This window comes from Rhinoderma darwinii, chromosome 4 (genome assembly GCF_050947455.1).
Source record: "Rhinoderma darwinii isolate aRhiDar2 chromosome 4, aRhiDar2.hap1, whole genome shotgun sequence".
In the NCBI taxonomy this organism is placed as follows: domain Eukaryota; kingdom Metazoa; phylum Chordata; class Amphibia; order Anura; family Rhinodermatidae; genus Rhinoderma; species Rhinoderma darwinii.
In genome coordinates, this window is record NC_134690.1 from 311,058,965 (window position 1) to 311,131,053 (window position 72,089).

At 44.2% G+C, this 72,089-nt stretch overlaps 1 protein-coding gene across 2 annotated transcripts; it reads left to right on the top strand.

Annotated features, from left to right (window-relative positions):
• The first annotated feature begins 39,935 nt into the window (after positions 1-39,935).
• On the top strand, positions 39,936-47,436 carry LOC142761214 (histone H3-like centromeric protein A). 2 transcript variants are annotated; one of them, XM_075864403.1, is made up of 5 exons: positions 39,936-40,023; positions 44,447-44,548; positions 46,243-46,379; positions 46,448-46,525; positions 46,813-47,436. In XM_075864403.1, exons 2-5 carry the CDS (start codon positions 44,464-44,466, stop codon positions 46,942-46,944), a joined length of 432 nt encoding a protein of 143 aa, XP_075720518.1. In that variant the 5' UTR covers positions 39,936-40,023; positions 44,447-44,463; the 3' UTR covers positions 46,945-47,436. The 2 variants fall into 2 exon arrangements, with proteins under 2 accessions (XP_075720518.1, XP_075720519.1); XM_075864404.1 differs by having other exon boundaries at positions 39,955-40,023; positions 44,450-44,548.
• The last annotated feature ends 24,653 nt before the right edge of the window (positions 47,437-72,089 follow it).

Below are 72,089 nucleotides of genomic sequence, written 5' to 3' on the forward strand. Positions count from 1 at the left end.
AGCTCCAAAAACGGCCGTAAAAACGTGAGTTTGATTAAAAAATGGCTGAAAATCAGGAGCGGTTTTCCCTTTGTTTAGTAAGCGTGTGGACATACCCTTAGCCTTTTGGTGTTTCCTATAACTTCTGCCAGATGCAGAATCACACCCAAAATAGCTGCCGGACACTGCTTAGCAATTTGAAGACACCTTTTCCTGGCTTGTGGGAGGGGGGAGTGAGATTCCCTCCCACATTTACGGCAGCTGTGAGTCAGGTTGCTTTGCCTTATTCACCTTGCTGTAATTCTGGGAAGTTCTCCCCCTGGTGGCCAACATAGGAAAACATGTCAAATTATTATTAAATTTTTAATACTTTCCACCATATGGAAGAAAAAAAAAATACAGCAAAAAAACGTAAAAAATATAATGGCAATAAGTAAAGACACTTAAACTTTTTTTTTTTTTTTTTTTTTTTAATTCGCGACACATTCCCTTTAAGGCAGCAGAATAGGCTAGTAAAGCTCTGTATATTGGCACACACCTCACACTCAATTACGGACCATAATTGCAGATAAAAATACTCATTCATTCATTTCTATTGCAAATGAACACCTCCTATATTTACAGTGCCACCTGATCGGATCCTGCAATATTGACACAGATTAAAGAGAACCTTTAATCTTTAAAGGGAAGGTGTCGTGAAAAATTTTTCTTTTATATATGTTATTGCTTTTAGTATGTTATTAAAATACATTTTATTTATTTGTGTTGTAGTTTTTTTCTTTTTTATTACTTTTATTTCACTATGTGAGCTGCCATTTTTTTTTTCATCTCTGTATGTGTCGATTAATGACACATACAGAGATGGAATACGGCACATACATCCCCATAGAGAATGCGTACGGGAGCCATTCCATTCACTATAGCGTACGCCGTCTGTGTGGGAACGGCGCATGCGCCGCTCCGACACAGTCCAAAAGGAAGGTCTTCGGCCGAGCGACATCCGGCGCCATTTTCATGTGGACCGGAAGTCGCGGCCGGACAGTAAGATGACTACTTCCGGTCGCGGCTTCCGTCCATATGTTCAGAAGCAAGGACTAGGAGCGGCGGCGGCAGGAGCAGGTAAGTTATGTTTGTGTATGTTCGTGTTATACTGTGTATTTACCACTGTATCTAATCCTCCTACACTGTACATTCGCTCAAAAAATGGCGACACACAGTGTAGGAGGTTTGAACATTCAACCCCCTCCTTTCTCCTGGCACTAGCCAGGATAAAGGAGGGGGGATTGTTTGAGGACGCTAAAGCGAGTGTGTCTTCTCCAATTTTGCAGCATAAAGCAATGAGGTTGCATTACCACATGCCAATGCTGCAATTTTGGGAATTGCTCCCTCTAGTGACCAGCACATGGAAATGTTATAAATTAGAAACCGTTTAACTAAAAAAAAAAAAAAAAACATTGTTCTAGCGACACATTCCCTTTAAGCTAAAGAAATGCAGCTCGATCGGGTTGAGATCTGGTGACTCGGTCATTGCAGAATATTCCACTTTTTTGCCTTCTATACTCCTGGGTTGCTTTCGCAGAATGTTTTGGGTCATTGTCCATCTGTCCTGTGAAGCGACGTCCAATCACCTGCTGCATGTGGTTGAATCTGAGCAGAAAGTAAATCCCTGAACACTTCAGAATTCATCCGACCGCTTCTGTCTTCAGTCACATCATCAACAAACACTAGTAACCCAGTGCCAGGCAGCCATGCATGCCCATACCACCACACTGCCCCTGCCAGGCCACCACACTGCCCCCGCCATGCCACCACCATGTGTTACACAGGATGTGGTGTGCTTTGGATCATGAGCCGTTCCGAGTCTTCTCCATACTTTCTTCCTCCCATCATTCTGGTACAGGTTGATCTTAGTTTCATGCTGTTCCAGAACTGGGCGGCTTCTTTACTTGTTGTTTGGTAAAGTCTAATCCGGCCTTTCTGTTTCTGAGGCTGATTAATGGTTTTCACCTTGTGGTGAACCCTCTGTATTTGCTGTCATGAAGTCTTCTCTTTATGGTAGACTTAGATACTGATCCACCTACTTCCAGGAGAGTGTTCGTCACTTGGGTAGATGTTGTGAAGGGGTTTTCTTCACCATGGAAAGGATTCTGCGATCATCCACCACTCTTGTTTTACGTGGACGTCCAGGCCTTTTGGAGTTCCTGAGATCACCAGTGTGCTCTTTTTTTCTTCTTTTTTTTAAGAATATACCACACTGTTGATTTGGCCACTCCTGACATTTGCGCTTCTCTCTGATGGATTTCTTCATTTTTTTTCAGCCTAGCGATGGTCGGTTTCACTTGCAGTGAGAGCTCCTTTCACCTCATGTTGTGGGTTCACAGCAACAGCTTCCAAATGCAAATGCCACACCTGGAATCAACTCCAGACCCTTTACCTGCTTAACTGGTGATGGAATAACGAGGGAATAGCCCATGCAGCCCATTAAATAGCTTTTGAGATAATTGTCCAATTACATTTGGTCCTTTGAAAAAGAGGCATCTACATATTAAAGAGCTGTAAGGGTATGTTCACACGGCCTATTTTGGGTAGTTTTTCGGGCCGTATAACACATTGCCTTGTTATGCCAATCAAGATTTTCTATACCCGCTGTAAACAATTTTACCCGTAAGTCACAGGCTACAGCGGGGGTTCCCAACCAGTGGCTCATGAGCCACCTATAGCCTGCTGTATGGCTGACCATAGGAGTCCTTCGTAATGACCATATGAATCTGCAATTTACATTGTTCCAGCAGAATGGGTGCTGGTCTCGGTGCAAGTCGCCTTAAAGAAGTGACCACATCTAATGCTTGCCAGTGTCATTTTTATTATTTCTAGTTTTGGAAGTAAAGCCGTTTTAGTAATAAAATACCACAAAAAAACCCCGGACCCCTACATACCTTGACCCCAGAAGCTGAGACGATAGATGGGGCCATATTTCTGGGCCAGGCGCATGAAATGTCGAGGAAGATCACTGCGCCCCAGATCCATCAGATTCCCGATGAAGGGCAGTGGTGCGGGACGCGGAGGGCGCTAATTCTGGTCGAGTCCTGACAGGCGACACTTGGAGTGGGAACATCTTAAGTATAGAAAGAAGAGGACGACGAGGGCCGGCAGCAGCAGAGGGACCATAGTGAAGCTGAAGACTTAGGCCTCATGCACTCGACCGTAGCCATGTGCATGGCTGTGATTTTCGGGTCGGCCGTCTGCGGACTGTCAGCCGCGAGCCGCCCGCAAATCGCGGGACATGCACATGGCCGCGGCCATTATTTTCAATGAGCCCGGACCGCAGAAGACAGCCGTAATAAGACAGGTCCGTTCTTTCTGCGGTGCGGGCTCCCGGGCCATGCACAGACCGTAAAAACTACGGTCGTGTGCATGGCCCCATAGAAATGAATGGGGCCGCAATTCTCCCGTGGATTTTCGGGGGAATTGCGGCCGCAAAAGCATGTTCGTGTAGATGGGGCCTTAGGAGATGCTGGGTGTATATGTAGAGACAGGCGTAACCTTGAGGACAGGAAATATACAGGGGGAGGCATGGAGATTGATAGGAGAGGAGGCAGCGGACGCAGGGTGAGCACTCAGTGTGGAGAAGACACATTTTATGCACAGCCATAAATTGAGTGGAGTTCACCTTTAATAACCTCACCAGGTGGCAAGGCCCTGGCATGCTGGGAGTCGTAGTTTCACAACCGCTGGAGAGTCTCCGCTCTAGAAGATCACAAGCTTCAGGCTGCACATGCCCAGTACAGTGAACTCCTCAGCCTGGGATCACTGCAAGTCCAAATTACATTGGCGGCAAGATTTGGGGGCTCTGAACTCCTCTCTACAGCAATCTACAAATTATATCACATCGCCTACAGGTCCTGCGCACTACATTGCCCAGGTGCTGTGCGGTTTATAGGGTGGATGGGGCCCTTTAAATGATGGAGTTTCTATTCACAGCCCAAGATCCTGTGACCGTGACCTTCCCCTGTGTTTTATCGCTTCATCTAATGAATGACCAGAAAAGCAAAAAGCACGGCGCCACATAGTGCAGGTCAATGGGGTTTAAATAGAATATTGAACGTGGTTTATTATGCTCACCACGATAGTGCTTGGAAAAGGCAATGAAAAAGTCCACAGGTGCTGCTGCCAGGATCCAAACCGGTAAACCAGGTGGTCACCGCTAGTTAGAACGTAAAGAGGTAGTGGAAAATGGGAGGATCCCGTGAGGCGCTGCTGCGTGGCTGTTGAAGGAACTCAGCGATGGTAGACAAAATGATATAAATAAATATATGTTTATTGAAAAACATTAATAATAATGGCTACGCGTTTCAACGCTGTACTAGCGTCTTCCTCAGGCCGTTAAAATTACATACAAAAGAGGTTGCTTATATATCAACGGAAATCTAAGCACACGGGAAGGAAAAAAAAGGGGTCAAAAGGGGAAAGGTCAAAGAATGATTGTGACGTCATAAATAACATCTATATCGGAAAAAAATTTTTCATTCCTGTGTGCTTAGATTTCCGTTGATATATAAGCAACCTGTAAAGGATCTGCCACACACACACACATATACAAACATATATATACATACACACACACACATTATATATATACACGTGTGTATATATATATATATATATATATATATATATACACACACATACACACATATACACTACCGTTCAAATGTTTAGGGTCACTTAGAAATTTCCTTATTTTTGAAAGAAAAGCACAGTTTTTTTTCAATGAAGATAACATTAAATTAATCAGAAATACACTCTATACATTGTTAATGTGGTAAATGACTATTCTAGCTGCAAACGTCTGGTTTTTAATGCAATATCTACATAGGTGTATAGAGGCCCATTTCCAGCAACCATCACTCCAGTGTTCTAATGGTACATTGTGTTTGCTAACTGTGTTAGAAGCCTAATGGATGATTAGAAAACACTTGAAAACCCTTGTGCAATTATGTTAGCACCGCTGTAAACAGTTTTGCTGTTTAGAGGAGCTATAAAACTGACCTTCCTTTGAGCTAGTTGAGAATCTGGAGCATTACATTTGTGGGTTCGATTAAACTCTACAAATGGCTAGAAAAAGATAGCTTTCATGCGAAACTCGACAGTCTATTCTTGTTCTTAGAAATGAAGGCTATTCCATGCGAGAAATTGCCAAGAAACTGAAGATGTCTTACAACGATGTGTACTACTCCCTTCAGAGGACAGCACAAACAGGCTCTAACCAGAGTAGAAAGAGAAGTGGGAGGCCCCGCTGCTCAACTGAGCAACAAGACAAGTACATTAGAGTCTCTAGTTTGAGAAATAGATGCCTCACAGGTCCTCAACTGGCAGCTTCATTAACCCCTTCCCGCTCCTGGACGTATTATTAAGTCATGGTAGCTGTATCGTTCGCGCTCCATGACCTAATAGTACGTCTCGGGAGTAACGGCCGTTTCGGCCGTCCACCCGACACATACAGGAGCTGTGACAGCTGATGTCTCGTACAGCAGCTGTCACAGCTCCTACAGCGGGGACCGATCGCTGTGTCCCCGCTGATTAACCCCTTAATAGCCGCATTCAATAGAGATCGCGGCTTTTTAGGGGTTAAGCTGCCATCGCCGGCCTGCTACACGATAGCGGCCGACGATGGTGACTATGGCAACCGGACACCAAACAATGGAGTCCGGTTATGCCATCGACAGAAGCCTAGTGGGTCCTGACAAAGTCAGGACCCACTATGCTTGCTATCAGTGAGTAGCTGACAGCTCTAATACACTGCACTACGCATGTAGTGCAGTGTATTAGAATTGCGATCAGGGCCTCCTGCCCTCAAATCCCCTAGTGGGACAAAGTAATAAAGTAAAAAAAAAGATGTGTAAAAATAAGAAAATAAAAGTAAGTAAAAATCCCTCTTTTTACCTTATCAGTCCTTTATTATTAATAAAAATATATAAATAAACTATACATAATTGGTATCGCCGTGTCCGTAACGGCCTGAACTACAAAATTATTTCATTATTTATCCCGCACGGTGAACGCCGTAAAAGAAAATAATAATAAACCATACCAGAAACACAATTGTTTGGTCACTTCACCTCCCAAAAAATGGAATAAAAAGAGAGAAAAAAAGTCGCATGTACCTAAAAATGTAACTTATCGAAACTACAGTTCGTTACGCAAAAAATAAGTCCTCGTACGGCTTTATTGATGGAAAAATAAAAAAGTTCTGGCTCTTAGAATAAGGTAACACAAAAAGTGAATGATTTTTTACAAAACGTATTTTATTGTGCAAACGCTATAAGACATAAAAAAAATATAAACATATGGTATCGCCATAATCGTATCGCCCCGCAGAATAAAGTGAATATGTCATTTATAGCGCACGGTGAACGCTGTAAAAAAAATAGAATAAAAGAACAATAGTAGAATTGCTGTTTTTTAGTCACCACGCCACCTAAAAATAGAATAAAAACTGATCAAAAAGCCCAAGAAAACTACAATGAATTCCTCAAGGGGTCTAGTTTCCAAAATGGGGTCACTTTTGGGGGGTTTCCACTGTTTTGGCACCACAAGACCTCTTCAAACCGGACATGGTGCCTAATAAAAAAGAGGCCTCAAAATCCACTAGGTGCTCCTTTGATTCCGAGCCCGGGGCTTCAGTCCATTACCGCCCGAGGGCCACATGTGGGATATTTCTCAAAACTGCAGAATCTGGGTAATAAGTATTGAGTTGCGTTTCTCTGCTAAAACCTTTTGTGTTATAAAAAAAATGGTATAAAGAGGATTTTTTGACAAAAAAATAATTTCAATTTCACCTCTACTTTGCTTTAAATTTCTGTGAAACACATAAAGGGTTCATAAACTTTCTAAATGCTGTTGTGAATACTTTGAGGGGTCTAGTTTCTAAAATGGGGTGTTTGATAGGGGTTTCTAATATATGGGCCCCTCAAAGCAACTTCAAAACTGAACTGTAAACTAAAAAATAAATAAATTAGGCAATACTTCTCTTCTTACATTATACTGATAATGAGCCGTGCCCACCCCGAGATTACCACAGTTTTGACTGTTTGTATAAACGGAGACCCCTATTAGACCGTTTCAGTGCCCGGTTTTCCCAAGCATACACCCCCAAGAAGTGTATTTCTATTGATGAGTCCTTGGTACATTTTAAAGGGAGGGTTCAATTGCGCGAGTACCTGCCGGGTAAGAGGGCAAGGTATGGCGTGAAGATGTATAAGCTGTGCGAAAATGCATCAGGGTATACCTACAGGTTTAGGATATATGAAGGGAAGGACACCAGTAGTCAGCCCCCAGAATGCCCACCCTTACTGGGAGTTAATGCAAAAATTGTGTGGGATTTGGTGCACCCACTGCTGGACCAGGGTTACCACCTGTCCCTGGATTATTTTTATACCAGCGTCCCACTCTTCAACTGCCTCGCTTCCAGTCATGCGGCACTGCTAGAAGAAATCTGAGAGGACTCTGCTTGGGCAAACACTCAGAAGGGGTGAGAGCAGGGCACATTCTAGCAGCAACATATTGTGTGTCAAGTACAAGCACAAGAGAGATGTCCTTGTATTGACAACAATACATGGCCACACCAGTACCCATGTACCAGTACGAGGTACCAGTACGAGGTACCAGTACAGAGACCCCCAAACCAGACTGCATCCTGGATTACAATAGGTACATGGGAGTGTTGGACTTGTCAGATCAAGTCCTGAAGCCCTACAGCGCCATGCTACATGTATAAGAAGTTGGCCGTGCACATCATACCGATGGATTTGTACTGTGGATAGGCCATCAATGTTTAGGGACTGCACAACCCCTTTAAGCCTACGATTTAGCAGGCTTAGAGGGCCCATGAGACAGGATCACAGATTGTGTGATCCTGTCTGCTGGGCCCTGTATGTAAGCCAATCACATGGTAGGCTTAGATACATGGCCCATGCGTGATCCTGTCTGCTGGGCCCTGTATCTAAGCCAATCGCATGGTAGGCTTAGATACATGGCCCATGCGTGATCCTGTCTGCTGGGCCCTGTATCTAAGCCAATCACATGGTAGGCTTAGATACATGGCCCATGTGTGATCCTGTCTGATGGGCCCTGTATATAAGCCTACCGCACTGTAGGTTTAGATACATGGCCCATGCGTGATCCTGTCTGCTGGGCCCTGTATCTAAGCCAATTACATGGTAGGCTTAGATACATGGCCCATGTGTGATCCTGTTTGATGGGCCCTGTATATAAGCCTACCACACTGTAGGTTTAGATACAGGGTCCAGCAGACAGTAATCTTATACTGTATAAGATTACTGTCTGCTGGACCCTGTATCTAAGCCTACCTTGTGGTAGGCTTAGATACAGGGTCCCACAGACAGTATCACACATGGCCCTGTATCTAAGCCTAACACATGTGTTACTAATCGTGTTTTTTTGTGTGTTTTCTTACAGGTTTGGTCATTGGACTACGTCGGATTCCAGGACTACTTCGATGACGTTTTTTTTTTTTATTATCAATAAAATGGTTAATGAGGGTTGCGTTGTTTTTTTTTTTATTTCAATAAAATATTTTTTCTATGTTTTTGATTTTTTTTAAACTATATTACTACCGCCTTAGTAATGGCCGCCGCCTGATTGACAGCATCCATTGCTAAGGCGGGGCTTAGTGTTAGCCGGTGCAGAGGCTAACACTAACCCCCATTATTACCCCGGTACCCACTGCCACCAGGGGTGCTGGGAAGAGCCGGGTACGATCCAGTACCTGACCATCTGTAGTGATGGTCGGCTACTGGGGCGGCCGCAGGCTGGTAGTAACAGGAGGGGAAAGCCCAAAAACAGTGGCCCTTCGCATCCTGGTAATGCTAGCCTGCTGCTGCTTTATTGTATCTGGCTGGTTATGAAAAATGGGGGGGACCCCGCGTAATTTAAAAAAAAAATGTTTAGAAATAATTGGAAAGACTGATGTCGGGTCCGTCCGTCCCCCCAATTTTCATAACCAGCCAGATACAACACAGCAGCAGCAGGCAGCATTACCAGGGTGGTAGGTGCCACTGTTTTTGGCCTTCCCCAGCCTAATACTACCAGCCTGCGGCCGCCCCGGTGCCTGACCGTCACTGCAGATGGTCGGGTACTGGTTCGTACCCGGCTCTTCTGAGTACCCCTGGTGGCGGTGAGTACCGGGGTAATAATGGGGGGTTAGTGTTGGCCTCTGCACCTGCTAACATTAAGCCCCGCCTTAGTAATGGAGGTTGTCAATCAGCCAGCGGCCATTACTAAGGTGGTGATAATAAAGTTTAAAAAGATACAAGCACATAGAAAAAATATTTTATTGAAATAAAAAAACACAACCCTCATTAACCATTTTATTGAGAATTAAAAAAACGCCGTCATTGAAGTCCTCGTAAAACTGAACCTGAACTGAACCTGTAAAAAAACACAAACGCACAAAAATAATCAGTAACACATAAAGAAGCAAAATTATTATTCTTACCTTTCCTGGGTCCAACGCTGGAGCCGCAATGTCAGCGAGCTGAGCCCTGTATCTAATCCTATCATGTGTGATACTGTCTGCTGAGCCGCTGTATCTAATCCTATCATGTGTGATACTGCCTTCCGAGCCACTGTATCTAATCCAATCATGTGTGATACTGTCTGCTCAGCCACTGTATCTAATCCTATCATGTGTGATACTGTCTGCTGAGCCACTGTATCTAATCCTATCATGTGTGGTACTGTCTGCTGAGCCACTGTATCTAATCCTATCATGTGTGATACTGTCTGCTGAGTCATTGTATCTAATCCTATCGTGTGATACTGTCTGCTCAGCCACTGTATCTAATCCTATCATGTGTGATACTGTCTGCTCAGCCACTGTATCTAATCCTATCATGTGTGATACTGTCTGCTCAGCCAATGTATCTAATCCTATCCATAGTTTATAGGGTCGTAGGGCTATAGATATGCTGTCTCCTATACACACATTTTTTGGGGGGCGGACACATATGTATTGGGGCTATTTCCCCTGACATTTTAAGCCCTGAGGGTATGTTCACACGGCAGCGTCCGTTACGGCTGAAATTACGGTGCTGTTTTCAGGAGAAAACAGCACCGTAATTTCAGCCGTAATAGCATGTGCAGGCGTCTTTCGCTGCGTCCATTACGGACGTAATTGGAGCTGTTTTTCCATGGAGTCTATGAAAAACGGCTCCATTTACATCTGAAGAAGTGACAGGCACTTCTTTGATGCGGGCGTCTTTTTTACGCGCCGCCTTTTGACAGCGGCGCATAAAAAAAATGACCGTCGGCACAGAACATCGTAAGACCCATTCAAATGAATGGGCAGATGTTTGCCAACGCTTTTGAGCCGCATTTTCGGAGACGTAATTCAATGTTAAAACGCCCGAATTACGTCCGTAAATAGGGTGTGTGAGCCCAGCCTTAGTGACGCCCCGGCTGCTAGTGCTGCATTGTTGGGTCACTTAGGAGAGTTTGCGGGGGGGGGGGGGGCTCAATAAGAACTTTTGCATCGGGGCCCATGAGCCTTTAGCTACGCCCCTGCACAGAAGAACATTTGTGAGACGCAGAACAACTGGAAAAGATGCTGGAAGAGTGCCTGACGCCATCTGTCAAGCATGGTGGAGGTAATGTGATGGTCTGGGGTCTGATGGTCAAACCCGACATGGAGGTGAGAGCGTAATAACTTCATGTAGGTAGCCATATATTCCTCATAAGACGTGAAGTACAGTGAAAGTGAAGCCCCTCATGGAGCCCCTTTAAGTAGTTTATAGGGGAAATATATTGTAAGCTTGTCCCTAATATATATCCAGAACTCAAATCACCGGCAGCATCGTCCGCAGGATCCAGGCCGTGAATGGGGGGAAGTGAAAACTGCTGTGATGGCCGGTCACACTTTATGGCAGCCCCTATGCTCTCTCCATTCACAGAATACAGGGGGCCATAAATGTGGGCATCAATGTGAAATTTAATATCCCTGCAGCTGCGGAGCCCAAAAAAGCCGCCCTCTTCTATCAAGATGTTATCCTTCTTTTCTGTCATTTCTTAGTGACAACTAATATGGCCACCAGGAACTGCCGCCCAGCTTTCCCAGGCTCCTGAATGGCAACATTACCTCATTATCCGTCATGTCACTGTATAACGGGGTGATTTGGCCATACACCACAGATTATACAACAATAGTGGCTGCTGGTGGTCATCTGCGGCACTTTCATACCTGTCAAATAATGAGCTCAATTCATTTTTAGTAGATCATTATTGCGCAAAGGAGGGGGTTTGTCTGAAATATTGATCAAGTGGCCTTATAGGTCGATTCACACAATGCAGTCAAATTGTGGTTTATTGCTTTGTGGCAGTAAACTGCGATATGACACACTGTGTGAATAGACTCATATACTGTGAATAGACTCATTCACTATGCAGACAGTAAGATTTAATTTGACTCCCACCTTCTCTCAGCTGGAGGACGCTAAGCAACTAGTCACGGACTCCATAACGGCGGGCATCATCTGTGACCTTGGCTCCGGCAGTGGCGTGGATCTTTGTGTCATTACACGTGGAGGGGCACAGGTATTAAGGGATTACACCGAAACGGAGGCCAAGGGAAAAAGGTAAGATAATATAAGAGGCCATATACATATATAGGGTACCCCCATATCAATGCTACCTCGCTGACAATGTAATGTGTATGGCGGCAGTGTCCCCTGAAATCTCTTGTGGGGGAGAACAAGGATCGTCCATAATGGAGGGTTTATGTTTTATTCACTGTATAATGAAAAGTTCTGCAACTTTCTAATATACTATCAGCTCTAACTCCTCACCCATTTCAAGATTTCTGCTTGCTTGCAGTGAATGGAAATATGAATTGTTTACATCCAGAAAATGAAAATCCGTTCTGACCTAACTCTGCTAGGGTCTATTCACATGGTGCAGTCAAATCGCGGTTTATATTTGTGATTACCATAACAATTTCATGGCAATACACCACAACTTGATCACACCGTCTGACTGTGACAAGCAACGCACATTTTCAGCTTGACATAATGGGTTGCAACTATGCATGCTCCATTCACTGATAGCAAGCAGAGATCTCTGAAATGATGAGAATTGAAGTACAAAGCACATTAGAAAGCTGCAGAACTTACATAAAACCTTGCGGTGCGTACATAGAATCAGCCCCTACGGCTGCTATGGTGCCCATGGGTCGGGGGCTCAGGTTGGCTCTACACTTATGATTGGTGTGGTGTCAGCTCCCAATGGGGGGGGGTCTTCTGCTGGATCTTCAGGGCCAACCGCAGGATCTTCTGGTGAGCCAATACGACCCTGGGTGTGAATATACCCTGAGCCATAATGTGAAAACGTCCTGCCCCGTCCCCTATACATGCCCCCGCTGTGGACACTCCATCAGATGGTACCAATGTCGCACAGTCTACGTATAATCCTTCTCCCTACTCTCATCCCAGGTTCGCTTCTTATCGTTACCTGCGGGACACCACCGCCGTCCTGAGAGAAACCGTAACTCGCTGCGATCTGGTGGAAGAAACCGTTCAACGAATGGACACGGAATAACCGGATCTGAGAGGAGGAGAGGGGAGGGGGCACGATATACCAATATGATCCGCTTCATTATTACTAATAGTCGTGGGTTCAACCCGTACACGACAAAACCTGATTCTGCCGCCAAATCGCTTCACAATAGAGACAAGACGATACTGCGCTGCCTGCTGGACTATTCTCTATCCATACGCCTATAATCAATATATTACATAATCTTGTTCTCTGCGGGGCCGGCCTCATATATGGGATTCGGATTCCCATCATTCACACAAGGATTTAATACGTGGGAACTTTCATATAATAAAAAATAAAACTACAACAACCAGGTCATGTGACGTCTGTATAAAAATAAAGACGAGTCAGGTCGCGCGGCGCACGTGATGTAAATACACTGAAATTCCCTTAATCCGGCTTCCGATCATCCAGAAAATCTGATAATTCAGCACTTGTTTCCAGAACAGTCTTGTATATTCACAAGACGCCTCAGGGACGCAGCAATGTTACATGACTCTGATGCCAGATTACAGGAATTTTCCATACGTTGTGCACTACAATGGGACTTTATAGGTGCCAGATTATCAGACGACACACAAAAGTATATGAAACCTAAAAATAGGAGATGGGTTGGATCCAGCGCTTGGGTAGAGGTAAAATGGAAGAGATTTCCAAGTTTAATGAAATAATGTTAAAAGGTCCATTGTAGTATGGTCCTGGTGTGTGGGTAATAAGAGGATGATCCTGCAGAAGCCTACGCGTTTCGGACGGTGTCCACGTCCTTAGTCTTGGCTGTAGTGTAGTTTAAAACTGGCGCCCTAGTCTATTTATACTATGTCCGGTATAGAACAGCTGGGTCCTGATTGCGTTCCACTGCTAGACACGTCATCTGGAACGCAAACCGGAAATGGGAGTACGTTCGTTCGTAACATGGTAAGTAATGCTCTTATATAGTTTTAAGTATGTGGCCAATAGAGTATTATAATGGTATTGAAGATCGATATCTTAATTATGCCATATTACACTGGAGGTGAGAGTTTTGGAATGTAGAACATAATTGATGGTCGTGTGTGCGTTTCAGGGTTCATGGTCATGTGGAACGCAAGATGCTGGACGAATCACGGGAAGCCATCTGATCGGGCAAAAGATTATCCCATTCCGGCTGACATGATGGGTAAGAAATTGATTAATTAATATTGCGATAACTATTATGTTTGTATTTAATGATGCTTTCTATACGACATTGTTCATAGGGTGGCCGGAACTTTTTTTTGCTTCCGCTACGTGTACCGACACGAAAAGGACCCGGACGCAGACAGCGACACACACACTGTGTCAGGTGAGCTGGAGGATTCCTCCCCCCCCTTTTTTTTCTACTATATGAAACCTACATTGGGAGCTTCAAGTTATGACTCTGCTTACAACTCAATCTGTATCAGGGACCCCCAATTATCATGTCCATGTATAGTACTGGAGTCCTCTAATGTAGCATGTCGGCCCCCCACTCCTCAGGGCCCAGCTTCACCCCCCCCCCCCATTATTTCAGAACAACATTTCCTTAGAGGAATTTCTTCATTGGTTCCACATTATACAGATTTGTGCTGGAAACAAGAGCCAGATCATCAGACTTTCTGGATTATCAAATGCCGGATTAAATTACATTGGACTTTAATGAGTGAAATGTCAACTAGCAAACACTATGGGCAATACATCTTCTTACACTGAGCCCAGATCTCCAACATATTCTAAAAGACACTTAAAGAGGCTCTGTCACCACATTATAAGTGGGCTATCTTGTACATGATGTGATCCGCGCTGTAATGTAGATTACAGCAGTGTTTTTTTATTTAGAAAAACGATTATTTTTGACGGAGTGATGACCTATTTTAGATTTATGCTAATGAGTTTCTTAATAGACAACTGGGCGTGTTTTACATTTTAGCCAAGTGGGCGTTGTGGAGAGAAGTGTATGACGCTGACCAATCAGCGCCATACACTTCTCTCCATTCATTTACTCTGCACATAGTGATCTTACTAGATCACTATGTGCAGCCACATACACACACATTAACGTTACTGAAGTGTCTTGAGAGCTAATAGACATCACCTCCAGCCAGGACGTGATGTCTATTCAGAATCCTTACACTTCGCTAATGTTTGTGTGGGATTTACAGCACAGCACAACGAGATCTCGCTGTAAATGACAGCCCAGCGTGATCTCGATGAGCTGTGTTGTAAGTCAAACTCAAACGTTACTGAAGTGTCGGGATTGTGAATAGACATCACGTCCTGGCTGGTAGTGATGTCTATTCACTGTCAGGACACTTGAGTAACATGTAATGACGGGGTAAGGAAACAGACAAGTGAGCCCTAATCTACCCGCCACTCAGTCCCTGCCTACTTGCAACGACCCGCCCTAGGAGACGGGGTACAACTGGGCGACGGTCCCTACGCTCAATAAGTGCCCGACAGACAAGGGTACACAGAAGCAAGGGAAAAGGGGCAGTTGCCCACGGCAACACCGCGAGCAACAAGAGTGGTGAACGAGCCGAGTCAAACCAGGAGTGTACTAGGTACCAAACGCAGAGCAGGAGAGTAGTGAACAAGCTGAGTAAAACCAGGAGTGTACGAGGTACCAAACGCAGAGCAGGAGAGTAGTCAGTAAGCCAGGGTGGATATGAAGCAGGGTCAAATGGATAAAGAAGCTGCAGCAGGGCCAGGAAACAAAACAAGAATCACAAGCAAGGAGGAACAGGAAAGGCAGGTATAAATAGACAGAGGGCGGGAGCTAGCTCCATCTGGCCAGGCTGTGATAGGCTCTCCCACTCCTAAGCCTGCCATCCTGAGTGGTGGAAGATGGAGTCAGTCTCACAGACATAGAAGCAGGTGCAGGCTGATTACCTATGGGCGTGGGTACAGACGCTGTGCCTGGCAGATCCTTAACATAACATTAGTGTGTGTATGTGTCTGCACATAGAGATCTAGTAAGATCAAGATGTGCTGTGTAAATGAATGGAGAGAAGTGTATGACGCTGATTGGTCACTGATTGGTCAGCGTCATACACTTCTCTCCACAACGCCCACTTGGTCATATAGTAAAACACACCCAGTTGTCCATTGAGAAACTCATTAGCATAAAGCTAAAATAGGTCATAAGTCCGTCAAAAATGATTGTTTTTCTAAATAAAAACTGCTGTAATCTACATTACAGCGCCGATCACATCATGTACAAGATAGACCACTTATAATGTGGTGACAGAGCCTCTTTAAAGGAATAGTCCACCAAGGCTCTCTTTTAGCTGAAAACGTTTCACACGCCCCTTTCTGAGTGACCAGCAAAGTCCCTGAATAACAGACGCCCTTTTATACAGTATAGCAGTCACTAATCCCCTTAAAGGGGCAGTCCACTATTAGCAAATAAATCTTATCCCTTGTATAGTAATTTCTCCATACAGTGGCATAACTGTAGGGGTCGCAGTGGTCGCAATAGCCCGCGGCCCCCCACACCACGTCTATAAAATGTTACTATAGTACCTCCTGGGGTCTGTGAAATAAACTACACGGGCCCCTGTTACTATAGTAACTGACAATATACTTATCCTCCTCGTTCCGTGCGCAGAGGAGATCCTGGCGTCTCTTCACATCATGATGTCGCATCGCTGTGCGCAACATCCCGACTCTGGATGGAGTCAGGACCCCCGCTGCGGTCGGAGCTGAAGAGGAGGGTAAGTATACTATTACTGCCTGCTGGGGCCCGGGTTGTCCAGTCCCTAAAAATGTATGGCCTATCCCCAGGATAGGCTATCAATAGCTGATGGGTCGGGGTCCGCCTGCCGAGACTCCCGCCAATCATGTTTTGAAGGGGGTGCAGCGCTCTCACTGCGGTGTGACGGCGATTCAGAAGTGATGGGAATGAAAGGGAAGCAGCGCTCTCACTATCTCTGCACCCCCTCCAATACAGCTGATTGGCGGAGGTCCCGGCAGGCGGACGCCATCTGTAGTGACGGCCGGCACCGGGGCTGCCGCAGGCTGGTAAAGTACAAAAACAGTGGCCCTTCCCACCCTGGTAATGCTCGGCTGCTGCTCTGTTGTATCTGGCTGGCTATAAAAATGTGGGGGGGAGGGGCCCACTTCGATCTAAAAAAATAAAATAAATAATAATTGGAAAAATCGATGTGGGATTCCCCCATTTTTCATAACTGTTTCCCCCCCAGCTACGCCCCTGCCCAATATTCCAAAACATCTTCTCCATTTAATTCAAGGACAACTCTGATAAGACGGGCAGGACCTCCTGCCACCCTAAGCACCCCGGTGGCGAACGCCAGCGAGCAGCAGCTTTAGGTTGTCTAAATTGTTCTGTACAATAAAGTTTATTGGATAAAGAAAAAATTGCCAGCAGCTATTGGCCAGCTATAGGTTCCGCTCCGTTTCCTAAGGGTTGTCATGGCAGCCGTGGGCTTGATAAAAGCCCCCAGTTCTGCCCTGGACATATGCCTGTTAGAACGCGCCGGAGGCACGTCCTAACAGATTGCCTGTCAGATTTACACTGACAGGCAATAATGCTCTGGTATACGAAGCACTGGCGTAGCTATAGGGGTCGCAGCGGTCGCAATTGCGACCGGGCCCCGAAGCCAGGGGGGCCCACGGACCCCCGCACCACATCAATAAAAAGTTACTATAGTAACTCGGGCCGCGGGCCCCTGTTACTATAGTAACATACTTTACTTACCTTCCTGGTTCCGGATCGCAGCGGAGGTTCTGACGTCAGGCGCTGTGCGCAGCGCATGACGTCAGAGCGCAATGAGCCGCGCACAGCATCGAGATGACAGAACTCCCGCCGCGGCCGAAGAGGAAGGTAAGGTTAGCCCTGACTGGCGGGGTCCGACTCCCGGGACCCACCAATCAGCTGTTTTGAAGGGGCCGCAGCACTCGTACGAGAGCTGCTCCCCTTCATTCCGGTCACACTGTGAATCGGTGTCGGCGATTCACAGTGTGAGCAAGTAGTGAAATGAAGGGGACGCAGCTCTCGTACGAGTGCTGCGGCCCCTTCAAAACAGCTGATTTGCGGGTCCCGGGCGACACATCAGCTATTGATGGCCTATCCTGTGGATAGGCCATCAATGTTTAGGGACTGCACAACCCCTAAGCCTACGATGTAGCAGGCTTAGGGGGCCCATGAGTCAGGATCACAGATTGTGTGATCCTGTCTGCAGGGCCCTGTATCTAAGCCAATCACATGGTAGGCTTAGATACATGGCCCATGTGTGATCCTGTCTGCTGGGCCCTGTATCTAAGCCTACCACACTAGGTTTAGATACAGGGCCCCAGCAGACAGTAATCTTATACTGTATAAGATTACTGTCTGCTGGACCCTGTATCTAAGCCTACCTTGTGGTAGACTTAGATACAGGGTCCCACAGACAGTATCACACATGGGCCCTGTATCTAAGCCTTAGGGTATGTGCACAGACACTAATTACGTCCGTAATTGACGGACGTATTTCGGCCGCAAGTACCGGACCGAACAAAGTGCAGGGAGCCGGGCTCCTAGTATCATAGTTATGTACGACGCTAGGAGTCCCTGCCTCGCTGCAGGACAACTGTCCCGTACTTTAATCATGTTTTCAGTACGGGACAGTTGTCCTGCAGCGAGGCAGGGACTCCTAGCATCGTACATAACTATGATGCTAGGAGCCCGGCTCCCTGCACTGTGTTCGGTCCGGTACTTGCGGCCGAAATACGTCCGTCAATTACGGACGTAATTAGCGTATGTGCACATACCCTAACACATGTGTTACTAATCATTTTTTGTGTGTTTTCTTACAGGTTCGGTCGTTGGTCTACGGCGGATTCCAGGACTACTTCGATGACAGCTTTTTTTTTATTAATAAAATGGTTAATGAGGGTTGTGTGGGTTTTTTTTTTATTTCAATAAAATATTTTTTCTATGTCTTTGTGTTTTTTTTTAAACTATATTACTACCGCCTTAGTAATGGCCGCCGGCTGATTGACAGCATCCATTGCTAAGGCGGGGCTTAGTGTTAGCCGATGCAGAGGCTAACACTAACCCCCTTTATTACCCCGGTACCCACCGCCACCAGGGGTGCTGGGAAGAGCCGGGTACGATCCAGTACTTGACCATCTGTAGTGATGGTCGGCCACTGGGGTGGCCGCAGGCTGGTATTATCAGGAGGGGAAAGGCCAGATACAGTGGCCCCTACCACCCTGGTGATGCTAGGCTGCTGCTGCTTTATTGTATCTGGCTGGTTATGAAAAATGGGGGGGACCCCACGTCATTTAAAAAAAAAAATAATTGGAAAGAACGATGTCGGGTCCCCCCCAATTTTCATAACCAGCCAGATACAACACAGCAGCAGCAGGCAGCATTACAAGGGTGGGAAGGGCCCCTGTTTTTGGCCTTCCCCAGCCTAATACTACCAGCCTGCGGCCACCCCGGTGCCTGCCCGTCACTACAGATGGTCGGGTACTGGTTCGTACCCGGCTCCTCCCAGTACTCCTGGTGGCGGTGGGTACCGGGGTAATAATGGGGGTTAGTGTTGGCCTCTGCACCGGCTAACATTAAGCCCCGCCTTAGTAATGGAGGTTGTCAATCAGCCGGCGGCCATTACTAAGGCGGTGATAATAAAGTTTAAAAAGATACAAGCACATAGAAAAAATATTTTATTGAAATAAAAAAACAACCCCCATTAACCATTTTATTGAGAATAAAAAAAACGCCGTCATTGAAGTCCTCGTATCCGAAGTCCAACAACCGAACCTGTAAAAAAACACAAACACAAAAATAATCAGTAACACATAAAGAAGCAAAATTATTATTCTTACCTTTCCTGGGTCCAGCGCTGGAGCCGCAATGTCAGCGAGCTGGGCCCTGTATCTAATCCTATCATGTGTGATATAGTCTGCTGAGCTGTGTATCTAATCCAATCATGTGTGATACTGTCTGCTGGGCCCTGTATCTAATCGTATCTTGTGTGATACTGTCTGCTGGGCCCTATATCTAATCCGATCATGTGTGATACTGTCTGCTGAGCCACTGTATGTAATCCTATCATGTGTGATACTGCCTTCTGAGCCACTGTATCTAATCCTATCATGTGTGGTACTGTCTGCTGAGCCACTGTATCTAATCCTATCATGTGTGATACTGTCTGCTGGGCCACTGTATCTAATCCTATCATGTGTGATACTGCCTTCTGAGCCACTGTATCTAATCCTATCATGTGTGATACTGTCTGCTCAGCCACTGTATCTAATCCTATCCATAGTTTATAGGGTCGTAGTGCTATAGATATGCTATGCTGTCTCATATACACACTTTTTTTGGGGCGGACACATATGTATTGGGGCTATTTCCCCAACATTTTAAGCCCTGAGGGTATGTTCACACGGCAGCGTCTGTTATGGCTGAAATTACGGTGCTGTTTTCAGGAGAAAATGCTAAAACGCCCGAATTACATCCGTAAATAGTGTGTGTGAACCCAGGCTTAGTGACGCCCCCGGCTGCTAGTGCTGCATTGTTGGGTCACTTAGGAGACCCAGCGATGCAGCTGAAGGCTGCGGACCGTCGGCCATGAGAAGTTTGCGGGGGGGGGGGCCCAGTAAGAATTTTTGCATCGGGGCCCATGAGCCTCTAGCTACGCCCCTGATACGAAGTATACCAAAGCATTATAGCAGCGATCTGAAGATCGCACAGTAAAGTCCCCTAGTGGGACTAATGAAATAAATAATACATGTAAAATAAAGATTGTTAACCCCTTCCCGCGATTGGCCGTGACTGTACGTCCGAAATCAAAGTGATTTTTCTGCAGACGGGCGTACAGTTACGCCCTGCAGATAAAGCGTGCACAGGAGCTGTGCGCTTTATCTTCAGCGGCTGTCAGCTGTTATACACAGCTGACATGCCGCTGCGATGGCTGTTAGCACCGATCGCAGCCATTTAACCCCTTCAATGCGGCTGTCAATGACGTCCGCCGCATTGAAGTGGTTGACAGAGGGAGGGAGCTCCCTCTGTACCCCCCGCGTTCGGAACAGCCTGATCTATAAAAATATCACATTATTTTTATCGCACGGTGAACACCGTAAACATTTTTAATAAAAAACAATGACAGCATTTTATTTTTTCATCATCTTGTCTGAAATTTTTTTTAATAAAAAGTGATCAAAAAGTTGCAAGTAACGCAAAATGGTATCAATAGAAACTACAGTTCGTCACGCATAAAACATCAACTAAAAAATAAAAAAGTTATGGCTGTCAGAAAATGGCGACACTAAAACATGATTTTTTTAGAAAAGAGTATTTTTATTGTGGGAACGTAGTGAAACGTAAAAAAACGATATAAATTTGGTGTCGCTGTAATCGTCTCGCCCCGCAGAATAAAGTTACCATGTTGTTTATACTGCACGGTGAACACTAAAAAAAAACAAAGTAACGTGCTGGAATGGCTGTTGTTTGGTTTCCTCATCTCCCAAAAAATGGAATAGTGATAAAAAAATCGCATGTACCCCAAAATGGAACCAATAAAAATTACAGCTTGTTCCACAAAAAACGCGCCCTCACACAGCTCCGTCAACGGAAAAATAACACGTTATGACTCTCGAAACGCAATGATGCCAAATGACGGCCCAGACTAATTTTTTAGGTCCAGTAGAATTTCACTAAATACCCCACATCGTCATTTGCTGGACCCCACAGGTGGACCTTGTAGACGCAGCAGTGATGAGGAAACTTTAGTGCCTTGTGCGGCTAATAGGGCTAGTGAAGAAATCAAAGATTAGGCAATACTGGAGCGCAGATATTTTGTATAATACCCAATAAACCCGGCCTGTGTATAAAGGATTGGTTCAAAGCGTACCACACCAATCCATGAATTATTAATTCTCCCCATTATTACATCATCCTATTATGCCCTGATGTACTCCGCCCAGCTTACATATACCCTGATGTACTCCGCCCAGCTTACATATGCCCTGATGTACTCCGCCCAGCTTACATATACCCTGATGTACTCCGCCCAGATTACATATACCCTGATGTACTCCGCCCATCTTACATATACCCTGATGTACTCCGCCCAGTTTACATATGCCCTGATGTACTCCGCCCAGCTTACATATACCCTGATGTACTCCGCCCAGCTTACATATACCCTGATGTACTCCGCCCAGATTACATATACCCTGATGTACTCCGCCCAGCTTACATATACCCTGATGTACTCCGCCCAGCTTACATATACCCTGATGTACACCGCCCAGCTTACATATATAATGATGTACTCCGCCCAGCTTTCATTAACAATGATGTAGTCCGCACAGCTTACATATGCCCTGATGTACTCCGCCCAGCTTACATATACCCTGATGTACTCCGCCCAGCTTACATATACCCTGATGTACTCCGCCCAGCTTACATATACAATGATGTACTCCGCACAGCTTACATATGCCCTGATGTACTCCGCCCAGCTTACATATACCCTGATGTACTCCGCCCAGCTTACATATAGCCTGATGTACTCGCACATATTACATATACCCTGATGTACTCCACAGTTTACATATATCCTGATGTACTACGCACAGCTTACATATATCCTGATGTACTCCGCGCATATTACATATACCCTGATGTACTCCGCACAGCTTACATATACCCTGATGTACTCCGCCCAGTTTACATATGCCCTGATGTACTCCTCACAGCTTACATATAGCCTGATGTACCCGCACATATTACATATACCCTGATGTACTCCACAGTTTACATATACCCTGATGTACTTCACAGATTACATATATCCTTATGTACTACGCATAGCTTACATATATCCTGATGTACTCCGCGCATATACCCTGATGTACTCCGCACAGCTCACATATGCCCTGATGTACTCCGCCCAGCTTACATATACCCTGATGTACTCCGCCCAGTTTACATATACCCTGATGTACTACGCCCAGCTTACATATACCCTGATGTACTCCGCCCAGTTCACATATGCCCCCACATTATAAGCTGAAATACCACTAATACACAAAGCAAAATCTGCGCTTCAAAAGCCAAATGGTGGTCCAACTGAGCCTGGCAGTGTGCCCAAACGGCAATTTATGACCACATATGGGGTATTCTGGAGAACCCGCTTAACAATTTATGGGATGTGTGTCTACGGTGGTACAAGCTGGGCACAACACATTGGGCACTGAAATGGCATATTTGTGGAAAAAACCAATTTTCAATCTGCAACATCTATTGTTTACTCATTTTTGCAAAACACTTGTGCGGTCAAAATGCTCACTACACCCCTAGATCAATTCTTTGAGGGATCTAGTTTCCAAAATGGGGTAATTTTTCGGGGGGTACCACTGTACTGGTACTATAGCTCAATGCAACCTGGTGTCAAAAAACGAATCTTATAAAATCTCCACTCCAAATACTAAATGGCGCTCTTTCTCTTTAGAGCCTTGCTGTGTGTCCAAATAGCAGTTTATGACCACGTGTGGGGTATTTCCCTACTCTGAAGAAGTTGCTTTACAAATGTTACGGTGCTTTTTCTCCATTATTTGTTGAGAAAATGAAAATGTTTTAACTAATGCTGTGTCTTATTGGAAAATAATGTAATTTTTCATTTTCACTGCCCATTTCTAATAAAATATATGAGACACCTGTGGGGTCAAAATGCTCACTACACCCCTACATGAATTCCTCAATGGGTGTAGTTTGCCAAATGGAGTCACTTTTGGGTAGCTTCCACTGTACTGCTACCTAAGGGGCTTTGCAAAAGCGACATGGTGCAGAAAAACCAATCCAGCAATATCTGCTCTCCAAAAGCCAAATGGCGCTCCTTCCCTTCTGAGCCCTGATGTGTATTCATACAGTACTTTATAACCACATATGGGGTATTGCCGTACTCTGGAGAAATTGCTTTACAAATGTTACAGTGATTTTTCTCCTTTATTTGATAAGAAAATGAAACATTTTTACCTAAAGCTACGTCTTAGTGGAAAAAAATGACATTTTTCATGTTTACTGCCCAATTCTAATGAAATCTATGGAACACCTGGGGGGGTCAAAATGCTCACTACACCCCTAGATTAATTCCTCTAGGGGTGTAGTTTCCCAAATGGAGTCACTTTTGGGGGGTTTCCACTGTACTGGTACCTTAGGAGCTTTACAAATGCGACATGATGCCGAGAAATCAAACCAGCAAAATCTGTACTTCAAAAGCTAAATGGCGTGCCTTCCTTTCTGAGTCCTGCCACTTCCCCAAACAGCCGTTTATGACCACATGTTGGGTATTTCTGTACTCTGGAGATGTTGCTTTACAAATGTTGGGGTGCTTTTCATCATTTATTTGTTGAAAAAAATAAACATTTTGAGGTAAAGCTACATCTTATTGAAAAATAATGTAATTTTTCATTTTCACTGCCCAATTTTAATGAAATCTATGAAACACCTGTGGGGTCAAAATGCTCATTACACCCCTAGATTAATTCCACAAGGGGTGTAGTTTCCTAAATGGAGTCACTTTTGGGGGGGGTTTCCATTGTACTGGTACCTTAGGAGCTTTACAAATGCGACATGGTGCAGAGAAATAAATCCAGCAAAATCAGCGCTCCAAAAGCTAAATGGCGTGCCTTCCCTTCTGAGTCCTTCCGCTTGTCCAAACAGCAGTTTATGACCACATGTTTGGTATTTCCGTACTCTGGAGAAGTTGCTTTACAAATCTTGGGGTGCTTTTCCTCATTTATTTGTTTAAAAAAATAAAATTTGGAGATAAAGCTACATGGTATTGGAAAATAATGTAATTTTTCATTTTCACTGCCCAATTCTAATGAAATCTATGAAAAACCTGTGAGGTCAAAATGCTCACTAGATAAATTCCTCAAGGAGTTTAGTTTCCAAAATGGGGTATTTTTTGGGGTGTTTCCTTTGTTTCGGCACCACAAGACCTCTTCTAACCTGACATGGTGCCTGAAATATAATCTAAGAAAAGGAAGGCCCTAAAATCCTCTAGGTGCTCCTTTGCTTCTGAGGCCGGTATTTCAGTCCAGTAGCGCACTAGGGCCACATGTGGGATATTTAAAAAAACTGCAGAATCAGGGCAATAAATATTCAGTTGTGCTTCTCCGGTAAAAACCTTCAGTATTACAGGAAAAATGGATTACAATGGAATTTCTGCAAAAAAAATGAAATTTGTAAAGTTCCCCGCTACTTTGCTTTAATTCCTGTGATACGCCTAAAGGGTTAAAAAAACTTTGTGAATGCTGTTTTGAATACTTTGAGGGGTGCAGTTTTTAAAGTGGGATGATTTTTGGGGGTTTCTAATATATAAGGCCCTCAAACCCTCACAACTGAACGTTCCCTAAAAAAATGGGCTTTTGAAATTTTCTTGAAAATGTGAGAAATTGCTGCTAAAATTATAAGCCTTGTAACGTCCTAGAAAAATAAAAGCATGTTCAAAAAACGATGCAAATATAAAGTAGACATATTGCAAAAGTTAGCTAGTAACTATTTTGTGTGATATAACTATCTGTCTTACAAGCAGATACATTTGAATTTAGAAAATGCTAATTTTTTGAAAGTTTTCTTAAAATTTTGGTGTTTTTCACACAAAAATATTGAATATATCGACCAAATTTTTTCACTAACATAAAGTACAATATGTCACGAGAAAACAATCTCAGAATCGCTTGGATGGGTAAAAGCATTCCCGAGTTATTACCACATAAAGTGACACACGTCAGATTTAAAAAATGAGGCTCAGTCATTTGGTCCAAAAGTGGCTCAGCCCTGAAGGGGTTAATAAAAATTACAGTAAAAAAAATAAATAAAACCATTTTTTTCCATAAAAAGTGGTCTTATTTAGTAAAAGTGTAAAAAATAAATAAAAGTACACATATATGGTATCGCCACGACCGTAATGACTCCATTAATAAAGTTAATATGTAATTTAAACTGCAAGGTGAACACCGTAAAAAAAAAACGCAAAAAACAATGGCGAAATTGAAATTTTTTTCCATTGCCCTCCAAAAAGTCATAAAAATGAATTAATAAGTCCCATGCACCCCAAAACAGTACCAATCAAAACTACGTCTCATCCCGCAGAAAACAAGCCCAAAAAAAATCACTACATTGAGGGAAACATAAAAAAGTTACGGCTCTTGGAAAGCAACGATGCAAAAAACTAATTATTTTAGTTCAAAAGTGTTTTTATTGTGCAAAAGTCGTAAAACATAAAAAACCTCTACATATGTGGTATCGCCATAATCGTACCGACCCATAGAATAAAGGTAACATGCTACTTACGCCGCACAGTGAACGGCGTCAATTTAAAAACGCATAGAACAATGGTGGAATTTGAGTTTTTTTTATAATCTCCCCAAAAAAAGTTAATAAAAGTTAATAAAAAAATTATATGTACCCAAAAATGGTGCTATTAAAAAGTACAACTAATTCCGCAAAAAACAAGTCCTCATACAGCTGTGTAGACAAAAAAATATAAAAGTTATAGCTCTTTGAATGTGACTATAGAAAAACAAATAAAATAGCTTGGTCATTAGGGCCTAAAATGGCCTGGTCACTAAGGGGTTAACGTCAGTTAGCACACTATAAATACATTTGCAGTAGCTCCACCTACTGGCGACTGCCGGTAGCTTTCCACTGAAATGTAGTAACCAGGACATGAGTCTAAGGCTTGAAGGCACATTTGAGGCACATTTGAGGCACATTTTCCTCTCCCTCCACTCCGATTTTCGCAGCGTTTTTCGCCCATGGCCATTGAGCGCCGCGGGCATAAAACACCGTGAAATACGCTTTCTCTGCCTCCCATTGAAGTCAATGGGAGGTCAGAGGCATAAACGGCCGAAGATAGGGCATGTCGCTTCTTTTTCCCGCTAGGCAGTTTTACTGCTCGCGGGAAAAAGACGCCGACGCCTCCCATTGAAATCAATGGGAGGAAATTTAGGGGCGCTTTTGACGAGTTTTGCGGCGCGGTTTCCGTGTCAAAAAACTCGTAAAAAAACTCTGTGTGAACTTAGCCTAAAATGTTCTTTACACAGGACGATTATCGGGCAGACAAGTGTTCATATAACGCTCGTTGCTGATAATTGCGCTGTGTAAAAAGAGCAGCGATCCGCAGATGAACGAGCAAACACCCAATCATCTGCTGGTCGTATCGTTTTAAAAAAATGAAATATTATTGTTGTCGGCAGCGCATCTCCCTGTGTAAACAGAGAAACGCGCTGCCGACGTGATAATAACGTATGGGGACGAGCGATTGGAGTAACGACCTGTGATCGCAATGGGGTCACTTTACGCCTTGATCATCTATGCAGGTTCAAATTAGGTGGGGGGGTGCAAGCTCGGAGAAGTAAAGACACACTGAGACCAAGTTCTCAAAGTAATACTTCTAATTTATTGAACTACAACGTTCATACTTATAGCAACAGACGAACAAAGAACATTCCATAACATATGAGTCATCTGTATATTCAAGCCTTACGGCTTCCTTTCCCATAAAAGCTCATTGGTGGAGCACCAGGTATTCCCTTATGTTTCCTTTATGCTTAGGGGGGTGGTCAAGTGATTGACCACCATCTGTTTGCAATTTCAAGGGACGACAGAGCATCTGCAAACTATTTCTTCTCTTAACCTTTCTAAAATACCCATTATTCTGTATAGTCATAAGAGCATTAACCATTTATCTCTCACAAATTCCCCCTTTTGTGATTTTAACCATCTTATCTCTTAAAGGAACAGTGTCATCACAATTTTTTTTTTAATATGTTAAAGTTGTTAGTGCTTTATTAAAAACGTTTATATTTATTTGTGTGTTTGTGTTTTACTTTTTCTTATTTTTACACTTTTTCTTCCCTATGGGGGCTGCCATTTTTTTTTCCATTTCTGTATGTGTCGATTAACGACACATACAGACATGGAATACGGCAGCCACAGTCTCATAGGGACTGCGAACGGGTCCCGTCCTATCCACTTCTGTGTACGCCGCCTGTGTGGGAGCTGCGCATGCGCCGCTCCCACACAGTCCAATTTGAAATGCGCGCCGTCCGGCGCCATTTTCCTGTGGACGGGAAGTCGCGGCCGGACAGTAAGATAACTACTTCCGGTCGCGGCTTCCAGACTTGTGCACTTGGACCAGCGGCAGCAGACGGAGCGGACGGGCCGGAGGGAGCCGCGGCGGCAGGAGCAGGTAAGAGATTTCTATGTATGTTCGTGTTTGTGTACGTTTACTACTGTATGTAAACCTACTACACTGTGTGTTAGCTCAAAAAATGGCGACACACAGTGTAGGAGGTTAGACCGTTCAAACCCCTCGTTTATCTCGGCACTAGCCAGGATAAAGGAGGGGGGGGGATGCTGAGAGCTCACTAGAGCGAGGGCTTTTTACCCAATTTTGCAATGCTGCAATTTTGGGAATAGCTCCATCTAGTGACCAGCAATGGGAAATATTATAAATTAGAATTAATTTATAATATTTCCTGACTCGTGAAAAAAATAAAAAAAATTTGAACAATGTTTAATCACCTACACACTAAATGTTTAATTAAAAAAAAACAAACATGTTTTTCTGGCAACACATTCCCTTTAAACTCACAACATCCGTCTCTGCTCATAGTGTATAGGTCTTCGAGAAAAAGCATTTCTTATCTTACAAAAAGCATAACAATTGAAACATGTAAGTAGTACAAATAATATCATCATACAGATTAAAGGTTGAAACAATACGTGTAATATTGTAGTGGCTGTAGGGGAAAATCCTGTGAAAATATCATACCAGTGGTGGGCACTAACATCCTTTATGGCTGAGGATAAATGCACTATTTTTCCTGAAGCTATAGTGGCCAATACTTTTACTTTATTTAAGGTTACATTGTGTTATTTTATTAATTTGTGGACATCTTGTGATTTTTGTAATACCCTTCTTAGTTCTTCTAACTGTAAACTAAAATTGCTATAAGGTAGTGGTTCAGGAACCCATATTGTAGACATCATTTCTTCTAGGGTGGGCAAGAAGACTACCGTATCATTACCCCAATTCAAATGGGTCACATTATACAAACACCCTGAGAATGGACTGGTGACATTAAATTGTTTAAGTGTCTTTAGGTCATCCGTTATGAGACATACATGCAAAGGGCCTACTTCTATATATATTCTCAATTGTGAAGCAGGGATAACTGTGAGAGGACAAACATTATCTTGATGCTGCATCAAACAGGGTTCATATATTCCTGATTGCTGATTACACACATACCCCTGTTCCGTCAATTGGCATAGGTCAATGTCAACAGTCGTGTTTTGTGAACTTATGTGAGTTCCCTTTATCTCTGGTATCCAGTACTGTCCTTCAAACATAACTGGGTCTATCATCACCATAGGCATAACTATAAATTTGCATAACAATGTAGCGCTTTTTACCTTGAAAGCTATTAGTCTACCAGCACACCAAGTGGGAGTGCATTAATTATGTTCGGGTTGCAACAATAACCAAGTATCATCCACTCTTTCTACCGGTAGAATATCTGTCCACTGTCTTACGTGTGTGCTGAATAATTTTGATTTAAAATCATCCATCTATTCTCTTTGCCATATTGTTTTGAGAGTACATACAGTCCAATTTGCAAACGCTGAGATATTCTCCATGGTTCTATATTGCACTAGCATAGATTCGTTAAAAACATTTAAAAACAGCTGATCTATTTTGAGACCACTCTGTTGGATAGCAAAACTCGTAGGCAACCATGTAGCTCCTACGCGTAAGGCTGTTGCTGTGTCGTCTCCTACTGAACCAAGTTTATTCATGACTGTTTCTAACTGTATACCATTCAATACTCCCAGTCCCGTTCCTACCCCTCCTAACATTGTGTCATACCATTCTCTCTTTATTCTAGTGTGACAATCTGGGGGTTTAGGGAAGGAGATATTGAAATGTATATTCTTCCTTTGTTCTTGAGTAACAGCATTCTTACATGTATGTGGTATTCTTTCTAAACTTTGTTCGGTTATGTGTGGCTTATGTTCATCATGTAAAATTTCAATTGATAATACAAAAATCGTTCCGTTACTTATTTCTGATGCATTGGTACAGAGTATTCTATTCATACCTCGTGTAACAAATACAGTTTCATTTACCTTATCACATCCTTTTACACTTTCATTATAGTAGTCTCTTCGTTGTATCGTTTGTTTTTCCAAATATTTCTGCACAAAATGTTTGTCAGTGTTAATGCATCAAATAAGCAATTTACTTGACGCCTGGGTAATCGTGACATTTGGCTGTTCCCCATATTTTAGGTGTAAGTACCCACTCCTTCCCATTGGTCCTGACTTAAAGAGGCTCTGTCACCAGATTTTGCAACCCTATCTGCTACTGCAGCAGATCGGCGCTGCAATGTAGATTACAGTAACGTTTTTATTTTTAAAAAACGAGCATTTTTGGCCAAGTTATGACCATTTTTGTATTTATGCAAATGAGGCTTGCAAAAGTCCAACTGGGCGTGTTTAAAGTAAAAGTCCAACTGGGAGTGTATTATGTGCGTACATCGGGGCGTTTTTACTTCTTTTACTAGCTGGGCGTTCTGACGAGAAGTATCATCCACTTCTCTTCAGAACGCCCAGCTTCTGGCAGTGCAGACACAGAGCGTGTTCTCGAGAGATCACGCTGTGACGTCACTCACTTCCTGCCCCAGGTCCTGCATCGTGTCGGACGAGCGAGGACACATCGGCACCAGAGGCTACAGTTGATTCTGCAGCAGCATCGGCGTTTGCAGGTAAGTAGCTACATCGACTTACCTGCAAACGCCGATGCTGCTGCAGAATCAAATGTAGCCTCTGGTGCCGATGTGTCCGACACGATGCAGGACCTGGGGCAGGAAGTGAGTGACGTCACAGCGTGATCTCTCGAGAACACGGCTGTGTCTGCACTGCCAGAAGCTGGGCGTTCTGAAGAGAAGTGGATGATACTTTTCGTCAGAACGCCCAGCTAGTAAAAGAAGTAAACACACCCCGATGTACGCACATAATACACGCCCAGTTGTACTTTTACTTTAAACACGCCCAGTTGGACTTTTGCAAGCCTCATTTGCATAAATACAAAAATGGTCATAACTTGGCCAAAAATGCTCGTTTTTTTAAAAATAAAAACGTTAATGTAATCTACATTGCAGCGCCGATCTGCTGCAATAGCAGATAGGGGTTGCAAAATCTGGTGACAGAGCCTCTTTAAAAGTTCCTGCTGTGGTTGTCCAATTGGCAATCAAACACCTGGTATTTTCTTGACATGTAAAATTGCCTTGTTTCCGTGTCCTTGTAGCATTGTTCCAACTCATTGTGAACATTTTTCCCTGGCCTTCCCCTTGTATTTTTACCACAGGGGTTGCTGTCCATACATTGTGTAACATCATAAAAACAGTAATTATCGCAACAACCGAGAAAAGCTTCATCTTGACTTCTCTGTCCTTCGTCTTTGGCGCTTCTTCAGATTCTTCTGATAGTATCAGGACCTTTTTACAGTGGCTGGCATGTATCCAACTGGGTTTTCCTTCTAGCTTTACTGAGGTGCTTGTAACGAGCAAAACTTGAAAAGGACCATCAAACCGTGGCTCAAGGCTCCGCCTCACGTGTCTTTTGACAACAACCCAATCTCCTGGTTCTAGCTTATGCGCGCCGGCAACCGATTCTGGGTCTGGAATGGAAGAAAATACTTGTGCATGCACCTTGGTCAATTGTTTGTTCAGGGTTGATACATAGTCAGTTAACCTACCATACTGCATCTGGAGCACCTGTGGAAAATAACATCCTAGTCTGGGAGCCGATCCAAATAAGATCTCATACGGGCTGAGACCTGTTCTTTTTGTGGGCGTGTATCTTACTGAGAACAAGGCTAATGGTAGACACTCGGTTCATGGTTTCCCGGTTTCTACCATAGCTTTTTGGATTTTCAATTTGAGAGTCCCGTTTAATCTCTCAACCTTACCACTACTTTGCGGATGGTATGGTGTGTGGAATGCTTGGTTTATACCTAACGAAGATAAAACATTGTTCATGATTTCACCCGTAAAGTGTGTTCCTCTGTCGCTTTCAATTACTTCCGGCACTCCATCACTCCATATCTGCAGACCACTTCATTTATCAGCTTCTTGGCTGTGGCTACTGCTGTAGCTTTGGTGACTGGAAAAGCTTCTGGCCATCCTGAAAAGAGATCAATACAAACAAGCACATACTCATAGGTACCAACTTTGGGTAGTTGAATATAGTCTATCTGCAGTCTCTGGAACGGATATATAGGTCTGGGTGTGTGCTTCTGTGGTACTTTTACAGTTCTTCCAATATTATTTGTTGCACAGATCATGCATCCTTGTTTAAAACTGCTGGCCATCACACTAAGGGCAGATTCACACGAACGTTGCGTTTTTGCGCGCGCAAACAACGCAGCGTTTTGCGAGCGCAAAAACCATTTGACAGCTGCGTGTGTCATGCGTGTCTGATGCGCGGCTGCGTGATTTTCGCGCAGCCGGCATCATAGAGATGAGGCTTGTCAACGCCCGTCACTGTCCAAGGTGCTGAAAGAGCTAAATCTTTCAGCACCCTCGACAGTGAATGCCGAACACAACAGCGAAAAACCTGTAAAAAAAAAAGATAAAGTTCCTACTTACCGAGAACTTCCCGGCCGTTGCCTTGGTGACGCGTCCTTGGTGACGCGTCCTTGGTGACGCGCCTCTCTTGACATCGGGCCCCACCTCCCTGGATGACGCAGCAGTCCAAGTGACCGCTGCAGCCTGTGATTGGCTGCAGCCTGTGCTTGGCCTGTGATTGGCTGGAGCTGTCACTTGAACTGAAGTGTCATCCCGGGAGGTCGGACTGCAGGAAGGAGACAGGAGTAATCGGTAAGTTAGAACTTCGGTTTTTTTTACAGGTTAATGTATTTTGGGATCGCAAGTCACTGTCCATGGTGCTGAAACAGTTTAACTCTTTCAGCACCATGGACAGTGACTATCTCCTGACGTCGCGTACCGATAATTTTTTTGCCGGGATCGGCCAAAACGAGTTTGGCCGAACCCGGTGAAGTTCGGTACGCTTGTCCGGCTTCGCTCATCGCAAAGACACTCCGTTTGGATGTTCGGTTTTCATTCATCCTTTTCACTGCTGTTGCGCGAATCACGCTCGTCCCACGGAAGTGCTTCCGTGTGGTGCGCGTGATTTTCACGCACCCATTGACTTCAATGGGTGCGTGATGCGCGAAATACGCAGAGTTATTGAACCTGTCGCGCTTTTTGCGCAGCAGACAAACGCTGCGCAAAAAGCACGGACTGTCTGTACTGCCCCATAGACTTGTATTGGTCCATGCGTGCCGCGTGAAAACCACGCGGCCCGCACGGACCGAATACACGCTCGTGTGAATCCCCCCTAAACCCTGGGGCATACCACACCTTGTTTACCAAGTCCATCATTGCCGTTTTTGATTGGTGAGTCGCTCCATGTGTTATTTGGGCCATCATTGGGAACATTGTCTTAGGCAGGCACAGTTTATTCTGGCATTGCCAGAGGCCATCTTTTCGTAGCGTTGCTCCTTGGGCCGTCCACTTGTCTTTTTCTTCTTTTGTTGCTTGTCCTTGAAGTTTTTGCAGTAGTTCCGGGCTTACAGCTGGTCTTGTTTCCTCTGGATCTTTTATCTGACATACGGCTGCTAACACGGGTAGCTTCTGTGCTGCTTGCTTTGCCGCTTCGTCTGCCAGGGCATTTCCCCTTGCTTCTGGTGTGTTGGCCGTAGTGTGAGCTTTTATCTTTATTACTGCTACCTCAGTTGGTAATAATAAAGACTCCATCAAATACTTTACGAAATCCGCATTCTTAACTGGGGTACCTGCTGAAGTCAAAAATTGTCTTGCCCTCCATATGGGGCCATAATCGTGTGCAATCCCAAATGCATACCGAGAGTCAGTGTAGATATTTGCTGTTTTACCTGTGGCCTGATGGCAGGCTTGGGCAAGTGCTTTTAGTTCTGCTTCTTGTGCGGAGCATGAGGCCGGTAAGGATGCTGTTTCAAGTACGGTATGTTCTGTGGTGACTGCATAGCCTGTGAAGAAAGAACCTTGCACACAATACCGTGAACCATCCACAAAGAGTATCAGGTCTGGATTTTGGAGTGGGGTATCTTTCACATGTGCGAACCCCACTGTTTCCTGGGCCATAAGGGCCATACAATCATGTTCTTCAGTATCCGGTAGATATTCCGACCATACTTTACCTGTCTCTACTCCCCCTTGCTCCAGAGGCAGTAAGGTAGCTGGGTTCAAAGTGGTACACCTATGGAGTGTGACCTGCTCAGGAAGAAGAAGCGCACAGGTTAATCTTAGATGTCTGGCAGTGGACAAATGCTTAGGTTGTACTTGAGTTAGAATAGCAGTAATATCATGGGGGGCATATATCTGTACAGGAAATGCTAATACGAGATCAGACGCTTTATTCAACATAAGATTAACTGCAATAATAGCTCATACACAGGATGGGGATCCACGGGCAACCGGGTCAAGCCTAGCTGAATAGTAGGCAACTGGGCGCTGTTGTGGACCATGTGCTTTCGTAAGTACAGACGTGGCATGGCCATTTTGTTCAGTACAATATAGTCTAAAAATCTTGTCATAATTGGGGGTCCCGAGAGCTGGGGCTGTCTGGACCACCAATTTCAAAGTGTGGAAGTTCTCTTCAGCTTCGGGCGTAAGGTGGAAAGGCTGGCTACTGAGGCAGTCATACAGAGGCTGCATGAGAATGGATGCGGAACGAATCCATGGTCTGCAGTAAGAGACTAAACCTAAAAATGTACGTAAAGCATTTAAAGATTTTGGAACTGGTATTTGTACAATAGTTTCTACTCTGCTGTGTGTGAGATGCCTCGTGCCTTGTGCTACACAGTGTCCTAAAAATACAACTTGAGTACAACAAAATTGCAATTTATCTTTAGAGGCCTTGCACCCATTTTCCGCTAAAAACTTCAACAGTGATACCGAAGCTTGGATACACGCTTCGGAAGAGGGACAGCAAAGAAGTAAATCATCGACATACTGCAATAATACAACATCCGGTGGTGGCAGCCAATCGGTTAATACTGTTTTCATAGCAGCCGTATAAGCACTGGGTGATTTGTGGGCACCTTGAGGTAGAACGGTCCATGCATATTGTTTGCCTTGATGTGTGAATGCAAAAAGGTATTGGCAATCAGTATGTAGAGGGACTGAAAAGAATGCATTTGCAAGGTCCACCACCGTAAAATGAGAGGCGGTAGGTGGAATCTGGGCTAAGAGCACATGAGGGTTTGGAACAATGGGCGTATTAAATACAGTGGCTGCATTTACTGCCCTAAGGTCTTGAACCATTCTATATTTAGTGGGCTGCCCTTTGTCTGATTTCTTCTTGACTGGATACAGTGGGGTGTTACAGGGGGAGACTATTTCCACCAGAACTCCTGCATTCAGAAAATCTTTTATGCTATCCGAGATAGCGTCTGATTGAGCCTGGCTGAGAGGATATTGCTTTTTCTGGGGCAGTGGGTGGCCAGGTTTTAGTTGTACAGTGACAGGGGGTACTGGCAGAACTCCTACGTCCGTAGGGCTTTTCGACCATAAAACATGAGGTATATGTTTTAAATGGTGATGTTGTTCTACTGGAGTATACACGTGGACTCCTACTGGCGGTCGGTCTTCCCATGGATCTGTATCACAGGCTGCTATAAGACACAGCTCTTCATCATTTAAACTACCGGTCAACTTGACCGTACCATCTGGAAGATATTCTATGTGGGCTTGTAATTTCTGCAACAAATCTGCACCTAATAGCCAGACGGGAGTTGATTGGCTAGCAACTAATCTAGTGACCAGAGACCGATGTGGGCCAAAATGTAGGGTGACGGGTTTTGTCACTTGATTATTCGTTATACTTCCTCCTACGCCTATGCATTCCTGATAATCTGGGGATAGGAGGTCTGAAGGGACGTGTGCAGTTTTTATGACAGTGGTGGCTGCTCCCGTGTCTATTAAGAATGGAATCGGGGTTCCATCATTAATACTCAAAGGAACTGTAGGGGCAGGTCCTAAAGTTACTGATTGTATTAGGACCACTGCACTTTCCCTGGGGTTGCCACTGTCCTATGCTTGATATGTTTGTATCTGTTGGTCACTAGGTGGGGCCGTGGGTATGTTTCCTTCGGTCTGTCTGGGGCGCTTTGGGCCTCTACAATTTCTGGCAATATGCCCTGTCTTTTGACAGTTGTAACATATTATTTCCCTAAGGGGGATCTATTCTGTGTCCCCTGTGGGTTCTGGTATATTCCTACCCCCGTGGTCTGCTTTTTACGCTGAGTCTGGGCTTTTAATCCCTGCTCCACTCCCTGAGCTACCTTCAGCAAATCTCTAGGGTCTAGACTACGATATTCTGGTCTGGCCGTTTTCAGCCCGTCTTGTATGGGTCTTTTTAATCCTTCCACAAAACTACTAGTAAGCAGTCTACAGTCCAAAGGGTTTCGTTCTCGATACCCCATGTTCTTCCAGCTTGTCTGGAGCCTAGTGAAGAATTTCTCCACCGTTTCTGAGTTTTCCTGAGTGAGGTCCGTTAGATTTACTCCTAACTCGGCTTGCTTGTGAGTTGCCCACTCTTTTAGTTGTATCACCAGTTGATTCCCTGAATCCTCACTCTGTCTCCATTCCTCCCCTCCCGCTAGGGGTTCTAAGTGATCAAATACTGTGGCACTATATCCTCCCATTTTTGTATGTATCAATTGTGCTAGGTCTTGTCAGGTTGCTTTGTACATACTCTGTATCTGTTCTAGATATCTATAGAAGGGTATGGGTTCTGCCTCTGGATCCGGGGCTTTTTGGACTAGTATAAGTGCATCCCTGGGATTCCAGGGTTTGTACTTATATTCCCTTTTCCTAATTTTCTTATCTGCCTCGCTAGCGTATATGTTGGTCAGTACCTGGAGCTTGGAGGCTACTGCATTCAGCGCCTCTTTAGCGTCTTTCCCCACTGGTATATTCCTCCCTTCATCCATCTGGTCTTGGAGGGTTTGGAGCTGCCTTTCTCTTTCTTGTTCCTCTCTTTTTGCCTTGTCCTTCCTGTTTTGCTCTTTTTGCTCCTCTTCATCTTCCTCATCCCCTCCATCTGCTCCTCTATTTGCTTTTCCTGCCCTAGTAATTACCCCTGCTGGTGCTAACACCACTGGGGCCATTCCCGCAACCTGCTTATATGGTTCCGGTATATGCGTGGGGGCAGGCGCAAAAGGGTTGTTGTTCGAGTATCCTGGCACTACTGGGTATATACCTAGAGGATTTTTGTCCCTAGGTCTGGGAGCGCCGCATGCATAACATACATCCCTCCACTCCAGGTTCTGAGAACCGCACCTAAAACACGTCCATCCTTCTGGACCATTTGCCGTTCTGTCTCCATACCCCGGGGGTCTACCTACCTTCTCTGTCCTTTTTCCTGGATTTTCATTATAGCAATCATAATAAAACTTTTTCTTACATTCTGTTTCCATGCATCCCCCTGCGTTACTTCCTCTGACACCTTCTTCCATGATTCGGCTTTCTCCGTCAACCCTTTATCTTTCAGCCATCCTCGCTTTGTGTCACAACATTCATTCCATTTGTCTGCATCTAACCATCCATGGGATTCTAGACCACATGCTTTCATTAATTTTTTTGTTCCCTGTGTCACCTTTTTACCTTCTCTTTCTGCTACTACCTGTTTGGCGGTTTGTCCTTTGGGGTGTTCATCTTTAAAGAGGGTAACCAAGTTTCCCATCTTGTGACTGTAAGTGGTGGCCTTAGGCACACCCGTATTTTGTTACAGATTTTAGCTACTGACAGATGAATTCTATTCTCATCTATTTTAGACAGTTTCTAGTTTCCGTACTTACTTTCTACTCTGGCCAGAGAATCTTCCTTTTACAGTCCTTCTTATTTACTTTAAACACCACTCAAGGAGATATCCTCCACACCATAACAGTAAAACGGCTAGTATCCCCAGTCCAAATAATAGGGCGAGTGTCAAATCCAAGTGTTGATTCATCATGCCGGATTATTGGACTGCACAAAATTTTTGATTTCCGGGCTAAAATTTAGCCTATCATAATCCCCGTAATCACCTGAAGCATGTACACATGTTTCTGGTAATTTGCCGGATTATCTGAATTTTTTCCCAAAACAATTTCCTTATTCTAAAATGCATTTGTAACACAAAACTGGGTTTCTACAACATTCATACAAATACTGCCATAGAGATCAGGCACTTTATCCTGAGGGTAGGATTTATTTTAGACTTGACCAGATTTTTACACTAAAAATACCCTCATGTGGCCCCTCTATTCCTCAGGAGTACTACCGGGAAGGTGACCTACCAGACAGGAAGGTGCAGAGCAGAGTTTGTAAGAATTAAGTCTTCTTACCTTGCTGCAGCAGTGGTCTGCACGTTCCTTCGTCCGGGAGGTCGCCACTCAAGTCCCGGGAGATCCCCAGGGTGGGGTGCCGTCCTTCTGGTCAAGTCCCTGTTCGGGCGCCAATTTCTGTGATCGCAATGGGGTCACTTTACGCCTTGATCATCTATGCAGGTTCAAATCAGGTGGGGGGGGGGGGTGCGAACTCGGAGAAGTAAAGACACACTGAGACCAAGTTCTCAAAGTAATACTTCTAATTTATTGAACTACAACGTTCATACTTATAGCATCAGACGAACAAAGAACATTCCATAACATATGAGTCATCTGTATATTCAAGCCTTACGGCTTCCTTTCCCATAAAAGCTCATTGGTGGAGCACCAGGTATTCCCTTATGTTTCCTTTATGCTTAGGGGGGTGGTCAAGTGATTGACCACCATCTGTTTGCAATTTCAAGGGACGGCAGAGCATCTGCAAACTATTTCTTCTCTTAACCTTTCTAAAATACCCATTATTCTGTATAGTCATAAGAGCATTAACCATTTATCTCTCACACGACCGCTCGCCCTCATCCATAGCTCCGTGTTATCCATAGCTCCGTGTGACCGGAGCAAACGAGCGGATATGTCATAAATGTCAGGTAGATTGGGGTCCCACCTCTGGAACCCGCATTCATTAGTATGGGAGTTACGGAAACAGATCAGACAAAGCCGGAGGTGGGACCCTCATCTATCTGACATCCTATGGATACGTCATAAATGTGTATGATGGGAAGACCCCTTTAATGAGTATATCAGTAATAGTATAACTAGCAAGTACCAGCCGCTACCCCTCCCCCCTCATTGCAACACCAAGTAAGGCCCCATGCACACGACCGTATTTTCATCCATCCTGAAATACAGTCCATACTGCATCGGTATATACGGATCCGTAAAAAAAAGAGGGAGAATGCAAATGTCGTCATCAGCATGTTGCATAGCAACGCTTCCATAAATACGGTCAGAGTACGGATGCGTATCCATAGCCGCCCGTATTTACGGAAGCGCCCATAGACTTCTATGGGAGAGTCCCTGCTGTAATTACTGATGAAAAATACGATCGCGTGCATGGGGCATAAGAAACTGCAGCTGCATCCCCCTCCTCCCTGTTTACAGTTTTTCATTAGATGGAACTTGCACGATCAACGATGTATCTAGTGACTCGGCGCTCATTTACACGAGCCGACGCACGCTGTACGGGGATGAGCGATGGTTAATACGATGGTCCGTGCTCGTACAGTTTACGTATTGTCGGCAGCACATCCCCTGTTTGTACGCTGTGGACAACGAGGAATTTTTGGGACGCATAAAAGATGTGATCAGCTGACCAATCAGTGCAGTTTATCGTCTGATCGTCGCTGCCCGTGATCGAAAACAAGCGCTCGTATGATTATCGGCATTGGTAAAGGGGTCTTAATGTCAATAAAAGTTTTTTTTTTTTTTATCACAACGTTTCTAAGCATTTTCTATAGAACTTGATAGAAACCCATCGAGCCTAAAATAGACCCATCCTGGAACCCAGGGGTATAAACAGGCTTTTCTTTACAGCCCGAGGTCTTGATGATGTCATTGAGACCACGCGGTGATCGTGTATTATAATTATTATAGATTGTGGGAGATGAAACATCAGGATATAGTTTTGTTGGCTTTAGCGATGGTTTGAACATTTGGTGTACTTCTTCTATTGCCACAAGGGGGCGATACATAACCTGGAAGAACGCAGTGCGGGAGCCTTTTGGTTTTTCTTGGCTTTTATATTGTGGGGCTATTATATAATCTATAATCTATACCAGTGGTTCCAAACCGGGGTGCCGAGAGCTGTTCAGGGGTGCTACAAGCTCCGCCCCCGACATTGTAGCAGACGTGACGCACGGACGTCCGTTACAAGCACCGCCCACCGCTTCCCACTAGAAGCCTGACGGAGGGAGAGGAGCCATTAACACTGGGCAGGGTAAGTGGGTTTTTCTTTACTTTCTTAGCAGTTGTGTGAGAAATGGAGCCAGGGGAATGTGGGTAGTTGTAGTTCTCTCCTCTTATACCTCCTCCCTGTAATGTCCTCTGATATCCCATAATAACAGCCTGGACATGCTGGTAGTTGTAGTTCTCTCCTCTTATACCTCCTCACTGTAATGTCCTCTGATATCCCATAATAACAGTCTTGACATGCTGGGAGTTGTAGTTCTCTCCTTATACCTCCTCACTGTAATGTCCTCTGATATCCCATAATAACAGTCTGGACATGCTGGGAGTTGTAGTTCTCTCCTCCTGTACCTCCTCACTGTAATGTCCTCTGATATTCCATAATAACAGCCTGGACATGCTGGGAGTTGTAGTTCTCTCCTCCTATAACTCCTCCCTGTAATGTCCTCTGATATCCCATAATAACAGTCTGGGCATGCTAGGAGTTGTAGTCCCCTCCTCTTTATATCTCCTCCCTGTAATGTCCTCTGATATCACGCAACAGTCTGGGCATGCTGGGAGTTGTAGTTCTCTCCTCTTGTACATCCTCCTGTAAACTTTCTCTGATATCACATAACATCCTGGACATGCTGGGAGTTGTTGTTCTTATACCTCCTTATTTATTCCTTCCCCAGGGGTAAGCACACTTTCTGTCTGTGATGGTCACTTTACTAGAGGGGCAGATGGTTATTTTATCGGGGGGCGGGGGGACTGAGGCTGATGGTGGCTTTACTGAGGGGTCATTATACTGTGAGTGGGGGGCTGATGGTCATTACTGTGAGTGGGGGGCTGATGGTCATTACTGTGAGGGGGGGCTGATGGTCATTACTGTGAGTGGGGGGGGCTGACGGTCATTACTGTGAGTGGGGGGCTGACGGTCATTACTGTGAGTGGGGGGCTGACGGTCATTACTGTGAGTGGGGGGCTGACGGTCATTACTGTGAGTGGGGGGCTGACGGTCATTACTGTGAGTGGGGGCTGACGGTCATTACTGTGAGTGGGGGGCTGACGGTCATTACTGTGAGTGGGGGCTGACGGTTATTACTGTGAGTGGGGGGCTGACGGTCATTACTGTGAGTGGGGGGCTGACGGTCATTACTGTGAGTCGGGGGCTGACGGTCATTACTGTGAGTCGGGGGCTGACGGTCATTACTGTGAGTCGGGGGCTGACGGTCATTACTGTGAGACGGGGGCTGACGGTCATTACTGTGAGTCGGGGGCTGACGGTCATTATTGTGAGTGGGGGGGCTGACGGTCATTACTGTGAGTGGGGGGGCTGACGGTCATTACTGTGAGTGGGGGGCTGCTGGTCATTACTGTGAGTGGGGGGCTGCTGGTCATTACTGTGAGTGGGGGGCTGCTGGTCATTACTGTGTGTGGGGGGCTGCTAGTCATTACTGTGAGTGGGGGGCTGCTGGTCATTACTGTGAGTGGGGGGCTGCTGGTCATTACTGTGAGTGGGGGGCTGATGGTCATTACTGTGAGTGGGGGCTGATGGTCATTACTGTGAGTGGGGGGCTGAAGGTCATTACTGGGAGTGGGGGGCTGACGGTCATTACTGGGAGTGGGGGGCTGACGGTCATTACTGTGAGTGGGGGGCTGACGGTCATTACTGGGAGTGGGGGGCTGACGGTCATTACTGGGAGTGGGGGGCTGACGGTCATTACTGTGAGTGGGGGGCTGACGGTCATTACTGGGAGTGGGGGGCTGACGGTCATTACTGGGAGTGGGGGACTGACGGTCATTACTGGGAGTGGGGGGCTGACGGTCATTACTGGGATTGGGGGGCTGACGGTCATTACTGTGAGTGGGGGGCTGACGGTCATTACTGTGAGTGGGGGGCTGACGGTCATTACTGTGTGTGGGGGGCTGACGGTCATTACTGTGAGTGGGGGCTGATGGTCATTACTGTGAGTGGGGGGCTGACGGTCATTACTGTGAGTGGGGGGCTGACGGTCATTACTGTGAGTGGGGGCTGACGGTCATTACTGTGAGTGGGGGCTGACGGTCATTACTGTGAGTGGGGGCTGACGGTCATTACTGTGAGTGGGGGGCTGACGGTCATTACTGTGAGTGGGGGGCTGACGGTCATTACTGTGAGTGGGGGGCTGACGGTCATTACTGTGAGTGGGGGGCCGACGGTCATTACTGTGAGTGGGGGGCTGACGGTCATTACTGTGAGTGGGGGGCCGACGGTCATTACTGTGTGTGGGGGGCTGACGGTCATTACTGTGTGTGGGGGGCTGACGGTCATTACTGTGAGTGGGGAGGCCGGCGGTCATTACTGGGAGTGGGGGGCTGACGGTCATTACTGGGAGTGGGGGGCTGACGGTCATTACTGGGAGTGGGGGGCTGACGTTCATTACTGGGAGTGGGGGGCTGACGGTCATTACTGGGAGTGGGGGGCTGACGGTCATTACTGGGAGTGGGGGGCTGACGGTCATTACTGTGAGTGGGGGGCTGATGGTCTTCAAGTGGTTTCCGCCTCTGACCTCCCATTGAAATTAATAGGAGGCAGAAAAAACCTGTGGCGCTCGTTTGGTGTTTTTTTGTCTGCGGTTTTTGCATTCGCTTCAACGGCTTAAAAAAAATGTGGGCAAAAAACACAGCAAAAAAAAAAAAAGTCAAACAGCGCTGTCAATTCAAAATCTGCCTCAAAATTCGTAAATGAAATTAGTTTCTGCCTTACAAAAAAACGTTGTGTGAACATAACCTAAGAGTGTACTGCTTGTTTTTAGGCATTTTTGGTAGGGGTGCCCTGAGAATTATTTTTTTTCCCTGGGGTGCCTCGAGCCTGAAAAGGTTGGGAAACTCTGATGTATACAGTCGTCCTGGTGTATCTGGCAGTTTTCTAGAGTTCAGTGTATAATCATTGATAGATACGGTGACGCTGACATCACGCCGGGCAGCACGTGCGTCCTCATGAATTATACAGGATACAGACAATATTATTAAAGAGGAGCCGTCACTTCTCCTGACGTGTCTGTAAGGCTCTGTTCACACGCAGTGAGCAAAAACGTCTGAAAATACGGAGCTGTTTTATGGCGAAAACAGCTCCTGATTTTCAGATGTTTTTTTAACAACTCGCGTTTTTCGCTGCGTTTTTTACAGCCGTTTTTGGAGCTGTTTTCACGAGTCTATGAGAAAACTGCTCCAAAAACGTCCCAAAAAGTGTCCTGCACTTCTCTTGACGAGCCGTCATTTTACACGCCGTATTTTGACAGCGACACGTAAAATTAAGGCTCGTGCGAACAGAACATCGTAATTCCCATTGAAAGCAATGGGCAGATGTTTGTAGGCGTATTAGGGGCGTTTTTTCAGCCGTAATTTGAGGCGTAAAACGCCCGAAATAGGTCTGAAACCACTGCGTGTGAACATACCCTTATAGTAAATACCTGTATTCCCCATGAAATAACTATTCTGGAGCGTATTTTCTCAGATCTCTGGCTTGTGCCGTTCCTCGGTTGTTCCTCTTAGAAATGTATGTATTAATAGATAACTTGGTGTTGCCATTCTCCTCATCAAAGGTCGTGTCCCTACAGTCTCTCTGTCAGCACTGATTGGACGTTGTCAGTTTGTGTAGGGACACACCCCCAACTGGTAACACACAGCTGTTAATTCTTACATTTCCAGGAGGAATAACAGAGAAACGGCACAAAGCAGAGAGTCCTAAGAAAAGTTGCACTCTCGACGGAATGTTTCTTCTCCTCGTCTATCGTGTGTGTTGATTTTATACATTTTCGCTGCTGCGTGTCTAGAGATCATATGGATTATTAGATGTTTTATTTCTGTATATTTGTACTGCATTGTTGCAGCTCATCGTCCTCCAGCTGCGGCCTTTCATTTCCATGACGACTGCTCCACTTTTCCTTTGCTCCAGTTTTAAATTTCCCACCTTTGTCTGGATTACGGATTCTCTGTAAGGTTATGTGCACACGACCTATTTTCAGGCGTTTTACTCCTCGAATCACGCCTGAAAAGACGGCTCCATTACGTCTGCAAACATCTGCCCATTGCTTGCGGGATCTGCTGCGGGTAGCTCTTCTGTTGCCGCATTATTAAATAGATCATTGATGTCGCTGTTCTGGTAATTGATGCCACGAGGATCTATTGTATTCATTGATGCAGCGTGCGTTAATTACTGACATCCGGCAATCTCATATCTTCACCGTCAATGTCATCACTTTCTTGTCACTTGCATTGGTGGCATCAGTCAGTATATACGTATATAAGTCTTGCGCTCTGTGGCGACTTGGATGCAGTAAAATCGACCTTCCCGACACATGAATGTTTTGGTATTGGGGGGGGGGGGAGTTGTGGGGAATGATAAAACCGCTCAGTTTATCCTACGTCACCTGTGATTCTGCTGAATTGTCACCGTCTCTTATCCGCTTAACTGATTGTATGACTCTCAGCAGCGTTTTACATCATCATGAAACCACCCCAGAAAAGCTCGTCCCGCAGGAAGTCGGCGCAGCCGCAGAAGAAACCTGCAGCTCCTCCTCAATCTCCGCCAAGTAAGAGAAAGTTGCACCTTGATCATCTTATCACTCTCATTATATATTTTATTTTAAAAATGAATTCCAGATAACCTCGGGTCGTGTAATACTAGATTGTAATCCGTTTCTCAGCTTTATATCTTAGAGGGTTCGTTTCTATGCAGGTAAAAATCTGTTACATACACAAATTTCTGTAGCACAAGCCCGCCACTAGGGGGAGCAAACTGAGGACTGATTTATATAGGCACAACATGAGCTGTATGCATGTGCACAATCGTCTCCCCCTAGTGGTGGTTGCAGGAAGCACGTTACTATATGGCCCTGGGAAGGGAATCTGAGAACACATCTCACACCCATGAAGATATATTATGAAACGAGGGATCTAAGAATTTCCAACCTGCAGTCCGACCGCTCTATTCATTCCCTATGGGATCGACGGAAATAGTCAAGTTTGACTGCTCCTTGCCCGATTATGCACTCTGCCGTGAGCGGCTCCGCGCAGGCAGGCGCGATGTTGTGACATCAATTTCTGAGCCTTTTTTCTACTCCGTTTATGCAGCGTGTGGATGAGACGTGTTTTATCTCATCCACTTTGCTGCTACTGTATTATGCTGCCGATTTTTCCACATTATAATACAGGTATACGCCGTATTTACGCAATGTGTGAACTGACTCTAACCCCTCCACCCACCCCCCGCCAGTCCCCGCAAAAATGTTCTTGCATCAAACCGGTCCTCGGTGCAAAATAGGTTGGGGACCACTGCCATAGAGAATGACTTGAGTGACCACCACTCTGGGACCCGCACTCTTGTTAACAACCCGCAGCGATCCGGCATTTATCACCTATCTTGTGGATAGGTGAAAAATTATTTTCGTGGTACAACCCCTTTAATCATGTATCAATGGGACTTGATGGACCCCAAATTATCAGTCATAGAAAAGTATCTAAAATTTGAACGTCCACATTTATATCCTTTTTAGGTCCAACATTCTGTGCTGATTAATTTCTTAATGTAGTTTTACAGCAGTTGGAGCACAGTTTTCTGAAACAGCTCTAAATCTCCTGCGTAGACAGTTACATGGTATAATTTTGTCTCCCTGCAGCCACCACTAGAGGGAGCTCACTGCATACTGTTTTGTTACCAAGTTCAATGTACAACCATATACAATGAGCTCCCTCTAGTGGTGGCTGCAGGTAGCATGTTATGTTTTAAATCTGTTTACCTGATGTTCCTTGGGGGACATTAAGGTAATAGGCCATGTTCCCACAGGGCAGATACGCGGCGTAAAAGTACACAGCGTATTGGCCCTGGGCATCGGAGGTAATTCTGGCTGAAAAAGTGCAGTTTTTCGGCTGGAATGTCCATAGAAGGTAGAAAAAAACCCCATACTTACCCGTAGCCATGGTGACGTGTCCCTCTGATGTTCTGCAGCAGTCATATGTGATGAGACATCATCCCTGGAGGCCGGGTTGAACGCAGGAGCAGAGAGATCTGGGTAAGTTTGGCGGGTTTATTTCCGCTGCGTCTGGATGAGATTTGTTTGAATCTCCTCCACTCTTCTGCTTCTGTATTACGCTGTGGAGTTTCCGCAATGAAATCCGTTGCAGAAAATCCGCCGTGTTTACCCTACGTGTGACCCCGGCCAGACAGTGAATTTCCATGTAGCGGGAGATTCATTTTCAGCTGTGATTATGGATTTCTTTCTTACAGGTAGTGGGGAAACAAGTCACAGACCGAGCACGCAACGAAGAAGACGCTACCGCCCAGGAGCCCGTGCGCTGATGGAAATAAGAAAGTACCAAAAATCAACCAATCTGCTCATTCAGAAAGCCCCGTTTTTCCGCCTGGTGAGTGGATGTGTCCTCTGCGGCTGCTCCTCTTTATTGTCAGTGGTATTCCCCTTTTATTCTTGCAGGTGAGAGAGATCTGCCTGAAGTATTCCCGCGGCGTATTTTACTACTGGCAAAGCACCCCACTTATGGCGCTACAAGAGGTCAGTATCTCATACAATGCACTGTCCATGTAACGCATGGGTCAACCAGAGAGGGAGCTGCTATGCAGTGGTTCACTCTAACACATCCATATGCCCTAGCGGAACATTTGCATAGGGGTTGTGATGCATTGTGGGAGTTCCAGAGGCCAGACCCCCCCCCCCCCCCCACCATCACTCTAGCTAACAGCTCATAAAAGTGAAATCTGATCAGTCCTTCGAGCTGTGTAGTAAATTATACCGGGAGTGCTGTCACTTTAAGAGGGACTAATGCTCTTCTGTATCCACAGTCAGCTGAGGCCTTCCTCGTGAGTCTCTTTGAAGATTCTTACCTCTTCAGTCACCAGGCCAATAGGGGCACTCTCTTTGTGAAGGACATGCAGCTCGCACGGAGAATCCGAGTCATCCCGTATGGACTGTGATAACGCTGCCGTTTTATCTCTCAAGATTTGATGAAGAATGATCACGTGTAAATAGTTTTATATTAATGGAGAAAATCTATTGGGAAATACAAGTTTTACCATTGCATAAAAGATCCAGTTTGGAAGAGTAAACCGGCTTTAGCGCCCCCTCCTGACACTGGTTACAGTGGAGGTTTTTTCTTTGTTTTATCTGTTCATGGGAAAGTTGTTACAACCAATATGGCTGCCACTGCAGTTTGCAGGGTGGTAGTGCAGTAGTTTTTCTGTCCAGCTATGTAAGGAGTTATAGGGGTCCAGGATGTAGCACAGAAAATGACCACAAGGCGGCACTGCTGGACAAAACCGCTAACAAAGACGCTGGACACAACCGCTAATGAAACCTCTGATCTGGCCGAACTTCTAATTGTTCTGCTGAGTTTATGATCCGCTTCCTGTTTTTATTCTGTGAAGATTTGTTAATTTTTTCAAATAAAAAAAAAATTTATATTATAACTTTGATCTTCATCATTTTAGACTAATCTTCATAAGGGCTTGGATATGATCAATGACTCCAGCTTCGCTGTAGTTCAATACTCTTGCTCTGTCCCACGCCCATTCTTTAGACTGCAGCTATGCTTGTTCAGAGTGTTTGCTGTGTGGGTGGGTGTGTGGGTTGGGTCCAGAATTATTTGGGCAGTGACACAATCTTCATGATTTGGGTTTTGCTGCCACCACATTGGATTTGAAATGAAACAACTGAGATGCAATTGAAGTTTAAACTTTCAGGTTTATTTCAAGGGGTTAAACAAAAATCTCCTGTGAAAAGTTTAGGAATTGCCACCATTTTTCTACACAACCTCCTCATTTCAGGTGATCAAAAGTGATTGGACAAATTAACATTACCATAAATGTTTTTTTTAATACTTTGTAGAGAATCCTTTGCAGGCAATGATGGCCTGAAGTCTGGAACCCATGGACATCACCAGACGCTGGGTTTCCTCCTTTGTTATGTTTGCCCGGCCTTTACTGCCACGTCTTCAGTTGTTGCTTGTTTGTGGGTCTTTCTGCTTTAAGTTTTGTCTTAAAGGACGGGTGTCACGAAATTATTTTTTTTATATAATATTGCTTTTAGTATGTCATAAAAATAAATTAAATTTATTTGTGTTGTACTTTTTCTTTTTCTTTTTTTTCTTTCTTTTACTCTATGGGGGCTGCCATTTTTTTTTTATCTCTGTATGTGTCGATTAACGACGCATACAGAGATGGAATACGGCAGCTACAGGGCATAGGAGTCAATGAACGGGAGCCGTTCCATTGACTCTGCTCTCTGTCTCTGTACTGCGCAGACGCAGGTCAGAGTCACACAGCAGAGCAGCTGTTTGCAGGGAGATAGCAGGCGCCATACTGAAGACCAGCTGCACTGCAGGTAAGGTGTGTGTCTCTGTCTGTCCCACTCTCTATCTCACAGACCCCCGCTCTCGTGACCCCCGACGGCCCCCCCCCCCTTGTATGAAGGACACATGATGCAACTGTACTGGGAAAGCCCTGAACGATAAATCTACCTAGTTGTGCTGAGACTGTTTGGGGATGTGACTAATGAACCTCTCACACTCCAGTAGGAGGGGTAATGGTGGTCACCCAGCTTTCCCAGACCCCTGAACGATAAATCTCTCTAGTTGTGCTGAGACTGTTTGGGAATGTGACTAATGAACCTCTCAGTCTCAGCACAACTAGAGAGATTTATCGTTCAGGGGTCTGGGAAAGCTGGGTGACCACCATTACCCCTCCTACTGGAGTGTGAAAGCTTCATTAGTCACATCCCCAAACACACTCCAGCAGGAGGGGGTAATGGTGGTCACCCAGCTTTCCCAGACCCCCGAACGATAAATCTCTAGTTGTGCAAAATCAAGTGTAATCAAGCATTTTTTTTAATGTGCTTTTTGGCACGTAAAATGTGCAAAAAATACACGGCGTGTGAACCGGTCAACTGAAAAGTCATTCACTTCACTTTCATCATTCTAAGGGTATGTTCACACGCAGTGTTTTCAGCTGAAAAATCGGAAGCAGGACGCCTGCAAGCGTCTGCCCATTGGTTTCAATGGGAGATACGGCGTTCTGTTCCGACAGGGCGTTTTTTACGTGGTCGTTTTCCAAAACCGGCACGTAAAAAGACGCCCGCCAAAATGAAGTGTACATCACTTCTTGGGACGTTTTTGGAGCCGTTTTTAATTGACTTTATAGAAAAACAGCTCCAAAAACGGCCGTAAAAACGTGAGTTAGATTAAAAAATGGCTGAAAATCAGGAGCGGTTTTCCCTTTGTTTAGTAAGCGTGTGAACATACACTTAGCCTTTTGGTGTTTCCTATAACTTCTGCCTGATGCAGAATCACACCCAAAATGGCTGCCGGACACTGCTTAGCAATTTGAAGACACCTTTTCCTGGCTTGTGGGAGGGGGGGTGAGATTCCCTCCCACATTTACGGCAGATGTGAGTCAGGTTGCTTTGCCTTATTCACCTTGCTGTAATTCTGGGAAGTTCTCCCCCTGGTGGCCAACATAGGAAAACATGTCAAATTATTATTTAATTTTTAATACTTTCCACCATATGGAAGAAAAAAAAAATACAGCAAAAAACGTAAAAAATATAATAGCAATAAGTAACAACACTTAAAAAAAAAAGGTTTAATTCGCGACACATTCCCTTTAAGGCAGCAGAATAGGCTAGTAAAGCTCTGTATATTGGCACACACGTCACACTCCATTATGGACCATAATTGCAGATAAAAATACTCATCCATTCATTTCTATTGCAAATGGACACCTCCTATATTTACAGGGCCACCTGATCGCATCCTGCAATATTGACTCAGATTAAAGAGAACCTTTAATCTTTAAAGGGAAGGTGTCGCGCAAATTTATTTTTTTTATATGTTATTGCTTTTAGTATGTTATTAAAATACATTTTATTTATTTGTGTTGTAGTTTTTTCTTTTTTATTACTTTTACTTCACTTCACTATGTGGGCTGCCATTTTATTTTCATCTCTGTATGTGTCGATTAACGACACATACAGAGATGGAATACGGCACATACATAACCATTGAGAATGCGAACGGGAGCCGTTCCATTCACTATAGTGTACGCCGTCTGTGTGGGAACGGCGTATGCGCCGCTCCCACACAGTCCAAAAGGAAGGTCTTCGGCCGAGTGACATCCGGCGCCATTTTCATGTGGACCGGAAGTCGCGGCCGGACAGTAAGATGACTACTTCCGGTCGCGGCTTCCGTCCATATGTTCAGAAGCAAGGACTAGGAGCGGCGGCGGCAGGAGCAGGTAAGTTATGTTTGTGTATGTTCGTGTTATACTGTGTATTTACCACTGTATCTAATCCTCCTACACTGTACATTCGCTCAAAAAATGGCGACACACAGTGTAGGAGGTTTGAACATTCAACCCCCTCCTTTCTCCTGGCACTAGCAGGATAAAGGAGGGGGGATTGTTTGAGGACGCTAAAGCGAGTGTGTCTTGTCCAATTTTGCAGCATAAAGCAATGAGGTTGCTTTACCACATGCCAATGCTGCAATTTTGGGAATTGCTCCCTCTAGTGACCAACACATGGAAATGTTATAAATTAGAAACAGTTTAACTAAAAAAAAATAAAAAAATCATTTTTCTAGCGACACATTCCCTTTAAGCTAAAGAAATCCAGCTCGATCGGGTTGAGATCTGGTGACTCGGTCATTGCAGAATATTCCACTTTTTTGCCTTATATACTCCTGGGTTGCTTTCGCAGAATGTTTTGAGTCATTGTCCATCTGTCCTGTGAAGCGACGTCCAATCACCTGCTGCATGTGGTTGAATCTGAGCAGAAAGTAAATCCCTGAACACTTAAGAATTCATCCGGCTGCTTCTGTCTTCAGTCACATCATCAACAAACACTAGTGACCCAGTGCCAGGGAGCCATGCATGCCCATGCCACCACACTGCCCCCGCCATGCCACCACATTGCTACACATGCTATACATGTGTTACACAGGATGTGGTGTGCTTTGGATCATGAGCCGTTCCGAGCCTTCTCCATACTTTCTTCCTCCCATCATTCTGGTGCAGGTTGATCTTAGTTTCATGCTGTTCCAGAACTGGGTGGCTTCTTTACTTGTTGTTTGGTAAAGTCTAATCTGGCCTTTCTGAGGCTGATTAATTGTTTTCACCTTGTGAACCCTCTGTATTTGCTCTCATGAAGTCTTCTCTTTATGGTGGACTTAGATACTGATCCACCTACTTCCAGGAGAGTGTTCGTCACTTGGGTAGATGTTGTGAAGGGGTTTTCTTCACCATGGAAAGGATTCTGCGATCATCCACCACTCTTGTTTTACATGGACGTCCAGGCCTTTTGGAGTTCCTGAGATCACCAGTGCGCTCTTTTTTGTCTTTTTTTTTTTAAAGAATATACCAAACTGTTGATTTGGCCACTCCTGACATTTGTGCTTCTCTCTGATGGATTTCTTCATTTTTTTTCAGCCTAGCGATGGTCGGTTTCACTTGCATTGAGAGCTCCTTTCACCTCATGTTGTGGGTTCACAGCAACAGCTTCCAAATGCAAATCCCACACCTGGAATCAACTCCAGACCCTTTACCTGCTTAATTGGTGATGGAATAACGAGGGAATAGCCCATGCAGCCCATTAAATAGCTTTTGAGATAATTGTCCAATTACCTTTTGGCCCTTTGAAAAAGAGGCAGCTACATAATAAAGAGCTATAAGGGTATGTTCACACGGCCTATTTTGGGTATTTTTTCGGGCCGCATAACACATTGCCTTGTTGTGCCAATAAAGATTTTCTAGACCCGCTGTAAACCATTTTACGCGTAAGTCACAGGCTACAGCGGGGGTTCCCAACCAGTCGCTCATGAGCCACCTATTACCTGCTGTATGGCTGACCATAGGAGTCCTTCGTAATGACCATGTGAATCGTCAATTTACATTGTTCCAGCAGAATGGGTGCTGCTCTCGGTGCAAGTCGCCTTAAAGAAGTGACCACATCTAATGCTTGGTGCACCGGTCGTCACTTTTTTAGTGCCAGTGTCATTTTTATTATTTCTAGTTTTGGAAGTAAAGCAGTTTTAGTAATAAAATACCACAAAAAAAACCCCGGACCCTCACATACCTTGACCCCAGAAGCTGAGACGATAGATGGGGCCGTATTTCTGGGCCAGGCGCATGAAATGTTGAGGAAGATCACTGTGTCCCAGATCCATCAGATTCCCGATGAAGGGCAGTGGTGCGGGACGCGGAGGGCGCTGGTTCTGGTCGAGTCCTGACAGGCGACACTTGGAGTGGGAACATCTTAAGTATAGAAAGAAGAGGACGACGAGGGCCGGCAGCAGCAGAGGGACCATAGTGAAGCTGAAGACTTAGGCCTCATGCACAGGACCGTAGCCATGTGCAAATCGCGGGACATGCACATGGCCGCGGCCATTATTTTCAATGAGCCCGGACCGCAGAAGACAGCCGTAATAAGACAGGTCCGTTCTTTCTGCGGTGCGGGCTCCCGGGCCATGCACAGACCGTAAAAACTACGGCCGTGTGCATTTCCCCATAAAAATGAATGGGGCCGCAATTCTCCCGTGGATTTTCGGGGGAATTGCGGCCGCAAAAGCACGTTCGTGTAGATGGGGCCTTAGGAGATGCTGGGTGTATATGTAGAGACAGGCGTAACCTTGAGAACAGGAAATATACAGAGGGAGGCATGGAGATTGATAGGAGAGGAGGCAGCGGACACAGGGTGAGCACTCAGTGTGGAGAAGACACATTTTATGCACAGCCATAAATTGAGTGGAGTTCCCCTTTAATAACCTCACCAGGTGGCAAGGCCCTGGCATGCTGGGAGTCGTAGTTTCACAACCGCTGGAGAGTCTCCGCTCTAGAGGATCACAAGCTTCAGGCTGCACATGCCCAGTACAGTGGACTCCTCAGCCTGGGATCACTGCAAGTCCAAATTACATTGGCGGCAAGATTTGGGGGCTCTGAACTCTTCTCTACAGCAATCTACAAATTATATCACATCGCCTACAGGTCCTGTGCACTACATTGCCCAGGTGCTGTGCGGTTTATCTATAGGGTGGATGGGGCCCTTTAAATGATGGAGTTTCTATTCACAGCCCAAGATCCTGTGACCGTGACCTTCCCCTGTGTTTTATCGCTTCATCTAATGAATGACAGGACTGTACTGACCTTGGGCGCAGACGGAGGGTGAGCGGAGAATAAGTCAAGGAGAGATGAATGATGGATAAGACAAATGAAACGAGGCCTCCGTGTGTGTAATATAATATGCAGTGTTTGTGTATGTGTGTGTGTGTGTGTGTGTGTGTGTGTATACACATACACACACACACATTATACATACATATATATATATATATATATACAAACACACATATATACATATATACACACATATTATTTATATATATATATATATATATATATATATATATTACATACACACACACACACATATACAGTATATACATACACACACATATACAGTATATATATATATATATATATATATACACACATACATATATATATATACACAAATACACTACCGTTCGAAAGTTTAGGGTCACTTAGAAATTTCCTTATTTTTGAAAGAAAAGCACAGTTTTTTTCAATGAAGATAACCTTAAATTAATCAGAAATACACTCTATACATTGTTAATGTGGTAAATGCCTATTCTAGCTGCAAACGTCTGGTTTTTAACCCCTTAACGCACCAGGACGCACCGGTACGTCCTGCATTGAAGTGCTTTAAGGCACAGGGACGTACCGGCGCGTCCTGGCTAAAAACTGTCACCCTGTCAAAGGACAAGGTGACAGAACTGTGCCATCAACTGTTTATGACAGTTGACCGGCACAGTAAGATGGCAGGGGACCATTCACAGCGGTCCCCTGCCGTCGATCGCTGTGATTGGTCAGTCAAAGCAGACTGACCAATCACAGCTCTATGACGTGTGTATGTGATGACGCTGGCTCAGAAGCTGAGCCAGCCTTATCACCGCCGGGAAATCACTGTCCGACGCCCCTCTACAACGGCCATGACCGGAGCTAGGCTCCAATCCGGCCGATTAACCCCTTCGATGCATCGATCAACGTGATCGATGCATCGAAGTGGCTTGTAGCCTGTCGACAACCACGATGGTTGCCACGGGCGCGGGTGTCAGCTGTTTGTCACAGCTGACATCGTGCCCTAACGGCCAGGACCGGAGCAAGGCTCCGATCCGGCCGATTAACCCCTTAGATGCAGCTATCGCTGCATCTAAGTGATTAGATCGTACCCTATGGTTGCTAATAACAACCATCGGCACCCGCGAGTGTTCCGATGGTTGCTATGGAAACCATAGCCTAACAATCGCTTCCTAGTACGGAAGCCTATTAGGCCCCGCCGGGAGGCGAAGCCTAATAGGCTTGCTGTCAGTGAATAGCTGACAGCTCTAATACACTGCACTATGTAGGTAGTGCAGTGTATTAGAATAGCGATCAGGGCTTCATGCCTTCAAGTTCCCTAGTGGGACAAAAAAAAATGTTAAAACAAGTTAATAAAAATGTTGTCAAAAAGTAAAAAAAAATAAGTTTCATGTTAAAAAACACTATAACAGCCTTTTTTCCTATAAGTCTTTTATTATAGGAAAAACAAAAAAACATAAAAAAAGTACACATATGTGGTATCCCCGCGTCCGTAACGACCCAAACTATAAAAATATCACGCTATTATACCCGTACGGTGAACACCGTAAAAATTTTTAATAAAAAACTATTCCAGAATCGCTGTTTGTTAGTCGCTACCCCTCGCAAAACAGAATAAAAAAAGGGATCTAAAAGTTGCATGTACCCCAAAATTATACCATTAAAAAACGCAGCCCGTTCCGCAAAAAACAGGCTCTCCCTCCGCTTTTTTGACGGAAAAATAAAAAAGTTATGGCTCTCAGAATCTGGTGACACCAAAAATAAATTATTTGAAACAAAAGTGATTTTATCGTGCAGACGCTTCAAAGCATAAGAAAAACTATATACATCTGGTATCACCGTAATCGTACCGACCCGCAGAATAACGTAAAATTGTCATTCATAGCGCATTGCGAACGCCGTAAAAAATAAATAATAAAAAACATCAGAATTGCAGGTTTTTGGTCACAGTGCTTGCCAAAAAAATGAAATACAAAGTGATCAAAAAATCGCATGTACCCCAAAATGGTACCAATGAAATCTACAGATTGTCCCGCAACAAATAAGCCCTCACACGGCTCCGGTGGAGAAAAAATAAAGACGTTTTGGCTCTTAGAATATGGCGATGCAAAATGTGCAGTGTCCAAAAGCGGATAAGATCGGGCGCCATTTATCAGTGTGACACCGGCCACACATCTGTGGATAATTATTTATTTACCACATTATTATACTCTCTTATTATACCCCTGATGTTCTCCGCACAGCTTACATATGCCCCCACATCATAACTGAAATACCAGCAAAACCCCAAACAAAACAACTAGCGAGCAAAATCCACGCTCCAAAAGCCAAATGGTGCGCCCTGCAGCGTGCCCAAGCAGCAGTATACGTCCACATATATGGCATCGCCATACCCGGGAGAACCCGCTTAACAGTTTGAGGTATTTGTCTTCAGTGGCACGAACTGGGCACAAAATATTGTGCACTAAAATGGCACATACCTGTGGAAATTTGCAATTTTCACTTTGCACCATCCACTGAGCATTCATTTCTAATAGAAAAAAAAAACCTTTGTGGTCAAAATGCCTTGAGGGGTGCAGTTTCCAAAATGGGGGTCACTACTTGGGGGTTTGTTTTACTATTTGACCTCAGAGCCCTGCCGTTGTGGGCTAATGCTGCGAAAATCACCAAAATAGGTCTCACATGCGCCTGTCACTCCTAAGCTCTGTCATATGTCCAGGCAAATGATAAATGCCTTGAGGGGTGTAGTTTACAAAATGGGGTCACTTCTCATGGTTTTACACTCTACACTGGTACCTAAGAATGCTCTGCAAATGCGACATGGCGCCCCTACACCTGTCCAGCAAAATCTGTGCTCTAAAAGCCACATGGCACTCCTTCCATTTTGAGCTCTGCCATGTGCCCAAACAGCAGTTTAGGGCCACACATGGGGTATTGCCGTACTCGGGAGAAATTGGGTAACAAATTATGTGTTGTTTTTTCTCCTATTACCCCGTGTGGGGAAAAAAATTGGGTGCAAAACTACATATTTTTTGGAAAAAAAATAATTTTTCATTTTTACTGCCTCATTCTAATACAATCTATGAAACACCTGTGGGATCAAAATGCTCAGTACACCCCTAGATGATTACCCTGAGGGGCAAAGTTTCCAAAATGGAGTCACTTCTCAGGGGTTTCTACTGTACGGGTACCTCAGGGGCTCTGCAAATGCGACATGGCGCCCAAAAAACAATCAACCAAAATCTACATGCCAAGTAGCACTCCTACCATTCTGAGCCCTGCGGTGTATCCAAGCAGCAGTTTATAACCACATATGGGGTATTGCCGTACTCGGGAGAAATTGCTTTACAATTGTTGGGGCGCTTTTTCTCCTTTATTCCTTGTCAAAATGAAAACAATTCAACATTTTAGTGGAAAGAATGTAGATTTTTAATTTTCACTGCATAATCCCAATAATTCAGCAAAAAAACTGTGGGGTCAAAATGCTCACTATACCGCTAGATACATTCCACGAGGGGCATAGTTTCCCAAATGGGGTCACTTTTGCCGGGTTTGCACTATTTTGGCCCCTCAGTGGCTTTGCAAATGTGACATCGGGCCACAAACCATTCCAGCAAAACTTGAGCTCCAAAAGTCAAATGGCGCTCCGTCCTTTCTAACTTCCGCCATGTGTCCAAACAGCAGTTTATTACCACATATGGGGTATTGCTGTGCTCAGAAGAGTTTGCTTTACAAATATTGGGGTGTTTTTTCTCCTTTATCTGTTGTAAAAATTAAAAAATCTGAGCTAAAACTACATTTTATTAGAAAAAATTGAGATTTTCAATTTTACGGCATAATTCCCATAAATTCAGCAAAAACCGTGTAGGGTCAAAATGCGCACTATACCCCTAGAAAAATTCCTTGAGGGGTGTAGTTTCCAAAATGGGGTCACTTTTGGGGAGTTTCCACTGTTATGGTCCCTCCAGGGCTTTGCAAACACGACATGGCACCGAAAACCAATGCAGCAAAATCTGCGCTCCAAAATCCAAATGGCCCTCGTTCCCTTCTGAGCCCTGCCGTGGGTCCAAACAGCAGTTTATTACCACATATGGGGTATTGCCATAATCGGGGGACATTGCTTTACAAATGTTGGGGTGCTTTTTCTCCTTTATTGCTTGTAAAAACGAAAACATCGTATGTTTTTTCAGAAAAAAAGTAGATTTTCATTTTCACAGACCAGTTCCAATAAATTTAGCAAAAAATCTGTGGGCTAATAATGCTAACTATACCTCTTGAAAAATTCCTTGAGGGGTGTAGTTTCCAAAATGGGGTCACTTTTGGGGAGTTTCCACTGTTTTGGTCCCTCCAGGGCTTTGCAAACACGACATGGCACCGAAAACCATTCCAGCAAAATCTGCGCTCCAAAATCCAAATGGCCCTCGTTCCCTTCTGAGCCCTGCCGTGGGTCCAAACAGCAGTTTATTACCACATATGGGGTATTGCCGTAATCGGGAGACATTGCTTTACAAATGTTGGGGTGCTTTTTCTCCTTTATTCCTTGTAAAAACTAAAACATCGTATGTTTTTTCAGAAAAAAAGTAGATTTTCATTTTCACAGACCAGTTCCAATAAATTTAGCAAAAAACCTGTGGGCTAAAAATGCTAACTATACCTCTTGAAAAATTCCTTGAGGGGTGTAGTTTCCAAAATGGGGTCACTTTTGGGGGGTTTCCACTGTTTTGGCACACAAGACCTCTTCAAACCTGACATGGTGCCTAAAATATATTCTAATAAAATAGAGGACCCAAAATCCACCAGGTGCTCCTTTGCTTCTGAGGCCGGTATTTCAGTCCATTACCGCACTAGGACCACATGTGGGATATTTCTAAAAATTGCAGAATCTGGGCAATAAATATTGAGTTGCATTTCTCTGGTAAAACCTTCTGTGTTACAGAAAAAAACTGTATTACAAATGAATTTCGTTAAAAAAAACTTGAAATTTGTAAATTTCACCTCTACTTTGCTTTATTTCCTGTGAAACGCCTAAAGGGTTAAAATTATTTCTGAATGTGGTTTTGAATACTTTAAGGGGTGCAGTTTTTAAAATGGGGTGTTTTATAGGGGGTTTCTAATATATAAGGCCCTCAAAGCCACTTCAGAACTGAACTGGTCCCTGAAAAAATAGCCTTTTGAAAATGCGAGAAATTGCAGCTAAAGTTCAAAGCCTTGTGAGGTCATAGAAAAATAAAAGCACGTTCAAAAAATGATGCAAACATAAAGTAGACATATGGGAAATGTTAACTAGTAAATATTTTGTGTGGTATTATTATCTGTTTTACAAGCAGATACATTACAATTTAGAAAAATGCAGACTTTTGCAAATTTTCTCTAAATTTTGGTGTTTTTTACAAATAAATATTGAATTTAACGACAAAATTTTTTCAGTATCATAAAGTACAACATGTCACGAGAAAACAATCTCAGAATCGCTTGGATAGGCAAAAGCATTCTGGAGTTATTACCACATAAAGTGACACATGTCAGATTTGCAAAAATAGGCTCAGTACTTAAGGGGTTAATGCAATATCTACATAGGTGTATAGGGGCCCATTTCCAGCAACCATCACTCCAGTGTTCTAATGGTACATTGTGTTTGCTAACTGTGTTAGAAGGCTAATGGATGATTAGAAAACACTTGAAAACCCTTGTGCAATTATGTTAGCACCGCTGTAAACAATTTTGCTGTTTAGAGGAGATATAAAACTGATCTTCCTTTGTGCTAGTTGAGAATCTGAAGCATTACATTTGTGGGTTCGATTAAACTCTCAAAATGGCTAGAAAAAGAGAACTTTCATGTGAAACTCGACAGTTTATTATTCTTGTTCTTAGAAATGAAGGCTATTCCATGTGAGAAATTGCCAAGAAACTGAAGATTTCCTACAACGGTGTGTACTACTCCCTTCAGAGGACAGCACACACAGGCTCTAACCAGAGTAGAAAGAGAAGTGGGAGGCCACGCTGCACAACTGAGCAACAAGACAAGTACATTAGAGTCTCTAGTTTGAGAAATAGACACCTCACAGGTCCTCAACTGGCAGCTTCATTAAATAGTACCCGCAAAACAAACGCCAGTGTCAACGTCTACAGTGAAGAGGCGACTCCGGGATGCTGGCCTGCAGGGCAGAGTGGCAAAGAAAAAGCCATATCTGAGGCTGGCTAATAAAAGGAAAAGATTAATATGGGCAAAAGCACACAGACATTGGACAAAGGAAGATTGGAAAAAAGTGTTATGGACAGACGAATCGAAGTTTGAGGTGTTTGGATCACACAGAAGAACATTTGTGACACGCAGAACAACTGAAAAGATGCTGGAAGAGTGCCTGACGCCATCTGTCAAGCATGGTGGAGGTAATGTGATGGTCTGGGGTTGCTTTGGTGCTGGTAAAGTGGGAGATTTGTACAAGGTAAAAGGGATTTTGAATAAGGAAGGCTATCACTCCATTTTGCAACGCCATGCCATACCCTGTGGACAGCGCTTGATTGGAGCAAATTTCATCCCACAACAGGACAATGACCCAAAGCACACCTCCAAATTATGCAAGAACTATTTAGGGAAGAAGCAGGCAGCTGGTATTCTATCTGTAATGGAGTGGCCAGCGCAGTCACCAGATCTCAACCCCATAGAGCTGTTGTGGGAGCAGCTTGACCGTATGGTACGCAAGAAGTGCCCATCAAGCCAATCCAACTTGTGGGAGGGACTTCTAGAAGCATGGGGTGAAATTTCTCCCAATTACCTCAGCAAATTAACAGCTAGAATGCCAAAGGTCTGCAATGCTGTAATTGCTGCAAATTGAGCATTCTTTGACAAAAGCAAAGTTTGAAGGAGAAAATTATTATTTCAAATAAAAATCATTATTTCTAACCTTGTCAATGTCTTGACTATATTTTCTAGTCATTTTGCAACTCATTTGATAAATATAAGCGTGAGTTACCCCAAACTTTTGAATGGTAGTGTATACAAAAAAAGATAAGGCTACATGTCTATATTCTCCCAGTGATCTGCATGTGAGTGTAAAAGCCCTTTAGGCCTCTTTCACACCAAGTTTTTTTTTTAACTGCGGTTTTTAATATACTTATATTACTTATATAGGTCAGGTCTCTATGCTCTATTTTCTCATGAACTTCTCAGAGGGGGGTTACCAGGAACTAGGAAACCCCTCTAGGTCTATTCATGCTCAGGGCCGACCTTATGGGTGTGCGACCTGTGCCATTGCACAGGTCTCCATTCCCCTGCTTGTGTTTCAGAAGCACCCAGGCCTGGCGAATCAGCAGCTGCATTTCCGTATGGTCGCTTCTTCGGTCAGTGGTGTCACTATCGTTGTAGCAGCCAAAGCGGCTACTAGCGGCAACACCGGGCATTAGGGTGCACGTGCCTCCCGCCTGGACGGCACCCCCATGTTATCTCCCTGCTCTTCTATCTACTAGGCCAGTGGTTCCCAACCAGGGTGCCGCGAGAACACTTCAAGGGTGCCGCAACATTCCTCTGAACCACGGCTATGCTTTCTCTCCTCCTCCTCACAGTGTGCAGTGCATGGGAGGAGAAGGGGATTTTTTTGCAGCCTCTGTAGATGGCACCCCCCACCCACCTTCCTGTATATAGCACCCCCCCTTCCTGTACATAGCTCCACTGTAGCTCAATGAAGGAGCGGAATCCCCCTGTGGCCGGGGATTATATGGACAGTGACATCAGGGGCAACTCGTGAAGTGGAATCCCCGCCTACAGCGTTGCCGGCGCAGTGATTTGGCTCCAGGCGAAGCCCCTGATGTCACTGTCAATAAAAGGACAGAGACGTCAGGAGCTTCTCATGGAGTGGAATCCCCGGTCACAGTGTCGTCAACGCTGTGGATGGGGATTCCGCTTCAGGAGTTGCCCCTGATGTCACTGTCCATATATGGACAGAGACATCAAGCTCTCCATCCAGGAACGGAAACCTCAGCCACAGGGGGATTCCGCTCCTTCAGGGAGCTATAGTGCCGCTATCTACAGAAGGGGGGTGCTACCTACAAGGGGGCTGTGTGGCACTACCTACAAGGGGGCTGTGGGGCACTACCTACAAGGGGGCTGTGGGGCACTATCTACAAGGGGGCTGTGTGGCACTACCTACAAGGGGGCTGTGTGGCACTACCTACAGGGGCTGTGTGGCACTACCTACAGGGGGCTGTGTGGCACTGCCTACAAGGTGAAGGTGGGGGATTATGGCACTGTCTACAGGGACAGGTACGGGGGCACTATCTACAGGGGGACACTATCTAAAAGGGGGGGTGGCTGTGTGTGGCAGCCAGGGGAAGTGGGCATTATACTGTATGGAGGCCACTAGGCGGACATATTATACAGTGTAGGGGCACTACAGGGAGCAATATACTGTGTGACACTTAGGGGGCATAATACTGTGTGGGCAGCATTAGGGGACAAAATACTGTGTTCTTGAATAATATATATTATTAAATATTATTATACTGTATGGGGGCACTAAAGGAGCATTCTACTGTGTGTGGGGCACTAAAGGGGCATTATACTATGTGGGGGCACTATATAGGGCATTACACTGTGTGGGGGCATTATACTTATTTATGGGGCATTTATGATGGGGTGGACCGCCGAAAGATAATTTCGCATGGGACATCATCTATCCTAAGGCCGACTCTATTCACGCTAATAGGATATATAGAAGGAGATTGTTATCAAGAGGCAACCCCTTTAATGGAAGACATAAAATTACAAATCTGCACTATTTCTATTCATTTCTTCTCTTTTCTCTATTAAGTAAAAATTAAATAAACATAATAATAATCACAGGCACTCTACAATAGTTATGTGATTTAAGTAAATAATAACATGTCATTAATGTCATTTTGAAAAAATTAAAAGGAAAAGGTTCTATCGTACCACCCGCATGCTTGCCTGGTTAAAATATGGTCACTGTATGTGGTCTACTTTGTTACCAAGTCAACCTCAAGTGTTTGACTGATTCTGATTTAATGTAAATATATTTATGGGCCTACTATTATAACTGAAGGCTTGCATGAATTGTGTTTCAGTTTGTACTGCATTTACATAATGTAGCTATTAGTATGTAGTACATGTTATTTATCATACTAAACTTTCTGAATTTGCATGGTGTTCATGTATAACAAAAAAAATATTCTTCTAATTAAAATCCATTATATTATCATTGGTGTCATTATAATATACTACAAAATAAACTCAAGCAGGAATAGATTTTTTCCTTTTGGACAGTAGAAGCTTCATATTACTAAGATCTCTGTAAAGCACTATTTCTTTCATTGTTTAAGTATCGCCTAAAGAAGTCTGTTTGCTTTTGAGACAAATACTACATAAATTAGACATTATATTAGACTCATAAAAAAAATGATCACTAATTTATACAATTATTGCCTTTCCTATATTATCTTGGTCTCTAACACAGGAAATAGATTCCAGATGACAACTAGAGATGGTAGCCATTACAGCTCTGCTCAGCTGACAAACTCAGTATCGCTAATGTACGTACACTACCGTTCAAAAGTTTGGGGTCACCCAGAAAATTTTGTGTTTTCCATGAAAACTCACGCTTATATTTATCAAATGAGTTGCAAAATGACTAGAAAATATAGTCAAGACATTGACAAGGTTAGAAATAATGATTTTTATTTGAAATAATAATTTTCTCCTTCAAACTTTGCTTTCGTCAAAGAATGCTCCATTTGCAGCAATTACAGCATTGCAGACCTTTAGGCTAGGTTCACACGACCTATTTTCAGACATAAAGGAGGCGTATTATGCCTCGTTTTACATCTGAAAATAGGGCTACAATACGTCGGCAAACATCTGCCCATTCATTTGAATGGGTTTGCCGACGTACTTTGCAGACGACCTGTAATTTACGCGTCGTCGTTTGACAGCTGTGAAACGACGACGCGTAAATTGACTGCCTCGGCAAAGAAGTGCAGGACACTTCTTTGCAACGTAATTTGAGCCGTTCTTCATTGAACTCAATGAAGAGCAGCTCAAGATATACGAGCGTCACAGACGCCTCGCATAATACGAGGAGGAGCTTTTACGGCTGAAACGACGCAGCTGTTTTCTTCTGAATCAGGCTGTCATTTCAGCCGTAAAAGCCAGCTAGCGTGTGAACATACCCTTAGGGTATGTGCACACGCTAGCTACCTTTTACGTCTGAAAAGACAGACTGTTTTCAGGAGAAAACAGCTGCGTCGTTTCAGTCGTAAAAGTTCCTCTCATTATGCGAGGCGTCTGTGACGCTCGTAAATCTTAAGCTGCTCTTCATTGACTTCAATGAAGAACGGCTCAAATTACGTTGCAAATAAGTGTCCTGCACTTCTTTGACGAGGCAGTCATTTTACGCGTCGTTGTTTGACAGCTGTCAAACGACGACGCGTAAATGACAGGTCGTCGGCACAGCACGTCGGCAAACCCATTCAAATGAATGGGCAGATGTTTGCCGACGTATTGTAGCCCTAATTTCAGACGTAAAACGAGGCATTATACGCCTTGTTTACGTCTGAAAATAGGTCATGTGAACCCAGCCTTAGCATTCTAGCTGTTAATTTGCTGAGGTAATCGGGAGAAATTTCACCCCATGCTTCCAGAAGCCCCTCCCACAAGTTGGATTGGCTTGATGGGCACTTCTTGCGTACCATACGGTCAAGCTGCTCCCACAACAGCTCTATGGGGTTGAGATCTGGTGACTGTGCTGGCCACTCCATTACAGATAGAATACCAGCTGCCTGCTTCTTCCCTAAATAGTTCTTGCATAATTTGGAGGTGTGCTTTGGGTCATTGTCCTGTTGTAGGATGAAATTGGCTCCAATCAAGCGCTGTCCACAGGGTATGGCATGGCGTTGCAAAATGGAGTGATAGCCTTCCTTATTCAAAATCCCTTTTACCTTGTACAAATCTCCCACTTTACCAGCACCAAAGCAACCCCAGACCATCACATTACCTCCACCATGCTTGACAGATGGCGTCAGGCACTCTTCCAGCATCTTTTCAGTTGTTCTGCGTGTCACAAATGTTCTTCTGTGTGATCCAAACACCTCAAACTTCGATTCGTCTGTCCATAACACTTTTTTCCAATCTTCCTTTGTCCAATGTCTGTGTGCTTTTGCCCATATTAATCTTTTCCTTTTATTAGCCAGTCTCAGATATGGCTTTTTCTTTGCCACTCTGCCCTGAAGGCCAGCATCCCGGAGTCGCCTCTTCACTGTAGACATTGACACTGGCGTTTTGTGGGTACTATTTAATGAAGCTGCCAGTTGAGGACCTGTGAGGCGTCTATTTCTCAAACTAGAGACTCTAATGTACTTGTCTTGTTGCTCAGTTGTGCAGCGTGGCCTCCCACTTCTCTTTCTACTCTGGTTAGAGCCTGTGTGTGCTGTCCTCTGAAGGGAGTAGTACACACCGTTGTAGGAAATCTTCAGTTTCTTGGCAATTTCTCACATGGAATAGCCTTCATTTCTAAGAACAAGAATAGACTGTCGAGTTTCACATGAAAGCTCTCTTTTGCTAGCCATTTTGAGAGTTTAATCGAACCCACATATGTAATGCTCCAGATTCTCAACTAGCTCAAAGAAAGGTCAGTTTCATAGCTCCTCTAAACAGCAAAACTGTTTATAGCGGTGGTAACATAATTGCACAAGGGTTTTCAAGTGTTTTCTAATCATCCATTAGCCTTCTAACACAGTTAGCAAACACAATGTACCATTAGAACACTGGAGTGATGGTTGCTGGAAATGGGCCTCTATACACCTATGTAGATATTGCATTAAAAACCAGACGTTTGCAGCTAGAATAGTCATTTAGCACATTAACAATGTATAGAGTGTATTTCTGATTAATGTTATCTTCATTGAAAATGAATCTCTGAATGGTGTATGTATACTTACAGATTTTGTAATAATGCACCAAGATTAGTTGTTAAATCCTTATTCTTTAACCAGGGTTCCCGGCAACCTTGTCAGGGGTTAGGTTACCCGAACACAGCAGCAGCAGCAAGTGATGTCATTTTTAAAGTAGTGATGGCAAAATGATTTTATCTTGCTCAAAGAATCTTGTCATGGAGGCAAGCAAAGCAGACACTGCACACAAGTCACATACTGCACTCAAGCTAATCACTCACTGGGTGCATACTGCACACACATCACTAGCTATAGCACATTGAAAACATGCAGCACATGCCACGACACATGCAGCACACATCACTAGCACACTGGGCACATGCTACACATGCTACTAGCACACTAAAAACATGCAGCACATGCCACTGGACACATGCAGCACACGCCACTGGCACACTGGACACATGCAGCACACACCACTAGCAAACTGGGCACATGCTACTAGCACACTGAAAACATGCAGCACATGCCACTGGACACATGCAGCACACACCACTAGCAAACTGGGCACATGCTGCACATGCTACTAGCACACTAAAAACATGCAGCACATGCAGCACAAACCACTAGCACACTGGGCACATGCTGCACATGCTACTAGCACACTGAAAACATGCAGCACATGCCACTGGACACATGCAGCACACGCCACTAACACACTGGGTCCATGCTGCACATGCCACTGGCACATGCAGCGCATGCCACTAGCACACTGGACACATGCAGCACATGTGCTGCCGACAACAATAATATTTAATGCTGCAATGTTTATTCGCTCATCAGCTGGTTGTTGCCCTGTTTACAGAGGGCAATGATTGGGAACATGAACTCTTGTTTTTATACCTGGCATAGTGCGCCACGGCAATTTTTTTCCCCTGATAAGCTACGCCTATAACCCCGCCCACTCTCCGCCCATTTACACCCAGTTCAGCCCACACGGTATCATGCTCCCATAGTCTTTCCCCACAGTAAAATGCTCCCATATAACGCCCAACACAGTGTAGAGACCCCAATTGCTGCCTCCCACAGTATAATACCTATAGTGCCCCTGCACAGTAACATGCTCCCATAGTGTCTCAATAGCTGCACATACAGTAGAATGCCCCCACAGCTGCCCCCATGCAGTCTAATGTCCCTATAGCTGCCACCATACAGTATAATGTCCCCTTAGCTGTCACCATACAGTACAATGCCCTCACAGTTGCCCCCAAACAGTATAATGCCCCCATAACTGCCTCCATTCAGTATAATGCACCCTTAGCTGCCACCATGCCCCTTTGTTGCCCTATACAATGTAATTCCCCCTTAGCTGTCACCATATGGTGCAATGCCCCTTTAGCTGCCACCATACATTATAATGCCCCATAGTGCCTAATGAAAAAATAATAAAATAAAAACACACCTAGCCCCGTTTCCATGACAAGTGTAGGAGATCCTTCTGCTCCTCTGATCTGTACTATGAGTGGCTTAGCGCAGACCGGGCGATGATGTCATTGCACTGTGCCTGTCTGTGCTGAGCCGCTCACGGCTGGCGTTACACAGTGAATGCTGAAGCAGAGAACATGGATTGGATTCATGCATTGGATTCAACTGTATTTGCATCCTGAGGACGCAGATACAGTTCAAAAAGAGACATACCACAGGCCACAACGGACAGCGGGTCACCTCAGAGAATCCGGGACTGTTCCAATGAATCTGGGATGGTCGGGAGGTATGTCGTTTGCCAGATCAATGGCCCGCGTAAAAGGGCCTTTAGAAAGGAATGTAAATCTATACTCACTTCTACTCATTTCCTTATCCTATTACAATGACTTGTAAAAGCCCTCCTGCACCTCCCAATGTGGTGCAAGAAGATAAACTAACTTGAAAGAATTAAGGAATTATCCTTTTTGCAAACCATTGTCTCATGTTCCCTTCCTTCCCTTAAGGTCAAGATCACACACAGTTTTGATGTAGTTTTTGGCACCGTTTTTGGAGTTAAAGCCAGAAGTGGATCCAAAAGATAGAAAAGGTATAAAAAAAAGACTGATGCATCTCCTTTTTCTTGTCCACTCCTGTGTTTGGCTAAAAGAAAATAGCCAAATACTACATTAAAACTGTGTGTGTGACCCCAGCCCATGTGAATTTTAACCTTCCCACATCATGTCAAATTAATATAAATTCCTCATGGTTTTCAAGATCTCTGCTTTCTGTCATTCAAAGGGAACATTCATAGTTTACGTCCACGGGATAAAAACCTGTCCCAGTCATGTGATGATCACACTTTCATAGCTTATTAGGGTGAATCCACAGTCGGCGGATTTTTTGCAGAAATTTCTGCAAATGAAAATCCAATCCCATACATTTGAATGGGGTTGTTTCTGCAGTATTTGCATGGATTTCTGCAAGCCCCATTCAGATAAAAGGGGCAGTCGCAAAACTTTCTGCAACAAAATCTTCCTTGTGTGGCTGCACGCTTAGGGTATATTCCCACGGGCTGGATATGCTGCGGAATTTCAGAACCTATTTTCCGTGAAGAAATGTTGCAGAATTTGTTGCAGAATTTCCCCATTGAGTTCAATGGAGTAGTCAAATTCTGCAACAAATGGCAATAGTGCAGCCAGGAGAGCAGAGACGCATTGCTACGGCAGCGCCAGGAGAATTGAGTATATGTCTTTTTTTTTTGGTCGGCCATTTTGCGCAGTGGACAATCAGGAAGAATATCCGCACCAAATTAAAGCAACATTTTTACATAGATACAGATGTAGCCGTCTTTACCTTGACTTTTAACACATTGAATAAACAATGGCTAGATCCCTTATCTTGACTTTTCAATGGCTTTTGTTTTGTGATATCACCCTGCAGCAAGTCATCAGAGTCAAGTTAAAGATGGCTACATCTGTACATAGTTAATAACGTTGAAAAAAGATACAGGTCCATCAAGTCCAACCTATAATCCTACCGTGTTGATTGAGAGGAAGTCAAAAACCCCCATGAGGTTGATGACAATTTCCTCATTATGGAAAAAAAATCCTCCAAGACTCCAAATATGGCAGAATAAATCCCTGGATCAACGTCCCATCACCAGAATATTGTACACATAACCTGTAATATTATATTTTTCAAGAAAGGCATTAAGAACTTTTTTGAACTTGCTCTAAGAATCAACCATCATAACATCCTGTGGCAGAGTTCCATAGTCTCACTGCTCTTACAGTAAAGAAGCCCCATTTGTGATGATGGTGAAACCTTTTTTCTTCTAGAAGTAGAGGATATCCCCTTGTCAATGTTACAAGCCTAGGTGTAAACAGATTATTAGAAAGATATCTGTGCTGTCCATTTATTTATTTGTACATATAATCAGTTCATTCCAAGTAGACAGAAAAAGTGTAGGAAAAAAAACTATGGGAGTAAATCTCGCCATGGAAATTGAAACCTTTGTCTGTCAATATTTTTGGCCAATAGAAATAAAAAAATCTCAGATGCAAAATTGAAAAAAACTTTGTTGTTTGTAACATAAACTACAGGGTATGACCCACTGTGGGTATACCACATGGCAGATTATTATTTTATTTAAAAAAAAAAAAAAAAAAAAGTATATCAGCATGTAAGGTGTGCCCCGAACCCACTTATGTATATATGTTAAGCACCTAATGTTACGTTATATAATGCAACTGTATTTGTATTGGGAGAAAATATTATTTTCTATAAAGCACTATATATTTTGTACAGATGGGACTCTATGAAGACACATTAGCGTCAGAGATAAGTTGTAGCGTGCAGGACCTTTAAAAAAAAGATGAGAGGAGCCTAGTTTTTAAAAATAATAATAAAGATTTTGAAATAGTTGGTGAGTGATGGAGAAGAGAGTAAGAAAAAGTGTGATGCGTGTGGGATAAGCAGGAGAGGGAGAAAGACTTCAGTACAAAGTGGGTGGATTTGTCAAGCGGGGCGTTAGCCGCTGTTGGATTGCCGGGCAGGGCGAGAGCTGCCAGTAGGGACTGCCAGGTACGGAGCAAGCTACCAAGTGACTTATCCACCAAAAAGACCTTGTATTGCTAGGCTGAATGGCATATTGCTAGCTCAGCACTTCATACGAGAACGAAGATCCCCTGCACTAAAAGTTTGTGGTGAGAACTGGACATCATGTTGGCTATGGTTCAGTCTCAAGTTAGAAGCGTAGCTAGGTTCACCAGCACCCAGGGCAAAGACTAAGTTTGGCACCCCCACCCAAACCTCTTTCCCGATATTTCCCTCCACCTCGCCATGTTTGTTTTCTCTACCAATCAATGGGGTGTCATTTTTTTTCCACATTTTTTTAATTTAACTCGAGCATAAAACCATTTGTACATTTTACAAGCAATATAGTTCTATATACAGAACCAGAACAAAGCTCATTATACATATACAGCACCAGACCAAAGCTCATTACATATATACAACACCAGAACCGAGCTCAGTACATAAATACAGCACCAGAACAATGTTCATTACATATATACAGCTCCAGAACCAAGCTCAGTACATGTTTACAGCACCAGAACAAAGCTCATTACATATATACAGCCCCAGAACAAAGCTCATGGCATATATACAGCATCTGAACCAAGATCACTACATATATACTGTGCCAGAACAAAGCTCAGTACATATATACAGTGCCAGGACCAATCTCAGTACATATACACAGTGCCAGAACCAAGCTTAGTACATAAGTACAACACCAGCACAAATACAGCTCAATTTAGTGCAACCCCTTGCGTATAGGTTTGCACTAAATTGTATACAGATGCCAGCATCGCCCACACAATGGTAAGGGTATGTTAGGAGTTGCTGTTTCACAAAAAAAAATCATACCACCCATCATCTCACTGTAGATCATGACTACAGTACTGATTAGAGGCAGAATAAACATTTACATTAAGTGACTCAAAGGTTACATCAGATTCCAGTTGTTCTTTTTCTCTTTTCTTCTCCATCTGGTCCAGACCTCTATGATGACTTCTCCCGGCCACTGCTCATTTCTGCAGTTTGCTACTCAGATGTCTTTAGCTTCTCACTTTTCAAACATTTCTGCACCTATAAACAAATATAGAGTTCTCATGGTGCCAGACACTGTGCCCTTAAATATAATAGTGGCATACACTGCACCTCTAATTATAATAGCACCATACACTGTGTCCCACACACACTGTGTCCCCTGTAGATAGTGCCCCCATATAGCCCCCTATAGATAGTGCCCTACATAGATCCACCTGTAGATGGTGACCCCCATAGAGCCCCCATAGATATTGCCCCACACACAGCCCCCTGTAAATAGTGTCCCACATATAGTCCCCCTGTATATAGTGCCCCATATATAGCCCCCTCTGAAAATAGTGTCCCACATGTTGCCACCCCTGTAGATAGTGCTCCACATATAGCCCACCCCTGTATATAGTGTCCAATATATGGCCAACCCCTGTGAATAGTGCCCTACATATATCCCCCTATAAATAGTGGTCCACACATAGCTCACCCCTGTATATAGTGCCTCACATATAGCTCCCCTATAGTGATCCATATATAGCACACTCCTGTATATAGCCTACTGTAGATATAGCCCACCGCTGTATATAGTGTCCAACATATATCCCACCCCTGTAGATAGTGCCCTGCATATATCTCCTCCTATAAATAGTGCTCCACATATAGCCCACCCCTGTATATAGTGCCTCACATATGGCTCCCCCTATAGTGCTCCACATAAAGCCCACCCCTGCATATAGCCTCCCCTGTATATAGTGCCTCACATATAGCTCCCCTATAGTGCTCCACATATAGCCCACCCCTGTATATAGGCCCCCTGTATATAGTGCCTCACATATAGCTCCCCTATAGTGCTACATATATAGCCCACCCCTGTATGTTGCCGCCCTGTAGATAGAGTGCCCCCTGTAGATAATATCACATTTTTATTACACAAAAAACATAAAAAGGACCCAGGTAGCTGGTGGGCTAAAATACAAACAAAACACACCAATATTGCCATAGGCAAAAAGATTAGCCCTTGTTTCCCAGGTACCTATTGAATGCTTACTAATATTGAGAAAGTACTTCAAATATAAGGCCACATTCAAATTTAAAAAAGAGAGGAGGGGCTTCTCTCTTTTTTAAAATTCAATGTGGCCTGATATTTTAAGTCCTTTCTCAAGTGGACTCCAGCCACTGATTATTATTATCTCATATAGGCAGTGTGGTCATTAGAGGTATTGCTTTGACCCTGCACCTAGACAGTACAGACTGTTGATCAATACTAGCATGACTATATAGGGACTTTCAGTTCACATTGCGCTTTTAATCTTAATTGTAAGCTTAATATTCAGTTACAATAACGTTACGTGTCATAATATTAGTAAGCATTCAATAGGTACCTGGGAAACAAGGGCTAATCTTTTTGGCTTTCACATTTTTATTAGGATATTTTAAAAAAACTCTACATACTCACCTTAATCCCGTTCCCGTGCCGTCCGGTGGCAATACTGACCTGCTCTCTTCTGAGCAGGTGTGCTGTTTTTTTTCGAGAGTTCCGATCTGCATCAACATGAGAAGAATAGAATAAAATAATTTTAGTACTCTTTACTTGAGAAACCATACAATAAAATCAGTGTGTTAGTAAATGTATCTTTTTAATTCCATGGTATAATGTAACCGCATTTGTATCAAGTAATAAACTGTACAGCAATTCAAGGCCTTTTTATAGCTTTTGTAAGTGGAAATAATGTCCATGTAAACATGTTCAAAATATACCTCTGTCAGCTATGATTGTCTTGCCTACAAAAGAGTTGAAAGCTAGCAATTGAAATTATTTTAGCTTTAAGAAAATAAGAGCAGTGGCTTTTGTCTAAGAAAATAGTTATGATCTTTTGTAAAAGTAGCGATTAAAATGAAATAGGTATTTGTTCTTCTGGAAAGTAATATTTCAATGGAGGTTTATA

Bases quoted from the DNA above. Each gene is read 5' to 3' on its own strand.
- LOC142761214 (XM_075864403.1), top strand. From the start codon at position 44,464: ATGAAACCACCCCAGAAAAGCTCGTCCCGCAGGAAGTCGGCGCAGCCG. The intron at 46,380-46,447 runs GTGAGTGGATGT...TTATTCTTGCAG, and splicing joins AAGCCCCGTTTTTCCGCCTG to GTGAGAGAGATCTGCCTGAA. The intron at 46,526-46,812 runs GTCAGTATCTCA...CTGTATCCACAG, and splicing joins CACTTATGGCGCTACAAGAG to TCAGCTGAGGCCTTCCTCGT.